Source organism: Theropithecus gelada, chromosome 16 (genome assembly GCF_003255815.1).
Source record: "Theropithecus gelada isolate Dixy chromosome 16, Tgel_1.0, whole genome shotgun sequence".
Taxonomy (NCBI): Eukaryota; Metazoa; Chordata; class Mammalia; order Primates; family Cercopithecidae; genus Theropithecus; species Theropithecus gelada.
Genome location: NC_037684.1, coordinates 2,817,296 through 2,888,689, shown reverse-complemented (window position 1 = coordinate 2,888,689; position 71,394 = coordinate 2,817,296). Strand labels below are relative to the sequence as shown.

Sequence of the window (71,394 nt, the reverse complement as noted above, 5' to 3'; positions counted from 1 at the left end):
CAGTGGCGCGATCTCAGCTCACTGCAAGCTCTGCCTCCCGGTTTCACGCCATTCTCCTGCCTCAGCCTCCTGAATAGCTGGTACTGCAGGCACCAGCCACCACGCCCAGCTAATTTTTTTGTATTTTTAGTAGACAGAGTTTCAACGTTGGCCAGGATGGTCTTGATCTCATGACCTCATGATCTGCCCGCCTCAGCCTCCCAAAGTGCTGGGATTACAGGCATGAGCCACCGCGCCCGGCCTGGATCTCTTGACCTCGTGATCTAACCCCCTCGTCCTCCCGAAGTGCTGGGATTAGAGGGGTGAGCCACCATGCTCGGCCAGATATATTATTTTTAAAATATTAATTAATTAATTAATTTTTGAGACAGGGTCTTGCTCTGTAGCCCAGGCTGGAGTACCGTGGTGCGATCATAGCTCACTGCAGCCTTGATCTCCCAGGCACAGGTAATCCCTGGACTTAAGCAATCCTCCCACCTCAGCCTCCTGAGTAGTTGGGACCACAGGCACGCAACACCATGCCTGGCTAATTAAAAAAGATTTTTCTTTGCAGAGACAGGGTCTCACTATGTTATTCAGGCTGGGTCTCGAACTTCTGAGCTTAAGCAATCCTCCTGCCTCAGCCTCCAAAAGAGTTGTGATTACAGGCATGTGCCACTGTGTCTGGCCTCTTATTTATTTATTGAGATAGAGTCTCCCTCTGTTGCCATGCTGGAGTGCAGTGGCGTGATCTCGGCTCACTGCAACCTCTGCCTCCCCGGTTTAAGCGATTGTCCTGCCTCAACCTCCTGAGTAGCTGGGACTACAGGTGTGTGCCACCACGCCCAGTTAATTTTTGTATTTTTAGTAGAGACGGAGTTTCACCATGTTGGCCAGGATGGTCACGCTCTCCTGACCTCGTGATCTGCCCACCTCAGCCTCCCAAAATGTTGGGATTTCCAGCGTGAGCCACTGTGCCTGGCCTCTTTTCTTATTAATACTTTTTAGTTTTAAGTCAATATTATGCAAGTAAGAATTTTTTTTTTTTTTTTTTTTTTGAGATGGAGTCTTGCTCTGTCACCCAGGCTGGAGTGCACTGGAGCGATCTTGGCTAACTGCAAACTCCACCTCCCAGGTTCAAGCAATTCTCTGCCTCAGCCTCCCAAGTAGATGGGATTACAGGCGCCTGCCACCACGCCAGGGTAACTTTTGTATTTTTAGTAGAGACGGGGTTTCACCATGTTGGCCAGGCTGGTCTCGAACTCCTGACCTCATGGTCCACCCGCCTTGGCCTCCCAAAGTGCTGGGATTACAGGCGTGAGCCACTGCGTCCAGCAGCAAGTAAGGCTTTACAATATAATTACATTGAAAGATAAATAAATAAATTACAGAAGAGGTTGAGGGCTAAATTTACTTTGGGAACAGATTATTTGTCAAAAAAAACTTTTCATTTTGGGAGGCTGAGGCAATTGGATCACGAGGTCAGGAGATCAAGACCAGGCTGGCCAACATGGTGAAACCCTGTCTGCACTAAAAATACAAAAAATAGCCAGACGTGGTGGCTTGTGCCTGTAATCCCAGCTACTCAGGAGGCTGAAGCAGAATTGCTTGAACCTGGGAGATGGAGGTTACAGTGAGCCAAGATCCAGCCACTGTACTCCAGCCTGGGAGACAGAGCGAGACTACATCTTGGGAAAAAAAAAAAAGTTACATGTTCACAGGAGGTTGCAAAGAAACATATGGGGAATTCCTATGTACCCTTCCTCCAACCTCTGCAAATGTTGACTTTTTTTTTTTTTTTTTTTTTTTTTTTGAGACGTGGTCTCCCTCTGTTGCCCAGGCTGGAGTGCAGTGGCACTACCTTGGCTCACTGCAACCTCTGTCTCCCGGGTTCAAGTAATTCTCCTACCTCCGCCTCCCGAGTAACTGGGTTTACAGGTGCATGCCACCATGCCCGGCTTTTTAAATTTTTTTATTTTATTTTATTTTTAATAGAGATGAGGGGGTCTCATCATGTTGGCCAGGCTGATCTCGAACTCCTGACCTCAAGTGATCGGCCCACCATGGCCACCCAAAGTGATGGGATTACAGGCGTGAGCCACCGTGCCCAGCCAAATGTTGACATTTTACACAGCTATAACACAATATTAAAATCAGGCAGTTGAGACTGGTATAATCCATAGAGCTTATTCAGATTTTACCTGTTACACATGCACTTATTTGTGTGTGTCTGTGTCTGTGTGTGCATTATCTTTTTGTAGATACTGCACTGAGAAATTAAGTCATCTAGTTCTCAAGGTACACAGGTATGTATTTTAATAGAACTATAGAATTTGATGTTGTGTTGGGAGAAATGTTTCTTACACCAAAATTTGCTTATACACAAGTAACGTAGCCCAAGTTATGTGCCTGGCCCATGTATGCATTTTTTTTCAAGTATGCATTCTATATTGTCACTTCTGCTGCCCAGAGCAACCTCCTAACTGCTCAGGTAGGCCATCTCAAGGCAGAACTATTCCTGGGTCTGGTCATAAGTTCAGGTTCAGATACTGACTAGTATTAGGGACATGGAATCACAGTAACCCAAATCACAAGTCCAACAAATGACAAAATTCAAGCATGTAAAAATATTAATGTAATAAATGATAAGGAATACCTGTGTGCTAGTTAGTATACTTTCTCTCCTTGTAGACAACTCATATATGAAATAAAATTACATTCAGAATATAGTGATGACATCAGAGCAAGCAGAGTAAAGTTTGATGAATGTTTTTATACCTGTAGTAGGGTATGACCCCTGTGACATGACCCCCAATGATCCCTGCCTCCTACTGTTTACAGCTTGTGTGATCCCTTCCCCTTGTATATAGGTTGGACTGAGTAACTCACTTTTTTTTTTCCCCCAGAGGGAGTCTTGCTCTGTCGCCCAGGTTGAAGTACAGTGGTGAGATCTCAGCTCACTGAAACCTCTGCCTCCCAGGTTCCAGCTATTCCCCAGCCTTAGCCTCCCAAGTAGCTGAGATTACAGACATGCGCCACCACGCCCAGCTGATTTTTGTATTTTAGTAGAGACAGGGTTTCACCATGTTGGCCAGGCTGGTCTCGAACTCCTGGCCTCAAGCAATCCACCTGCCTTGGCCTCCCAAAGTGCTGGGATTACAGGCATGAGCCACTGTGCCCAGCCTAAATAATTCACTTCTTTTTTTTTTTTTTGAGACGGAGTCTCGCGCTGTGTCACCCAGGCTGGAGTGCAGTGGCGCGATCTCCACTCACTGCAAGCTCCGCCTCCCAGGTTCACGCCATTCTCCTGCCTCAGCCTCCGAGTAGCTGGGACTACAGGCGCCCGCCATCACGCCCGGCTAGTTTTTTGTATTTTTAGTAGAGACGGGGTTTCACCATGTTAGCCAGGATGGTCTCGATCTCCTGACCTCGTGATCCACCCGCCTTGGCCTCCCAAAGTGCTGGGATTACAGGCTTGAGCCACCGCGCCCGGCCAATAATTCACTTCTAACAAGTGGATGTAGAAGTATTAATTACTGTATGCCACTTCAGAGATTAGGTTACAAAAAGACAGTAGCTTCTTCTCTTGTTCTTTGCTCTGAGGAAAGGCAATTGGTATGTTGTGAGCTGCCCTATGGAGAAACTTTCAGTGAAAAGTCGTGAGGAACTGAGTTATTCAGTCCGACACCCCAACTAAGTCCTTCCAACAACCATGGGTGAGCTTGGAAGTAGATCTTCCCACTGATTTCATGAGTGACCCTGAGCTAGAGGCACCCAGCTAATCAGCACCCAGATTCCTGACTCACAGAAACTGTGAGACAATCAATGTTTGTTGTTTTAAGGCACTAAGTTTTGGGGTAAATTGTTAGTAGCAATAACTAACAATACCAATCATACGATGTGAAATACTAATTTGAAGCATTAAAATAGAATAGAGGAAGAAAATAATATCAATAGGTTGTAGTTTTGTGGGTTTTTTTTTTTTTTTTTTTTTTTAGACATGGTCTCATTCTGTCACCCAGGCTAGAGTACAGTGGTGTGATCATGGGTCACTGCAGCCTCCATCTCCTGGGCTCAAGTGATCCTCCTACCTCAGCCTCCGAAGTAGCTGGGACTACAAGCACACACCACTATGCCCAGCTAATTTTTTTTTTTTTTTTTTTAAGAGATAAGTTTTCACCATGTTGTCCATGCTGGTCTTGAAGAGTTAGGCTCAAGCAATCCACCCACCTCCGTCTCCCAAAGTGTGGGATTACAAGTGTGAGCCGCCATGCCTGGCCAATAGGTTGTAATTTTTTTATAGCTTCTTAGACATCAAATCATACTGACTAGATTCTTATTAGTGGCTAATTTAACCCAGTTTATGTTGAGTCTTACTAGTTTTACTTTCAGGGATCACCTTTAGACAAACTTCTGGATGCATCTAACTATTGATTCTAACATACTGCATATACCTACTGACAACTAAATATTTATTAATTCATTCATACATAAATTCATCATGTCTTCTAGAGATTTAAAATGGCATACTAATTCCCTTGGTCTTTGTTTGCAGGTTTTTGCTCGTCACCCAGGCTGGAGTGCACCAGGCTGGCACAATGATAGCTTGCTGCAGCCTTGAACTCACGGGCTCAAGTGATCCTCCCACCTCAGTCTCCCAAGTAGCTAGAACTACAGGTACAGGCCACCACATATGGCTAATCTTAAAAAAGTTTTTTGTAGAGAAGAGTCTCACTATGTTGCCCAGGCTAGTCTTGAACTCTTCGTCTCATGTGATCCTCTCACCTCAGCTTCGCCAAATGCTGGGATTACAGGTGTGAGCTACCACGCCCAGCCCCTTGGTCTTTATTTTAGATTAATGTTTATAAGACAGTTGAATGCTGAATTCATTCTTTAAAAACAACGATTTTTTCTTTTTACAGGAAAGAAATACATATTTAATGTTCAACATTTAGAGAAATAAATAGAAAGAAGAAAGCGAAAGTCACTTTTTTTTGGGGGGGGATGGGGTTTCACTCTTGCTGCCCAGGCTGGAGTGCAATGGTGTGATCACAGATCACCACAACCCCCACCTCCTGGGTTCAAGTGATTCTCCTGCTTCAGCCTCCCGAGTAGCTGGAATTACAGGGGCCCACCACCATGCCCGGCTAATTTTTTGTATTTTTAGTGGAGACAGGGTTTCACCATGTTGGCCAGGATGGTCTCAAACTCCTGACCTCAGGTGATCCACCCACCTTGGCCTCCCAAAGTGCTGGGATTACAGGTGTGAGCCACTGTGCCTGGCCAAAAGTCACTTTGGAATCTGACACTTAGAGAGGACTGCTATTGAGATTGAATTTACTTTTTTGTTTGTTTTTGTTTTTGTTTTTGTTTTTTTTTGAGATGGAGTCTCACTCTGTCACCCAGGCTGGAGTGCAGTGGCATGATCTTAGCTCACTGCAGCCTCCACTTCTTGGGCTCAAGTGATTCTCCTGCTTCAGCCTCTCAAGTGGGAGGGATTATAGGCGCCACCACCATGCCCAGCTAATTTTTTGTATTTTTAGTAGAGATGGGATTTCACCATGTTGGCCAGGCTGATCTTGAACTCATGACCTCACGTGATCTGCCTGCCTCGGCCTCCCAAAGGGAGGGATTACAGGCAGGAGCCACCGTGCCCGGCCTGAATGTGCTCTTGAATTTCAGTTGACAGCATCTGCCTGTCCTTTCAAAATTTGGGAAAACACTCTATCCTTGGTTAAATAGATAATTGATTTCTTTAAAACTCAGTTTCCTTAATGAAATATCTGAAAGGTTAGCTTTATATACCTAATATTTAATAACTCAGTATCACAAACATTTAATATTTAGTATTAGCCTCGGCAACATGGCAAAACCCTGTCTCTTAAAAAAAAAATACAAAACGCAGGCTGGGCGCAGTGGCTCACGCCTATAATCCCAGCACTTTGGGAGGTGGAGGCGGATGGATTACCTGAGGTCAGGAGTTTGAGACCAGCCTGGCCAACATAGTGAAACCCTGTCTCTACTAAAAAATACAAACATTAGCCAGGTGAGCCGGGCACAGTGGCTCACGCCTGTAATCCCAGCACTTTGGGAGGTTGAGGTGGGCAGATCACGAGGTCAGGAGTTTGAGGTCAGCCTGGCCAACATGGTGAAACCCTGTCTCTACTAAAAATACAAAAAATTAGCCAGGCATGATGGCGGGCACCTGTAATCCCAGTTACTTGTGAGGCTGAGGCAGGAGAATCACTTGAACCCGGGAGGTGGAGGTTATAGTGAACTGAGACCATGCCACTGCACTCCAGCCTGGGCAACAGAGTTAGAATCCATCTAAAAAAAAAAAAAATTAGCCAAGTGTGGTGGCAGGCACCTGTAATCCCAGCCACTCAGGAGGCTGAGGCGGGAGAATTGCTTGAACCCAGGAGGCAGAGGTTGCAGTGAGCCAAGATCGCACCACCGTACTCCAGCCTGGGCAACAGAGTGAGACACCATCTAAAAACATAAATAGATAAAATAAAATAAAATACAAAAATTAGCAGGGCATGGTGGCATGCGCCTGTAGTTTCAGCTACTAGGGAGGCTGAGGTCAGAGGATCGAATGAGCCCAGGAGGTGGAGGTTGCAGTGAGCCCGGATTGCACCACTGTACTCCAGCCTGGGCAACAGAACAGAGCCTGTCTCAAAAAAAAAAAAAAGTACCACTTACCGATGTTATAACTGCTATACTAGACAACTTTTTTCCCATTATTTTATTTAAACCTCACTGAACCTTCTGTGTTGGGCAATAAGATTACCCTCAGTTTTCAAATGAGTAAACTAAGGTTTAGAGAGGTTAAGTAATCTGCCCAAACAAGATCATAAAGATAAGGAGTTTCATGAAAGGGATTCCATCTCAGTTCTGTTTGACTATAAAACTTATGCTCACACCTCTCTGTAGTTTCACCCTCAAACTTTTTCCCATTATACGTTTTATAATGTCATTTAAAAAAACTTTCATAGTCAGAAAAATCATCATATTCCAGTTATTAAAAGACTAACCTAATTTATCCACACCTCTGTACCATTCCTTTGAAAGTTTTTGAAGTTAGTGTCTCTAGGCAAAAATTTTAAGATCTAAAAGAAATATACATTAATAAAATTCTTTTCCTGCTGAAATAAAACAGTGAATGTTACTAGTGATTTGCCTCATTTTGAAACTGGATCATCAGAGAGCCAATTTCCATTTATATAAAACAACATAATACTGTTTCTGATTATAATTTCTGTAAAGTTACAGCCAATTGTTACAGTTGAAAACTAGATTTTTTTCAGCAAAATTTCCTGTGGTTGTATGGTTTTATTACAATGAAAGAAATGCATGGTTTGGGAAGAAAGAGCAGAGAATATGACCATGGAATGCTACAGTAGAAACAAATTTAGAGACCACCTACCTCATCCTCCATATTTTAGAGGTGAGAACACTGAAGCCCAGAGAGTTAAACATTTCTGTCTCTTTTAGGTTGTCATAGTACACAAAGTATAAGATTAATGGCCTGTGAAAATTTTCATTTGATTATCGAGACAGTCTTGCAAATACACTTAACCAATTTCTAAAGCTGTAAAAATAAATGAAAAAAAATATATAGTACCTGGTACATAAAAGTTGCATAATACATATTTGTGAGTGAACAAATGAATAAAACAATTTATTGCAGCTGGGCACGGTGGCTTACGCCTGTAATACCAGCACTTTGGGAGGCTAAGAGGGGTGGATCACCTGAGGTCAGGAGTTCGAGACCAACCTGGCCAACATGGTGAAACCCTGTCTCTACTAAAAATACAAAGAAATTAGCCAGGCATGGTGGCACATGCCTGTAGTCCCTGTAGTACCAGCTACTCGAAAGGCTGAGGCAGGAGAACTGCTTGATCCCAGGAGGTGGTGGTTGTTGAGCCAAGATTGCACCATTTCACTCCAGCCTGGGCGACAGAGTAAGACTCCCTCTCAAAAAAAAAAAAAAATTGCTTTCATTTTTCAAATTCTCTCATGGGCCTTAAATATATATATATATATATACACACACACACACACACACACACACACACACACATATATATATATTCTTTACTTTAAAAAAAAAAAAATTTATATGTATGTATTTTGAGACACCCAGGCTGGAGTGCAGTGTAGTGGTGCAATCATGGGTCACCGCAGCCTTGACCTTCTGGGCTCAGGTGATCTTCCCACCATAGTCTCTCAAGTAGCTGGGACCACAGGCACATACCACCACACCCAGTTAATTTTTTGCATTTATTAGAGATGAGTTTTTGCCATGTTGCCCAGGCTGATCCACCAACTCCTGGGCTCAAGTGATCCACTCACCTTGGCCTCCCAAAATGCTGGGATTACAGGTACAACCCACTGTGCCTGGCTGAAATTATATATATATATAATTATTATATGGAGTTTCGCTTTTGTTACCCAGGCTGGAGTGCAATTGCATGATCTCGGCTCACTGCAACCTCCGCCTTCTGGGTTCAAGCAATCTGCTGCTTCAGCCTCCTGAGTAGCTGGGATTACAGGCACCCGCCACTGTGCCTGGCTAATTTTTGTATTTTTAGTAGAGACGGGGTTTTACCATGTTGGCCAGGCTGGTCTCGAGCACCTGACCTCAAGTGATCTGCCCGTCTCGGTCTCCCAAAATCCTGGAATTATAGCCCTGAGCCAATGCACCCGGCCTGAATTTGTATTTTGTATGCAGTCATACTACATATATATAATTTGCTTTGCTTTTTGTACTTGAGTTATTGGTGTCCATGTTTTTCCGTATTGTTATGAAATATAATCCTTTAAAGTACTTACTGCAATTACAATACTTCTAAGTCGAATTCCAAAATGACCATAAGTAGAGGCGAATCTAGGTTTTGGGGAACTCTCATTAAGAAAAAAAAATGTAGCTGGGCACACTGGCTCACGCCTGTAATCCCAGCACTTTGGGAGGCCGAGTGGGCGGATCACGAGGTCAAGAGATGGAGACTATCCTGGCCAACATGGTGAAATCTCATCTCTACTAAAAATACAAAAATTTGCTGGGTGTGGTGGCAGGCACCTGTAGTCCCAGCTACTTGGAAGCCTGAGGCAGGAGAATCACTTGAATCCAGGAGGCAAAGGTTGTAGTGAGCAGAGATCGTGCCACTGCACTCCAGCCTGGCGATAGAGTGAGACTCCGTCTCAAAAAAAAAAAAGAAAAAGAAAAAGAAAAAAGAAAAATGCAAAAATTTCTAATGACTTCTGGATTCTGGTCAACAGAAATTGAAGAAAAAAAATTGACTTGTGAGATCTTTGGGGAAAAATAAGAAAAAAATACAAAAATAGATTACTTTTAAAATTTTCACAAGGCCAGGTGCAGTGGCTCATGACTATAATCCCAGCTACTTGGGAGGCTGAGGCAGAAAATCACTGGAACCTCAGAGACAGAGGTTGCAACGAGCCGAGATTGCAACACTGGACTCCAGGCTGAGCGAGAGAACGCGACTGTCTCTCAAAACCAAAACAAAATAAAAAACCAAAAAACAAAACAAAACAAAAAAACCCCAAAATCGTCCAGGCATGGTGGCATGTGCCTGTAGTCCCAGCTTGGGAGGCTGAGGTGAGAGGATCACCTGAGCTGGGAAGTTCAAGGCTGCAGCGAGCCGTAATGGCATCACTGTACTCCAGCTTGGACAACACAGTGAGACCCATCTCAAAAAAGAAAAAGAAAGTATATGAAAACTAACAACTACTAAAGAACATTTAGAAAACAGAGAAAAATTTTTTTTTAAAAAGCCCCTATAATTTCATCAGACTTATGCTATATTCCCTTCTTGTGTTTTTTTCGTCAATGCAGATTCCATTTTATAAAAACATGCTTGAAATAAGTAGAACCAGTTATTTTCTTCTCGCAAAAGTTTAGTATTAGGGCATTATTACTATTATTATTATTATTTTGAGACGGAGTCTTGCTCTGGCTCCAGGCTGGAGTGCAGTGGCACAATCTCGGCTCATTGCAACCTCTGATGACTCCCTGGTTCAAGCGATTCTCCTGCCTCAGCCCCCCGAGTAGCTGGGATTACAGGCATGTGCCACCGTGCCCAGCTAATTTTTGTATTTTTAGTAGAGACGGGGTTTCACCATGTTGGCCAGGATGGTCTCGATCTCTTGACCTCGTGATCCGCCCACCTCGGCCTCCCAAGGTGCTGGGATTACAGGAGTGCGCCACCACATCCAGCCTAGGGCATTATTATTATGGAATATTTAACATTCATGGCAAATCCCAAACATATTTTGTATACAACAACTTCAGAAAAATCAAGAAGAAAAAAGGTCTATGTTTTACTGTTGTATTTCCATCCTTATTTTTAAAATTCATGTTCTTCAAGATTATGATTCTACTGTAATCCCAGCACTTTGGGAGGCCGAGACGGGCGGATCACGAGGTCAGGAGATCGAGACCATCCTGGCTAACACAGTGAAACCCCGTCTCTACTAAAAAATACAAAAAACTAGCCGGGCGAGGTGGCGGGCGCCTGTAGTCCCAGCTACTTGGGAGGCTGAGGCAGGAGAATGGCGGGAACCCGGGAGGCGGAGCTTGCAGTGAGCTGAGATCCGGCCACAGCACTCCAGCCTGGGCGACAGAGCGAGACTCCGTCTCACAAAAAAAAAAAAAAAAAAAAAAAAGATTATGATTCTAATGTATACAAGAATGTAATATTCTGCATTTTTTCTTACATTATATCATAAACCTTTCTCCATACTACTGCATACTACTAAGGCAACATTCATAGTAACTGGAGTATCTGAGAATAAGATTTAGTTTCTTAAACTCAGTCAGTACAACCGTAAGTGAAAAGCTAAGGCAGGCAAAAGTGTGATAAATTAGAGATACAGAATGAGTGCTTTTGGTTTGCCTGCAAGTATAATGTAGAAAACCTAGACAGGGAAATCGGAACTCAGAAATTCAAGTCTTCCAACTAAATGTCTAAGTCAACAAAAAATTCCAACATAATCCTACATTTTATATATACTTTTCTTTCTTCTTTTCTTTTCCTTTTTTTTTTTTTTTTTTTTGAGACAGGGTCTTGCTCTGTTGCCCAGGCTGGAGTACAGTGGCACAATCACAGCTCACTGCAGCTTCCACCTTGAGGGCTCAAGTGATCCTCCCATCTCAGCCTCCCAACTATAGGCACACACCACCATGCCAGGCTAATTTTTAAAAATTTTTGTAGAGAGACAGTCTCTGTATGTTTCCCAGGCTGGTCTTGAACTGCTGGGGTCAACTGATCTGCCTTGGTCTCCCAAAGCGTTGGGATTACAGGTGTGAGCCACCATACCTGACCTGTTTTTTCTTTAATAATTGGAAATGTGATAGAATATTATTCAATGGCAAAGACTTATTTATTGTGATATGATATTATTATTAGGGTTTTCATTCTCAAAATTGGGTAAATGTACCCCCAAAGAGGTTTTTCTTTAAAATTTAGCAAGGCTGGCTGGGCCCAGTGGCTCATGTCTGTAATCCCAGCACTTTGGGAGGCTGAGATGGGCAGATCACCTGACGTCAGGAGTTTGAGACCAGCCTGGCCAACATGGAGAAACCCCATCTCTACTAAAAATACAAAATTAGCCTGGCACGGTGGCACGTGCCTGTAATCCCAGGTACTCGGGAGGCTGAGGCAGGAGAATCGCTTGAACTCGGGAGGCGGAGGTTGCGATGAGCCGAGATCACATCATTACACTCCAGCCTGGGCAACAAGGGCAAAACTCCGTCTCAAAATGAAATAAAATAAAATACAATTTTAGCAAGGCAATACAAATCTTCACTATACAGAACATGCCAAAATTTGGTCGTGGTTTTCAGGACTCAATGACATTTGTTGTTGGAAACCAGCTGTTACGTTTTAAATAAGCTTTTGCATTGACATTCATTAATTTCATAGCATAAACTTTTTGCTTTTAAGCTTCTTGTTCCTTTAATGTTGTCCTGTTGTAGGAATTCAAGCCACATTTTAAAAATTCAAAAATTTAACATACATTGAGGAAACAGTCCATATGTCCGCTGCTGAGTGAATAAACAAAATGTGGTATATACATATAATGGAATATTAGTCAGCCTTAAAAAAGAGGGAAATTCTGATATATGCTACTCTGAAGACATTACGCAAAAACGCTAGTCACAAAAAGACAAATACGGTACAATCCCACTTAAATGAGGTACCTAGAATAGTCAAGTTAGTAGAGACAGAAAACAGAACAGTGGTTGTCAAGGGATAGAAGGAGGAGGGAAAGGACAGTTATTTTTATTGGGTATGAAGTTTCAGTTTGGAATGATGAAAAAGTTCTGGAGATGGATGATGGTCATGGTTCTACAACAATATGAATGTACCTAATGCTCCTGAACTGTACACTTAATATTAAGATGGTAAGTTTTATATTATGAATATTTTACAATTAAAAAAATCCCCCAATCTATAACATACATTGGGAAAAGTACATTTTACCTGTATATTGTTTAACAAATAATCACCACCAAATATATGTATAATCACCACCTAGCCCCCAAAATGAAATATTATCAGTAACCTGTGTCCCTCCCCATCACAATCCTCTTTTCCTGAGTAAGCACTATCATGGCTCTAACATTTGCTTTTGAAAATCATACTGTGATGTGGTAATGCAGGATAAGTTAAATCTACACTACAACACGCTACAGAATATTTCTTTAAATTTCATTTTTTCCATAAGTGCAAAAAAAATCCCACTTAATAACTTTTAAATGCTCTTTCTCCCCTTCCTTTGCTCTTGAAACTTCATATTCTAAAACCTATTTTGGTGCCATAGTTGACCTCACCTGCAGTTTAATTAAAAAAAAAAAAAAACAAACAAAAAACCCACAACCTTCAGTGTAGATTTTCATTCCTCCCGCTCTCCCTTGCCTCCAACTACAAAGAAACAATGATTTAAACCCTTTGTGCCCTTTTAGAAAATTACACAGATACCCCATTGTGGAACCCTATAATCCCTTCGTGGAAAGGAAGAGATTAGCATATGAATACAAAGCAAAATGAATCCAGAATACAAAATGATCTACTGGATTGTGAAGCTCTTGTATTCTTAAAAATGTATTTATTTCCTCTTTTTGTATTGCCCCTTTAGTGGTCTTAGGGTTAAGGGAATTGAGCTTCCCTTTCTGGTTACCCGGAAAAGGATTAAAAACAAAAAACAAAAAAAACACAAAAAAACCACCAGATTCTAATAGGTGCAAAACCAACAGATGGCTCCCAGCGCCAGTGGAATCGCCAGTGGAATCTGCTACCCTCGACATGAGCTTGCTTGCCGGCGAGGAGTGTAGAAAGTGCTGTTCGCAGACTGCGTGGTGAAGGAGAGAAAGCGACAGAAGAGAGAGCCATAGTGCTGACGTTGAAGGCCCGGCCCTGTGAGGTTGCACAGGGTAAGTGGCGTTGGCCAGGCGGCAGCGGCGAAGGGGAAGGAAAGAGGATTTGAGCTGGGGGCGGGGCTTGCGGTACAGCGTGGCTCCTGATTGTTGGAGCGCGGCTGCCAATCTCGCAGAATCGCTCGGTTAACCAGTGCGCTGGCGAGACGCGCTCAGATATACTGAGTGAGCCCTGAGAAGCAGTCTCAGATCCTGACGGTGCAGCAGCCCGCAGCCTCAGCCAGGGAGTCCCAGCCGCTTTCAATGGAGGAGAAGCCCGGCCAGCCACAGCCTCAGCACCATCACAGCCACCACCATCCGCACCATCACCCTCAGCAGCAGCAGCAGCAGCCGCACCACCACCACCATTATTATTTCTACAACCACAGCCACAACCACCACCACCACCATCATCACCAGCAGCCTCACCAATACCTGCAGCATGGAGCCGAGGGCAGCCCCAAGGCCCAGCCAAAGCCGCTGAAACATGAGCAGAAACACACCCTCCAGCAGCACCAGGAAACGCCGAAGAAGAAAACAGGTCTGGGAGGGAGGACGGGTGGGGGAAGGGGGTTGGGGGTGGAGGACAGGGGAGATGGGGGTGGGGCTGGATCCGAAAAACGCGGACGGGGTCGGGATGTGTGTGTGTGTGTGCCCTCCGGCTCTGGGGATGCCCCTTTCATTCTAGGGCTCGGGCTGAGCAATGGGGTTTGCAGCGCCCTCCTTCCCTCCAGCATGGGAGAGGCCCAGCCAGGCCAGCGTGACCTTCCCGGCCCCCGCCCCGGCTGAAGGGAGACCCACTGGGTCGGCCTTGCAAGTCCAACCTCATTATTCTTTTCCATTCACCTCTCTGCGTCCCTGGAGTTACCTCAATATGGGGGCCCTGAGATGGGGTAAACCTACCCCCAAAAAAATCCCTCGAGGTGTAACTCAGGAAGGCCTAGCGAATCCCGCCTCGGATGGTGTCGCGAGACCCTTTTGCAGGCGGCCAGGGGTGGGTAGGTAGGCTGAGTTGAGGAAGTGCCCCTCACCCGCCACCCCAAGCCCACCTGTGGCCTTGGGGCTCCCCATCTTGTTGGGGGGGGCTGTTGGGACCCCTCATCTCATGGGTCGTTTCCACCACTAAACGCCCTTTTTGGGCGCCGGACCCCGCAGTCTTGCCCCGCGGCTCCTCCCAAGGCTGGTGCCCCGGGCCCGCTCCCCCCAGAGCCGGCGCGGCTGGAATGTTCTCTCCTCCTCGCGGGGCCGCTTCCTGTCCGCCATGTTGGAAGCCGATTCCTGTCACCGACTCCGGCCCACTGAGGAGCGGGGGGGGAAGGGTGTCGAGGGCCACACGGCGCGTCGGAGCTGGGTGACCTGGGATCACCACCGGCCGCCGCCTCGCCCCCTGCACTGCGGGGGCGCCGCCGCCCCCCGCTCCGCGGCCGCCCCTCCCCCGTCACCGGCCGGGGTTGTGTAACCCGGTGGCGGCGCGAGGCCCCGGGCGGGTCCCTGGGGTGAGGGGCGGGGGCGGTTGGGGTGGGGGAGGGAAGCGGCCACGAGGGGAGCGGCCTGCGCAGGGCCCCGCGCGCCAGCGGCCGCGTTTCCCGCTCCCGGGTGCGGCGGGAGGCGCGGGCAGTCGGGGCGGGGAGCCGGCCTCGAAGCGGAGCTGAGGGGGAAGGAGGCCGCGGGCGGCGGCGGCGGCCGCGGCGCTCCTAGGGGCAGGAGGCCTGGGGGGGCGGCGGGGGGATTCATTTTGGGTAGAGGCGGTGCCTGAGGCCGGGTGGGGTACCCAGCGGGAACCCAGCTCCCCGGTCACGAGTTTCTCTGCCACAGGAACCTCGTCTCCTGCCAGGTTCGCTCACGACTCCGCCTCTGAGGCTTTCACTTGGGCCTTTTCCTTCTAGCAGCTCATTTTCTACAAAAAAAAAAAAAAAAAAAAATTAACAAAAACCTTGTTCCGTTCCCCTCCCCACCCGGCACTTACCTTCTGAGCTTGGGTAGTGTCTTTGAGGTGAGAGATTTTTTTAAAATGTTAGGATGAGGAAGAGGGCGAGCTTTTTGACCCCCTTTCTTGTCCTTAAGGGTGAACCCAAGTGGCTCATCCATGAGGTTAGATTACTACCATCTTGCCTCGGATGAGGCTTCTCTCCATGTTAAAAAGAAAGGTGTTTTTTCGTATTTTAAAGTCGATATTGATCCCCAAACTAATATTAACAAACGAGAAATTGAGTGTAAAAGTCATGTAAGAGTATTTCACGAGAAGTAAGTTTAAAAGTATAACCCTCGCATATTTTGAAAAATAAGGGCTCTATATAAATCGAAGAGAAAGGAAGCATAAAGCGTATGTTAAACCCAGCGTATCAAATTTGATAGAAGGAATTGTTGAGAGCTGGAGAAAAACTAAGTGCTTTTTTAATTGCAGATTGTAACTTGAAGACTGAAATTAGAATGTCAGATTTTCCATTTTGGGAGTTCGTTAGGGACCCGATGGTATGCAACAGAAGTGAACACGTAACACACGAGTTAGGTGTTTAATCCTAAAGATTTAGAGCAGTTTAAAAACTGTTAGGGACTACATAACTAGATTTTTTTAGCATTAGATCTTGTTCAAAAGATGAGAAAATACTACCGTATTATGGCTGCATAAGGCAATATTACTGTTGAGACTGAAAAATTGTATTTCATCGGTCAGGTAAATATACTCTTGCAAGACTTCACTCTACATGTAGAAGCAGCCCCTAAACCATTCAAGGTGGTATTCCTCCAAATATTTCTTATCTCGGAAGACGTGGATAAAGAGGAGGAAACTGGAATTAGGAGTTTTGACAGAGTATAAACAATTTGGGGCGAGTGTATGGTTTGGTCACAGTACTGTTGCTTTGACATGCATTATGCTAATAATTAAGAAAACATTACAATATTTTTGAAATTTATCTGTAACATGTTGAGGTAGGCTTTTGTAACCCATTACTCACAAACCTAAAGAGGAACAGTTTTTTTTGTTTATCCAGAAGAGGGAGCAAGAGAAGGCCAAATGTGTTGAGTAATTTGTTTCTAATTGAAAAGCTAGATTTATCAGGACTCAAGTTTTGCTGAGTCTTTTGGAAGTAGGATTAGTATGTATAAGCAGCCCTAAATAATAAAAGCGCTAGGAGTCCTTTAATTTCTTAAATTTATTCTATAATGTTTACATTTTTCTTAAATATCTAAGATATAAAAAAATTTCTTTCTGGCATACTTTATACATACCAACAAGGTTGTCATGAGGAAAGTTTTATGTAGTTAAACGAGATTTTCTTTCTTTTTGTTATTAAAACTTACAGGTGGGAGCACAGTGGCTTCTAAGCCGTTTTTTCATTGTTTGGTGAATTCTAATAGCTGAGTCACTACAAACTAGAATCTTAGGAAGAATTATTCTAGTTAGTTTTGGTTCAGCTCAGTTTGGAGATTGGATTTTTTGCTATTTCAAGTTGCTCATCTTTAATTGAAATCTGAAAAGTTGTGACTACTGGGCCCAAGGATACAAACCTTTGTTTAACCTGTTAGTATGTTAAATTATATAGGTAGTCTTGTATTCCCTCCAGAGTTAGGTAATGTATGTTACATTTTTGAATTTTTTAAATGTGGCTTGAATTCCTGCAACAGGACAACATTAAAGGAACAAGAAGCTTAAAAAGCAAAAAGTTATGCTATGAAATTAATGAATGTCAATGCAAAAGCTTATTTAAAACGTAACAGCTGGTTTCCAACTGTTTCCAAGTTATATCTACTAAAATGATGACAGCCTTTATTTAGGGGACTTTCTGCTTTTGTTTCCTTTCTTTTTTTTTTTTTTTTTGAGGCGGAGTCTCACTCTGTGGCCTAGGCCGGAGTGCTGTGGCATGATCTCAGCTCACTGCAACCTCTGCCTCCCAGATTCAAGCGACTCTCCTGCCTCAGCCCCCTGAGTAGCCGAGATTACAGGAGTATGCTACCATGCCCAGCTAATTTTTTTTTTTTTTTTTGATTTTTAGTAGAGATGGGACTTCACCATATTGGCCAGACTGTTCTCAAATTCCTGACCTCAAGTGATTCACCTGCCTGGGATCCCAAAGTGCTGGGATTACGGATGTGAGCCACTGCTCCTGGCATTTTTCTGAGGAAAAAATAAACTTTTAGAAAACATCCTAAGCAATAATCTCTTTCTTCCTGTTTCATAGTTAAAATTGTGCCACCAAAAATTTGATTTGATTGGCTATCATAGCTTTTCCAGCAGCCAAAAAATGTTAAAAAATGTAACCCTGTGGAATCTAAGAACTCTTTAAGAGTTCTAAGAAATCTTAAGAGGTTGGTGTGGTGGCTCTCACCTGTAATCCCAGCACTTTGGGAGGCCAAGGCGGGTGGATCACTTGAGGTCAAGAGTTTGAAACCAGCCAGGCCAACGTGGCGAAACCGGGCATTGTGGTGCATGCCTGTAATCCCATCTACTTGGGAGGCTGAGTCAGGAGAATCTCTTGAACCTGGGAGGTGGAGGTTGTGGTGAGCCGGGATCACACCATTGCACTCCAGCCTGGGCCACAGAGTGAGACTCTGTCTCAAAAAAAAAAAAAAAAGGAAAAAAATAACTCTTATAAGATGTATTATCTCGTGGTACAAGTTTTGTGCCAGTCTGTTTTAGGAATGATTATGCCTTGAGTATATTTTCTTTTTTTTTTTTTTTTTTTTTGAGACGGAGTCTCCCTCTGTCGCCCGGGCTGGAGTGCAGTGGCCGGATCTCAGCTCACTGCAAGCTCCGCCTCCCGGGTTCACGCCATTCTCCGGCCTCAGCCTCCTGAGTAGCTGGGACTACAGACGCCCGCCACCTCGCCCGGCTAGTATTTTGTATTTCTTAATAGAGACGGGGTTTCACCATGTTAGCCAGGATGGTCTCGATCTCCTGACCTCGTGATCCGCCCGTCTCGGCCTCCCAAAGTGCTGGGATTACAGGCTTGAGCCACCGCGCCCGGCTTTTTTTTTTTTTTTTTGAGACGGAGTCTCGCTCTGTCACCCAGGCTGGAGTGCAGTGGCCGGATCTCAGCTCACTGCAAGCTCCGCCTCCCGGGTTCACGCCATTCTCCTGCCTCAGCCTCCCGAGTAGCTGGGACTACAGGCATCCGCCACCTCGCCCGGCTAGTTTTTTGTATTTTTTAGTAGAGACGGGGTTTCACCATGTTAACCAGGATGGTCTCGATCTCCTGACCTCGTGATCCGCCCGTCTCGGCCTCCCAAAGTGCTGGGATTACAGGCTTGAGCCACCGCGCCCGGCGCCTTGAGTATATTTTCTTGGGGTACTTTAATACAGTAGAAGAAAATGCCTTTATTTGTTCAGTTTTAGCATTTGTACCTTTTTTTTTTTTTTTTTTGAGACGGAGTCTCGCTCTGTCGCCCAGGCTGGAGTGCAGTGGTGCGATCTCCGCTCACTGCAAGCTCCGCCTCCCAGGTTCACGCCATTCTCCTGCCTCAACCTCCCGAGTAGCTGGGACTACAGGCGCCTGCCACCACACCCGGCTAATTTTTTTTGCATTTTTAGTAGAGACAGGGTTTTACCGTGTTAGCCAGGGTGGTCTCGATCTCCTGACCTCATGATCCTCCCGCCTCAGGCTCCCAAAGGAGGCTGAGCCACTGCACCCGGCCATTGTACCTTTTTTCCTAATGTAGAATGAGTAAGTCTTGTTGTGAATCTAATAGACTTATACATTAAGTTATTTTGGAACAATGATTCTCAGACTTATAAAAATAGTGTTCCTATTAGAGTCCTCATTTCTGCTGCCTTAAATATGTAGAGTATCCTATTGTGTTTTTTTGTTTTTTGTTTTTTGTTTTTGAAACAGAGTTTTGCTCTTGTTGCCCAGGCTGGAGTGCAATGGTCCAATCTGGGCTCACTGCAACCTCCGCCTCCTGGATTCAAGCTATTCTCCTGCCTCAGCCTCCCAAGTAGCTGGGATTACAGGCATGCACCACCATGCCTGGCTAATTTTGTATTTTTAGTAGAGACAGGGTTTCACCATGTTGGTCAGGCTGGTCTCGAACTCCTGACCTCAAATGATTCACCCACCTTGGCCTCCCAAAGTGCTGGGTGCCACTGCACCTAGCCTGTATATCTGTTTCTAATGAGTTGACCTCAGGATGCTTTTGTGAACATTTCATAAAAAGGTAGATAACTAATAGCACCGTTTTGTTACAGTGAAAAACTATTTGCATTAGCTATAATAGAATTGACTTTTTATGGTGGTTGAAGGTTTTTTTTTCTTGAGAGAGGGTCTCACTTTGTCACCCAGGCTAGAAGGCAGTGGTGCCATCTCAGTACATGCTCACTGCAGCCTCGACCTCCGAGGTTCAAGCTATCCTCCTCCCTTAGCAGCCCCAGCTGGGAGTATAGGCACATGCCCCACGCCCAGCTAATTTTTGTGTTTTTAGTAGAGACAGGGTTTCTCCGTGTTGCCCAGGCTGGTCTTGAACTCCTGAACTCAAGCAGTCTGCCTGCCTTGGCCTCCCAAAGTGCTAGGATTACAGACATGAGCCACTGGCAGTTGACGGTTTTTAATTAAACCTGAATACCATAACACTAAAAAATTAGATCCTTTTTATTGTAGTTTTGTTAAATATTTTCTCATCGCATCTTTTGAGTCAAGGCAGTATTGCATAGTGGTAGGAAACCATGGATTGCAGATAGACTGGAGGTCAGATTTCCAGTGACAGAACTGGAATTCTGTCAATTGTCAGGATTGACAATTCATCTCTCAAAGTCTGTTTATCTAAATGTAAAATGAAGAAAATATGTTTTATAAAGGTTAGAAACATTGGTGCATAGATATTTTAATTTCACGTGTTAACAGTGTGATCCAATATCTGGGAAATGTCAAAATGAAATTTAAGAATACTTTAGAAAAAGTTCACACGTTTTAGATAGTTGTCTGATAGATGCATTGGAAACTGCTGATAGTGACTACCAGCTATTTATGGTTTTGTAGAAATGAAGTCTTTAATTTCCTTGTAATAATTACTGTTTCAATAAAACTTGATTTTTACCCAGAGGGTATCTCTGCTCTGAATTGTAAAGAAAATTTTAGGCCGGGTGCATGACTCACGCCTGTAATCCTAGCACTTTGGGAGGCCGAGGCTGGCGAATCACGAGGTCAGGAGATCAAGACCATCCTGGCTAACATGGTGAAACCCCGTCTCTACTAAAAATCCAAAAAACATTAGCCGAGCGTGGTGGCGGGCGCCTGTAGTCCCAGCTACTCTGGAGGCTGAGGCAGGAGAATGACGTGAACCCAGAAGGCGGAGGTTGCAGTGAACCGAGATCATGCCACTGCACTCCAGCCTGGGCGACAGAGCGAGACTCCGTCTCAAAAAAAAGAAAATTTTATAACAGCCTTGTGAGAGTGATGGGTAGATTGATTTTGTTAGATGAGAGGTATTTGGCATACTGCTTAAAAGGTCTTTTTTTTTCTGGCCTCAGACTTTGCTTTGAATTTTGGCTCAGTTCTACCTCTTGCTTTGCTTAGCAGTAGATTGCATTTCCTAGTCTGTGAAATGGGGCTGACAAGTGTCTTCTCATAGAGATGTGAAATAATATAAAGCTACAGTTCATAGCATAGTGTCTAGCATACAGTAAATAAACATTTCTTAAATGTTAGGTATTAGTGTAATTTACATGTTGTGATTTTTTTTTTTAATAAACCGTTTTTTTCCCTCCCCTAGGCTATGGTGAACTAAACGGTAATGCTGGAGAAAGAGAAATCTCTTTAAAGAACCTGAGTTCTGATGAAGCCACCAACCCTATTTCCAGGGTCCTCAATGGCAACCAGCAAGTTGTAGACACTAGCTTGAAGCAGACTGTAAAGACCAACACCTTTGGGAAAGCAGGAATTAAAACCAAGAATTACATTCAGAAAAACAGTATGGACAAAAAGAATGGGAAGTCTTATGAAAATAAATCTGGAGAGAACCAGTCTGTAGATAAGTCTGATACTATACCAATTCCAAATGGTGTGGTAACAAATAATTCTGGCTATATTACTAATGGTTATATGGGTAAAGGAGCAGATAATGATGGTAGTGGATCTGAGAGTGGATATACAACTCCTAAAAAAAGGAAAGCTAGGCGCAATAGTGCTAAGGGTTGTGAAAACCTTAATATAGTACAGGACAAAATAATGCAACAAGAGACCACTGTCCCAACCTTAAAACAGGGACTTGAAACTTTCAAGCCTGACTATAGTGAACAAAAGGGAAATCGAGTAGATGGTTCGAAGCCCATTTGGAAGTATGAAACTGGGCCTGGAGGAACAAGTCGAGGAAAACCTGCTGTGGGTGATATGCTTCGGAAAAGCTCAGATAGTAAACCTGGTGTGAGCAGCAAAAAGTTTGATGATCGGCCCAAAGGAAAGCATGCTTCAGCTGTTGCCTCCAAAGAGGACTCATGGACCCTATTTAAACCACCCCCAGTTTTTCCAGTGGACAATAGCAGTGCTAAAATAGTTCCTAAAATAAGTTATGCAAGCAAAGTTAAGGAAAACCTCAACAAAACTATACAGAACTCTTCTGTGTCACCAACTTCATCTTCATCATCATCATCATCTACTGGGGAAACTCAGACCCAATCATCAAGTCGCTTGTCCCAGGTCCCTATGTCAGCGCTGAAATCTGTTACTTCTGCCAACTTTTCTAATGGGCCTGTTTTAGCAGGAACTGATGCAAATGTTTATCCTCCAGGGGGTCAGCCACTGCTAACTACTGCTGCTAATACTCTAACACCCGTCTCTTCTGGGACAGATTCAGTTCTCCAGGACATGAGTCTAACTTCAGCAGCTGTTGAACAAATTAAGACTAGCCTTTTTATCTATCCTTCAAATATGCAAACTATGCTGTTGAGCACAGCACAAGTGGATCTGCCCTCTCAGACAGATCAGCAAAACCTGGGGGATATCTTCCAGAATCAGTGGGGTTTATCATTTATAAATGAGCCCAGTGCTGGCCCTGAGACTGTTATTGGGAAGTCATCAGAGCATAAAGTGATGGAGGTGACATTTCAAGGAGAATATCCTGCCACTTTGGTTTCACAGGGTGCTGAAATAATTCCCTCAGGAACTGAGCATCCTGTGTTTCCCAAGGCTTATGAGCTGGAGAAACGGACTAGTCCTCAAGTTCTGGGTAGCATTCTAAAATCTGGGACTACTAGTGAGAGTGGAGCCTTATCCTTGGAACCCAGTCATATAGGTGACCTGCAGAAAGCAGACACCAGTAGTCAAGGTGCTTTAGTGTTTCTCTCAAAGGACTACGAGATAGAAAATCAAAATCCTCTGGCCTCTCCTACGAACACTTTGTTAGGCTCTGCCAAAGAACAGAGATACCAGAGAGGCCTAGAAAGGAATGATAGCTGGGGTTCATTTGACCTGAGGGCTGCTATTGTATATCACACTAAAGGTAACTCATTTGTTTCCTATGCAAAGATTTTTATTGGCCAATTTAGTATATTTATATTAAGAATTTTAAGAGAATTAGTTCGTATTAAGAGTATTTTAAGAGAATGACAATGTGGATAAGCAACTAACATCAAACTGATTCAGGGTCTTTGGAACTAGTATGATTAAAACTTAGAAGAAATGTTCACTTTTCCAACTTAAAATGGTTTTTAAAAATACAGACATAATTGACCTACCTGGTTCAAAGAAGTGAGGAGAACTTGCTTAAAGGTGTTGATGTTATATTTTCTTTTGACCGAGTGCTTTAAAAAAAATTTTATTGAATATATGTTCTCCTTCCTTTGCTTTTTTGTTTCTCCTTTGCTTTTTGTTTTTTCTTTGAGAGGGAGTCTCACTCTGTTGTCAGGCTGGAGTGCAGTGGTGTAATCCCAGCTCACTGCAAGGTTCAAGCGATTCTCCTGCCTCAGCCTCCTGAGTCGCTGAGATTACAGGCACGTGCCACCACGCCCGGCTAGTTTTTGTATTTTTAGTAGAGATGGGGTTTCACCGTGTTGGCAGGACGGTCTCGATCTCTTGACCTTGGGATCCACCTGCCTTGGCCTCCCAAAGTGCTGGGATTACAGGTGTGAGCCACCACGCCCAGCTTCTTGTTTGTTTTTGAGACGGAGTCTCTCTTGCCTAGGCTGGAGTGCAGTGGTGGGATCTCGGCTCACCGCAACCTCTGCCTCCTGGGTTCAAGTGATTTTCTTGCCTCAGCCTCCCGAGTAGCTGGGATTACAGCCATGTGCCACCATGCCCAGCTTATTTTTGTATTTTTAGGAGAGACTGGTTTCACCATGGTGGCCAGGCTGGTCTCAAACTCCTGACCTCGTGATCTGCCCCCCTCTGCTTCCCAAAGTGCTGGGATTACAGGTGTGAGCCACTGCGCCCAGCTTCTCCTTTGCTTTTTGTATCATATGCTTCTTTATTAGTGAGCTCATTTAGTAGTTCTAATTTGCTTTAAATGAGTAGAAGCACTATTTTTGAAGAGGAGTTTGATAAGTCTTAAAAGGAGTAATGGATGCCAATTTGTAACTAGAAAATAAGTTAGACAAATTACAATGTCAAGCATGATAAGCATAGTCGAGACCAGGCTCTTGGGAGTCTCCTTTTTATAGCCCCAAAGCCCAAGTTTAAAGGGAACCAGGTATCCTTCAAGTTTCACGCTAGTAACTCTCTTTCTTTTCTTTTTTTTTTTTTGAGATGGAGTCTCTTGTCGCCCAGGCTGGAGTTCGGTGGCGTGATCTTGACTCACTGCAACCTCTGCCTCCCGGGTTCAAGCGATTCTCCTGCCTCAGCCTCGCACATAGCTGGGATTACAGGCGCCCACCATCACACCTGGCTAATTTTTGTATTTTTAGTACAGACGGGGTTTCCCCATGTTGGCCAGGCTGGTCTCAAACTCCTGACCTCAGGTGATCCACCCACCTGGGTCTCCCAAAGTGCTGGGATTACAGGTGTGAGCCACTGTGCCGGGCCTCATGTTAATAACTTTCTTAGAATGTGATATGTTTGTGTCTTAAAGAAAATTTTGCTGTATGGCATAACTCTAATCTAAATCTTTAGAGCAAATAATGAGGTTTAACGAATGATGTTTATATCCTTTTGCTTTTGAGAACAGTGGGTTTCAGTATTCCCGTACTTTGCTATGTCTTCCTCCCTTCTCTAACAGAAATGCATACTCCATGCATGCATGTACACACTTAGTACATAGTCTATATTCCCATTTTAATAGTGGTTCATTTAGGCAGTGACTTGCAGGGAAGGGGGACCATACCAGATTGTGGGAATTAGGTCATTACCATATTCTCTGGAAGAAATATTGCCTGAGAGATGAATAACAAAGCAATTTATGTGACTTTTAAGCATATTTCCTAGTCTGCATACCTTTCCTTATCTGCAAGCTGGAAGACTTGAGTATAATAAATAGATGTCCTTTTAATATTATTTTACTTCCTTAAAAATGGAAGTAGTAGAATTGCTTAATGGAAGTTTTAAGAGTAGGAATTCTCAAAGATAACATTTACCTGATTTCACTTGTTCTCCAGCTCTGCTCTTTGGAGGTAAATATAGGAGTTGGTTGTTTTTAGGAATATTAGGACAAAAAGAAATGCTTCATTTTTTAAGATATGTATTGTACATTAGTTAGCCTCTGCCGGGGGAGTTGGGTTTTTTAGTATTGCTTTCTGTGCCGTCTGCCCTCTAGAGACTGTCACTAGAAAATGTTTACCCAAGTATTTTGCACTGGTGATCATTGTGTGAGCCTGAGAGGATATCTGGTTGTGTTATGTTCTCTTACTATCTCCAAAAAAATTGTAGGAGACCCAGTGTGCTGGATCATGCCTGTAATCCCGGCACTTTGGGAGGCTGAAGTGGGAGGATCACTTGAGCTCAGGAGTTTGAGGCCAGCCTGGGCAACAATGTGTAGTCCCAGCTACTCGGGAGGCTTAGGAGGAAGGATCACTTGTGCCTGGGAGATCCAGGTCTGCAGTGAGCTATGATTGCACCACTGCACTCGAGCCTGGGCAGCAGAATGAGACCTTGTCTTTCAAAACAAAACAACAAAACGTGGGATATGCTCCCTTAGGTGGCTGGTTAATAGTTTTATGTACAATTTCTATTATGTGGAATTGCAGGCCATTTTTAAATGGGAATGTTAACTTGCATTATTCTTTATACATTTTCCCTATCCATGGGCTAACTGAATATGAAATCAGTGGTATTTAGATAAGCTGAATACCCCTATATGGGTGCAGTTATATTTAGTTTTGCTGGTGTTAATGAAAAAATTTGCTTTAGATAAAGTGTGTCATCTTGAGTTTTGTATTTGGACATGATTGGAAATTAATCAGATTGGCATCAAAATTTTTACCCCTCCAGAACAATAAATAATATTCAGTTCAATTAGGTTCCAGAGTAGCAAGTTCTTTGAATTCCTGCCAAATGTTGATTAGTCCATGAGTGGTCCATTGGCCCACTCATTTTTCTTTACTTGAATTAGATTTGAAGATCTTTTATAAGTGAAGGCTTTTTTTTTTTTTTAAGTTAAACTCTAGAAGAAGTCATAATCAGTTGGGCTACTGGAATATCCTTTAAGAACATCTGTATTATTTTCTTTGTGCTTTAGTGTAGTCTTCAAATATTCAGTAGTAATCTCTAAGTGAGTTGAAGTTGGGCTTAGAATTGGAAGTTTTCTGCATTTCTCCTAACTTCAAAAATAAGCTGTTCAGCAACTTAATTTGGAAATAGTGGGTAAGAGAGTACATTATGTCACTTCTTTGGGAATGGTGTGCTATTTATTTATATAAAGGAAGGTATTTTTATTTTATTTTATTTTTGTTGTTGTTGTTTGTTTGTTTTGAGACGGGGTCTTAGTCTGTTGCCCAGTCTGGAGTGCAGTGTTGCAATCTTGGCTCACTGCAACCTCTGCTGTCTAGGTTCAAGTGATTCTCCTGCCTCAGCCTCCTGAGTAGCTGGGATTACAGGTGCACACTACCATGCCTGGCTAATTTTGTATTTTTAGTAGAGATGGGGTTTTACCATGTTGGTCAGGCTGGTCTCCTGACCTCGTGGATCCACCTGCCTTGGCCTCCCAAAGTGCTGGGATTACAGGTGTGAGCCACTGCACCCAACAAAGAAAGGTGTTTATTTGACTCAAGGTTTTGGCAGCTGGGAAGTCCAAGTGCATGGTGGCGGCTTCTGGCAAGGGCTTTTTTTTTTTTTTTTTGAGACGGAGTCTTGCTCTGTCGCCCAGGCTGGAGTACAGTGGCCCACTCTCGGCTCACTGCAAGCTACGCCTCCCGGGTTCTCGCCATTCTCCTGCCTCAGCCTCCCGAGTAGCTGGGACTACAGGCGCCCACCACCATGCCCAGCTAATTTTTTGTATTTTTAGTAGAGACGGGGTTTCACCGTGGTCTCGATCTCCTGACCTTGTGATCCGCCCGCCTCGGCCTCCCAAAGTGCTGGGATTACAAGCGTGAGCCACCGCACCCGGCTAGGACTTTTTTTTTTAAATACAGGAACTTTTTAGATTAAGTGTAAGTGTAATACGGATTTTTTAAAATGTGAGTGTTAGTACAGTTGAGGGTATGAAGTAAAGATACAATAGAGCATAAAAGGGATTTGTGTGGATTCTGATTCTTGGGATTTTCCTTTTAGCCTTTTTTTTTTTTAATTAAAGAGACAGGATCTCATTGTCACCCAGGCTGGAGTGCAGTGGCACTATCATAGCTTACTGTAGCCTTGAACTCCTGGGCTCAGGTGATCCTCCTGCCTCAGCCTTCTGAATAGCTGGGACAGCAGGTGTGCACCGCAATGCCTTGCTAATTTTTTTATTTTTATTTTTTGAGATGAAGTCTCGCACTGTTGCCCTGGCTGGAGTGCAGTGGCGTGATCTCAGCTCACTGCACCCTCTGCCTCACAGGTTCAAGAGATTTCTCCTGCCTCAGCCTCCCTAGTAGCTGAAATTACAGGCATGAGCCACTGTGCCCGGCCGCCCAGCTAAGTTTTGTGTGTGTATATATGTATATAGTGATGGTGTCTCTGTATTTTATCTAGGCTGGTCTTGAACTCTTGGCCACAAGGGATCCTCCTGCCTCAGCCTCCCAAAGTGCTAGAATTATAGGTGTGGGCCACCATACCTGTCCTAACTTTTTTTTTTTTTTTTTAGACGGAGCCTCACTCAGTCACCCAGGATGGAGTGCAATGGTGCGATTTTGGCTCGCTGCAACCTCTGCCTCCTGGGTTCAAGTGATTCTGCCTCAGCCTCCCAAGTAATGCGGATTACAGGCGTGTACCACCATGCCTGGCTAATTTTTTGTATTTTTAGTAGAGATGGGGTTTCGCCATGTTGGCCAGACTGGTCTTGAACTCTTGACTTCAAATGATCCGTCTACCTTCACCTCTGAAAGTGCCGGGATTACAGGCGTGAGCCACTGTGTCCGGCCTAATTTTTGTATTTTTAGTAGAAATGGGGTTTCACCATGTTGGCCAAACTTGTCACAAACATCTGACCTCAAGTAATCTGCCTGCCTCGGCCTCCCAAAGTGCTGGGATTATAGGCATAAGCCACCACACCTGGCTCCGATGGCTTTTTTAAGAGACAGCGTCTCACCCCATGACTCAGGCTGGAATGCAGTGGTACGATCCTAGCTCACTGCACCCTTGAACTCCTGGGCTTAAGGGATCCTCCCTCCTCACCTCCTGTGTGTGTAGCTGGGACCATAGGTTCATGCCACCACCCATGTTGTCTGGGCTGGTCTGGAATTCCTGCCCTCAAGTGATCCTTCTGCTTCAGCCTCCTTAAGTATTGGGATTACAGGCATGAGCTACCATGTCTAGTTTGTGATGGCTGTTAGTGTGTGTACCTGAGACATATAACTGCCTTCTTAAAAGTTGTTATCTCGGTCATTTGAAGCCAAGTCTTTTGAAATAATAATTGATATGAGTTGTGTGTTTGGTCAGAGTGCCATTTTGAACTGGGTTGATCTGTCTTGCATGGCTGTTATGGCACTGAAGGATATGAAGCATTTGAAATGCTGACATTTTGATCTATTCATTTTAAAGTAGGCTGGGGCCGGACATGGCTCACACCTGTAATCCCAGCACATTGGGAGGCCGAGGCGAGTGGATCACCTGAGGTTAGGAGTTTGAGACCAGCCTGGCCAACATGGCGAAACCCCATCTCTACTGAAAATACAAAAATTAGCCAGGCATAGTGGTGCACGCCTGTAGTCTCTGCTAATTGGAAGGCTGAGGTGGGAGAATCGCTTGAATCTGGGAGGTGGAAGTTGCAGTGAGGCCGAGATCTCACCACTGCACTCTATCCAGCCTAGGAGACAGCGAGACTTCATCTCAAAAAATGAAAATAAAAATAGTCTGCATGCTGTGGCTCTCTCCTATAATCCTAGCATTTTTGAAGGCTGAGGCAGAAAGATTGCTTGAGCCAAGGAGTTTGAGATCAGCCTGGGCAACATAGCGAGTCCTGATTGCTACAAAAAAATTTTAAGCATTAGCTGGGCATGGTGGCATGTGGAGGCTGAGATAGAGGATATCACCAAGCCCAAGAGGTCAAGGATACAGTGAGCCGTAATCATGCTGTTGCACTCAAGGTTATGCAACAGAGTGAGACCCTGTCTCAAAAACAAAACAGTTGGTATTAAGCAATTGCTTACAGATCTATGTTCACGTAGATTAATATGGCACCAATTTGGGTAGACTGGAAGCCATTTTTCTATTGACTAGAAGATCAGTTTCTTGGAATAGTGCAGGCAGAGGTATAATAAAGGTTTTCTGCTTTGTATTTTCAACCATGTAAATGATCTGAAGTTTTAAAAATTTTTTTAAAAAGCTTTTAGATTGGGAAAGGGCATAAGGGAATGGATAAGATTACATCAACAAGATTTAGGAAATAGGATATGAAGAGACAAATTATGATTAATCCATAAAATTGACAGGGACTAGGTATAGTTGACATTTGTTTACAGAAGGATCTGAATATTAAATTTTCTCTTCTAAACACAATGTAAATAAGTATTTTCACGTTTGCTGCATTTTATTGAAATTGCTACCTGAATGCCTATGGCATCACAGCTGTCTTCCTAATAATCTTATGAATGTGCACCTGCAAATTTTACAGTTTTAAGGTTTGCTTTGGTTTTAGCCCTGGTTGGATTCCCTAGATTTGAAAAGGATCCCTGTTTATGAGGATATAATAATGTGGGACATATAGGAATGAATGTAACAAATAATTCCTAATTTGGTATAAGATCTCCATTCTCCCAGTGAGAGAACTCATACTGGCTGTTTAGCACCCATACTGGCTTCTTGATGTGTCATGATGTCTGCTTTATGAATACAGTAATAATAAATTCACCTTGATACTGGTGAAAGATCACTTGTAAGGAATTTATGGAAGTTAAAATTTAACTTCCAGATTTCACTAGCTTAAGTCCTGAGTGTGAGGGAAATAACCATCTATGCTGTAAGAAGAGCAGACACTATTACTGTAACGGTAGTAGCAAAACCAGAAATTGTTTATTACTATTATAGTAGTAGCAGTTCCATTCCAAGCAACTTTTACCCTTATAAAGTACATGGGATTAGAATAAGTAGAGCAGTAGAAAAGAGAAAAACAACAAAAACAACTTGAGTTCTGAGTTTCTATTTAGGGGTAGTCTGGATAATTCTTATCCTGGTTTGTTGTAGCTTCAGAGAAGAGTTCATTAAGGGGTCTACTGAAAAGGTGGTGACTTCTAACTGTCTTAATTCAGAATTACTTGAAAACATGCTGTTCTCTTCTCTTCTCTTCTCTCTTTTCTTTTGCTTTCTTTCGCTTCCTTTCCCTTTCCTTTTCCCTTTCCCTTTTCGACAGAATTTCACTCTTGTTGCCCAGGCTGGAGTCCAATGGCGTGATCTCGGCTCACTGCAACGTCTGCCTCCTGGGCTCAAGTGATCTGCCTCAGCCTCCTGAGTAGCTGGGATTACAGGCGTGCATCACCACGTTCAGCTAATTTTGTATTTTTAGTAGACACTGAGGTTTCACCATGTTGGTCAGGCTGGTCTCAAAAACTCCTGACCTCTGGTGATCCACCCGCCTTGGCCTCCCAAAGTGCTGGGATTAGAGCCGTAAGCCACTGCACGTGGCCTGAAAACATGCTATATTTCTCTCTGGGTATTGTCAAACTGAAAAAGGGTGGTAGAAATTTCTGACAAGCTTCTTTGTAAAAGAATAGGCAAGTATGGCAGACTGGTTAAGAAAAAGGAAATCAGCCGGGCGCGGTGGCTCAAGCCTGTAATCCCAGCACTTTGGGAGGCCGAGGCGGGTGGATCACGAGGTCAGGAGATCGAGACCATCCTGGCTAACATGGTGAAACCCCGTCTCTACTAAAAATACAAAAAACTAGCCGGGCGTGGTGGCGGACGCCTGTAGTCCCAGCTACTCGGAGGCTGAGGCGGGAGAATGGCGTGAACCGGGGAGGTGGAGCTTGCAGTGAGCCGAGATTGCGCCACTGCACTCCAGCCTGGGCGACAGAGCGAGACTCCGTCTCAAAAAAAAAAGAAAAAGAAAAAGGAAATCAGAACAGCAAAACATGGTATAATAACCTGTAATCATCCAAAAAATGGGCAAATCTGAATTAAAGGGGAAAAGCAGAATTTTAATTTATCATATCATCCTTGCCGAATTGTACAGGATTTGATCCAAAATGTCTTAATAAGGTATTGGAAAGCATGATTAGTGATAAATTGATTTGGGGGTTCTCAGTTGTGGGAGTCAGTTTGTTTGGCATTATGTTTGATTTATTCTCTATCTCTGGGGGAGCCATTTACTTTAGATGTTAATTTTTAAAAGATGTTCTAGGTTCAGGCACAGTGGCACATGCAAATCCCAGCACTTTGGGAGGCTGAGGTGGGCGGATCCCCTGAGGTCAGGAGTTTGAGACCAGCGTGGCCAGTGTGGTGAAACCCGGTCTCTACTAAAAATATAAAAATGAGCCAGGCATAGTAGCGTGAGCCTGTAGAGTAGTCCCAGCTACTCTGGAGGCTTAGGCAGGAGAATCTCTTGAACCTAGGAGGCAGAGGTTGCTGTGAACCGAGACTGTGCTGCTGCACTCTAGTCTGGGTGTCAGAGCAAGACTATCTCAAAAAACAAACAAAATGTTCTATTAGCTGAGACAATGGTATTATTCATTTTTAAATGCAAAAAATAAGCTTCTAGTTAGCTTTAGCCCTTTTAGCTTCCATGAGGGATTTAATAATTAAATGCCGGATCTGTTTGGTTTGATTATATGAAATTGCTGTTTTTGTAGGTCAGAAGTTGAGTGTGAGCAATGCCAAATGGGTCTACCTAATACTGTTTACAGTTATATTATTACTTCCTGGCTGATTTATGAATAGTATTTGTTCAACTCAGTATTTACTTATTGCACCAAGCCCTGTGGGAAGCAGTAGTGATAAATAGATGAAAGGTGAGGGTTTGTGTCATTGAGAAACTTGGTCTAATAGAGAAACACATGGAAAGAAATGTATTACTCTTGTTGGCTGGGCACAGTGGCTCACACCTATAATCCCAGCACTTTGAGAGGCCAAGGCTGGCGGATCACTTGAGGTCAGGAGTTAGAGACCACCCTGGCCAACATGGTGAGACCCCCATCTCTCCTAAAAAAATATACAAAAATTAGCCGGGCATGGTGGCACGTGCCTGTAGTCCCAGCTACTCAGGAAACTAAGGCAGGGGAATCGCTTGAACCTGAGAGATGGAGGTTGCAGTGAGCCAGGATTGTGCCAAATGTAGTTGGAACCGGTAAGGTGGGGGCAGGGTGAGGGAAGGGCAGTCAGGATTCCAAAAAGAAGTGGGCGTTAGTCTGTCTATTGTGCCCAGATAGTAAGATTACTTTAGGTGGAAGAAATAATAGTGTTTGAAGATTGCCAGCCATTGAGTTTGTTTAAAGGAAGGTGAATAGTACAAGTTTAAAGTCCTTTATAATTAGATAACTTAGTTATCTAATTAATATGTTGATGTACTAGCTATTGTGTCAGGTGCCAGGAGATACAAATTCAATTTCACAGTGCTAGTAGCTTTTGCTGTAGGCAGTGAGAATCCACTGAAAAGTTTTGAGCAGTGTGGTCACTTTCAGATTTCTCTATATATGTTTGAGACGGAGTCTCTCTGTGTCACCTAGGCTGGAGTACCATGGCGCGATCTTGGCTCACTGCAACCTCTGCCTCCTGGGTTCAAGCGATTCTCTTGCCTCAGCCTCCTGAGTAGCTGGGATTACAGGTGTGCACCACCACGCCCAGCTCATTTTTGTATTCTTAGTAGAGACAGGGTTTCACCAAGTTGGTCAGGCTGGCCTTGAACTCCTGACCGCAAGTGATCTGCCTGCCTCGGCCTCCCAAAGTGCTGGGATTACAGGCATGAGCCACTGCACCTGGCTAACAGATTTATATTTTTAAAGGAAAAGAATGGTTAGCCAGATTGTGGAAGACAGAAAGTGAGGCCTGAGTAATGGCAAAGGCGGCCAGTTAAAAGGCAACTGCATAAACATTCAAAAGATACTACTGCTTGAGCCAGGGCAATGACATTGGGCTAGAGAAAAAGAGATAGATAACCAGAAAGTTGCAAGTGTCTTACCTTTGGTTAAGATTTACCAGAGGTGAACATTGCCTCTGTAAATTCCTTAGTTTGAATTTCCTTGACTCTACCCACTCTTATATCCTACACCTTCACTAAAACTGTCTTGGGGTCATTCTCTGTTTCTCAAATGTTCCTTGAGTTCCCTTTTCACGTTACGTCAATTTCTCTGGCTAATCTTGTCCAGTTCTGTTACTATATATACTAGGCTTAAGACTTCTTCAGAGGCCAGGCATGGTGGCTCACGCCTGTAATCCCAGCACTTTGGGAGGCCAAGGCAGGTGGATCACCTGAGGTCGGGAGTTCAAGACCAGCCTGGCCAGCATGGTGAAACCCTGTTTGTACAAAAAAACACAAAAAGTTAGCCAGGTATGGTGGCACATGCCTATAATCCCAGCCGCTTGGGAGACTGGAGCAGGAGAATCACCTGAACCCAGGAGGTGGAGGTTGCAGTGAGCCGAGATCGAGCCATTGCACTCCAGCCTGGGTAACAAGAGTGAAACTCTGTCTCAAAAAAACAAACAAAAAAAAACCTTGAGTTCAGACCATATATATTCCACATCATCGCTGCAATTCTATACATATTAAATTGAATTCATTCTCTTCCAAAACCTGCTTTTTCTTTCCTGCCCTTAGCGAATTAGCATTAACCCAATTTTTTGTCATTAGATTATATGGACCATTTCTCTAAGAGCTCCATTTTTTTCTTTTCTATCTCAGATACTGTCTTCATTTCTTCTTAACATTTATTGGGCTGTCTCTCTATATTGTCACTTCATCTGTTCTGTTCTGTTCATTACCTGGAAGAATCATCACTATTTAGTACAATAACCTTAGATTTCTTCAGTGGCTTCCCTTCACCTATATGATTAAGTAATAAACTTTATTTCATATGTAGCTTTTTACTCTGTCCCCTGAATAATGTTCTTTAAATCTCTCATTCTTAGTGACTTTGTGAACCATAGCGTCTTTGTTGCAACCACTCAATACTTGGTTCTGCATTGTAGCTCAAAAGCAGTCATAGATGGTACATATACAGTGGATGTGGCTGTGTTCCATTAAAACTTTTTTTTGTTTTTTAAGACACGGTTTTCTCACTATATTGCCTAGGCTGGAGTGCAGTGGCATGATCATAGCTCACTGTCTCCTTGAATTCTTAGACTCAAGCAATCCTCTTGCCTCAGCCTCCTGAGTAACTGAGACTACAAGCATGTGCTGTTAGCACACCCAGCTAGTTTTTAAATGTTTTGTAGACACAGGGTCTCACCATCATGCTAAGGCTGGTCTCAAGTGATCCTCCCGCCTCTGCCTCCCAAAGTGCTGCAATTACAGGTCTGAACCACCACAGGCCCTCATTAAAATTTAATTTGCAAAAACAGATGGTGGATAGTAATCGTTTGTTCACCCCTGCTCAAACGCACCTTGTTAAAGCACACACATACCACTAACCTTTGTTCATTGCTGATGCTCCTGCCGATAACCCACCCTCCCAAATGAAGTTGCTTACTAGAATAAGCTCACAGAGGGCAGATTCTTTGTGGTTTTGCATCTATACCCTGAGCTGGTGAGTAGTATTTTTTTTCAATCAACTTGGAATTAAGAACTTGTGGGTAAGTGGACATTTCGCTATAGGAAGCATTGTGATAGGGTGGTATTACGTAGAAAGTCTGCTCTAGGAAATTGAACATTAACTTTTCATTTGAGTGGCGTAGCTAAATATAAGTTTTGATATAAAGAAATTTCAGATTGGGTGGTGGTAGTGATTTAAAATACAGGATTTTGCTCTTAAGATATACTTGGTATATCTTAAGAGCAAAAACTTTTACTTAGGTTCTATTAGGTCTGGCCCTGTGGGCATTTCTCAATAAATATTTGCATAATTAGATGCTGTGATCACTCTTCAGAAAGAACTGGCAAGTTAGATTTTGTGATGTGTCTGTGTGTGTAGAAGAGAGCAGTGTTAAAAGATCAAGGCTGGGTGTGATGGCTCATGCCTGTAGTCCCAGCACTTTGGGAGGCCAAGGTGGGTGGATCACCTGAGGTCAGGAGTTTCAGACTAGCCTGGCCAACATGGCGGAACCTGTCTCTACTAAAAATACAAAAATTGGCCGGGTGTGATGACTCACGCCTGTAATCCCAGCACTTTGGGGGACCGAGGCGGACGGATCACAAGGTCAGGAGTTCCAAGACCAGCCTGGCCAACATGATAAAACCCTGTCTCCACTAAAACTACAAAAATTAGCTGGGTATGGTGACGTGCGCCTGTAGTCCCAGCTACTTGGGAGGCTGAGGCAGAAGAATCGCTTGAACCCGGGAGGCAGAGATTGCAGTAAGCTGAGATCTCACTATTGCACTCCAGCCTGGGCGACAGAGCGAGATTCTCTCAAAAAAAGAAAAAGAAAAAGCAAAAAAAACCCAAAGAATCAGTTACTGAGGTGGAGCATCCCAAATCTGAGACTCTTAAGATCCAGAATGCTTTGAGATCCAAAATTTTTTCAGTACTGACATGATGTTCAAAAAGAAAATGCTCCTTGTCCAATAATATAATGGAAACATTCCAAAATCTAAAACACTTCTGGTCCCAAACATTTCAGATAAGGATACTGAACTTGTACGTGTATGATGATTTTGTATAATTCAAATTGCCTTCCTTAGCCTTCTTTATACTATTCACTTGCTTTGCTTCTCGGGATAGTCAAAACATTAAATTACACAAATGAGGGGCCAGGCGCGGTGGCTTACGCCTGTAATCCCAGCACTTTGGGAGGCCAAGGTGGGCGGATCACAAGGTCAGGAGATAGAGACCATCCTAGCTAACACGGTGAAACCCCGTCTCTACTAAAAATACAAAAAATTAGCTGGGCATGGTGGCAGGCACCTGTAGTCCCAGCTACTTGGGAGGCTGAGGCAGGAGAATGGCGTGAACCCTGGAGGTAGAGCTTGCAGTGAGCCAAGATAGCATCACTGCACTCCAGCTTGGGTGACAGAGCGAGACTCTGTCTCAAAAAAAAAAAAAAAAAAAAATCACAAACGAACCCATTTCGTATTTAAACTCTGAGTTGAGACTTAGGTAACCTAAAAGAGGACAGAATGTAATGTCAGCCCTTTCCTATGTGTTCTATCGATAATGTCATTTCTTTTTTTTTTTTTTTTTTTTTTTGAGACAGCCTTGCTCTGTTGCTCAAGCTGGAATGCAGTGGCGTGATCTGGGCTCACTGCAATCTCCGCCTCCCGCGTTCAAGTGATTCTCCTGTCTCAGCCTCCCAAGTAGCTGGGACTACAGGTGCCCGCCACCATGCCCGGCTAACTTTTTTGTGTTTTAAGTAGACATGAGGTTTTACCATGTTGGGTGAGGCTGGTCTCGAACTCCTGACCTCAGGTGATCCACCTGCCTTGGTCTCACAAAGTGCTGGGATTATAGGCGTGAGCCACCGCGCCCGGCCATGTCATTTCTTGTTAGTTTTGTTAAGGTTAAGCATAGCATCATGTAAATGCTATTTGATTCATTTTCTCTTTCTGATACTAACCTTGTTTGAGTTTTGGGGAAACTCTTAAATTTTGATCAAGGAAATGAAGTTACTAGTAGTGAAAGAAGTAATTAATATTAAGTAACAGGAAGGGAAATTGCATTCAGTTCTCAGTTCAGCATTTCTGATAATGCTGATTTCTTTCTTTCTTTCTTTCTTTTTTTTTTTTTTGAGATGGAGTCTCACTCTTTTGCCCAGGCTGCAGGGCAGTGGCGCAAATTCGGCTCACTGCAACCTCCGCCTCCTGTGTTCAAGCGATTCTCCTGCCTCAGCCTCCTCAGTAGCTGGGATTACAAGCATGTGCCACCATGCCCGACTAATTTTTGTATTTTTAGCAGATGGGGTTTCACCATGTTGGCCAGGCAGGTCTCGAACTCTTTACCTTGTGATCTGCCTGCCTCGGCCTCCCAAAATGCTGAGATTAAAGGTATGAGCCACCGCACTAGGAACATGCTGATTTATTTCTTGGCTAGAAGTTGGCTTGCTTCATGGCTAGTTTTATAGGTACATCATACATCCCTATTTCCCCCTCAGAAGTCATGATGAAATTCACTACTCCAGAACTCACATTTAAGGGTAGTAACATTTTATCATAAATCATTTTTAAATGTATAGTATTTGAGTAAAACCTTAAGCTGTGGTAAAGAAGTGTCTTCAACTTGTTAAATTGGGTGTTTGCAAATAGTTGTTTTGTCTTCTTTATTCTAAAATGTGTATGTTTGCTTTGTTTTTTTTTTTTTTTTTTTTTTTTTTGAGACAGAGTCTCGCTTAGTCGCCCAGGCTGGAGTGCAGTGGCGCGATCTCGGCTCACTGCAAGCTCCGCCTCCCGGGTTCTTGCTTTGTTTTTAAAGCAATGTGTTTGTTACTGTGACTCTGAAGTGTATTCTCAAAAAAGGGGGAAAGTACAGAGACAGGTTGAGTTTCCAGTGGGGAAGAAAAAAGGAAATGTTATTTATAGGTGGGTAACATGAAAAGTTGGGTTAACTTTTTTTCTTTCCTTTTTTTTTCTTTGTTTTTTTCTTTTTTATTTATTTTTTAATAATAGGAGACAGGGTCTCCCTGTGTTGCCCAGGCTGGTCCCTCAAGTGATCCTCCTGCCTTGGCCTCCCAAAGTACTGGGATTACAGGCATGAGCCACTACACCCGGACTATCTCTATTTTTTTCAACATACAACTAAATATAGATTTATCTTTGCAGTAGACAAAATGAGTATCAAGTTATTACTATATACAAAATTCTTCAGGAGTTTATTGGCTAAAAAATATGAAAATTCTGTGCTTTAACTAAAATAAAAAATATTGGTTGTATTGGATCAGTTTTTTTGCAGTAGGTCAACCAAGAGAAAGCTTATATTTGGACTTGTTAAAATAGGCTATTCTGAAATCCAGAAATTTGTAAGATAATAAAGACCATTTAACTGTTCCTCATTGTTTGAAACTAATGGAAAAAAAGTGATAAGTATGATTTCTATGAGTAGAATTCCCGACCGTCATCTTTTTTTTTTTTTTTTTCCTCCAGATTAGATCGTTCTCCCCTTTTTAGACCTCTCAGGAGAAAGGGAATTTTCCTGCCTTTCTTTGTATAGGTGTCTGTGCAGAGATTTGATGGACATACCATACCATACAACTAAGCTTGGACAATTGGCAGTTTTTCTGCATACTCCCAGATTTGGTTTAATCAGGGAATCAGTATGATATATTGAATGGGATTTTATCTGGATAATTATCTTGTTCATCCTGAATTATTAATTGATCCCAATATATGGATCTGACAGATTTTCAAAAGGCTGAGAGTACTGTAAAAAATACTTTTTAAAAGTGTCAGGCTTGGCTGGGTGCAGTGACTCACGCCTGTAATCCCAGCACTTTGGGAGGCTGAGCCGGGTGAATCACGACGTCAGGAGTTCAAGACCACCCTGGCTAATACGGTGATACCCTGTCTCTACTAAAAATACAAAAAATTAGCTGGGCGTGGTGGCGGGTGCCTGTAGTCCCAGCTACTCGGGAGGCTGAGGCAGGAGAATGGCATGAACTCGGGAGGTGGAGCTCGCAGTGAGCCGAGATCGCGCCACTGTGCTCTGGCCTGGGTGACAGAGCAAGACTCTGTCTCAAAAAAAAAAAAAAAAAGTGCCAGGCTTGGTGGCTCACGCCTATAATCCCAGCACTTTGGGAGGCTGAGGTGGGAGGATTGCTTGAGCCCAAGAGTTAAAGACCAGCCTGAGCAACATAGCAAGACCCCATCTCTACAAATGGTATGTGTCTGCGGTCCCAGCTACCTGGGAGGCTGAGGCAGGAGGATCACTTGATGAGCTCAGGAGTTTGAGGCTGCAGTGAGCCATGATTATGCCACTGTACTCCAGCCTGGGCTGCAGAGCAAGACCTTGTCCCCCTGCTCACTGCCCCCTGCGCAAAAAAAAAAAAAAAAAAATTGGTTTTTAGACACAGTTTTAATTTTTACTTGGGGAGTGGGAAGAGAAATAGGAATATGATTCCACCATTCCCTGCCCCTATTTATACACATACAATCAGAAAATAGGAATTTTAGATCTGTATCTTATAGTCCTATGGAGGGATTATGTTGTGCCTTAACTGTAACCCAAGTCTAGATGTATCCCATCTTAATGAGTTTTGGTTTTACTTTTCTTTAATTATAATTGATTGCTGTTAAATTGGAATGTAGTTACACATAACAGTTAAGCAGAGTTAAAATAATCTTTTTGTCGTTTCAAAATGATAGTTTTATTACTACAGAAAGACTATTTATCCTTAACGTTTGTTATAGTTCATTTCTATTACTAAGTAGTTTGTGTTAATCTCCAGATAGAATATTTCCTTTCAAGGTCCAATTATTTGGTTCTTGTGTAATATTCAACTACTATTGACTATATATAGCTGAAGCTTTCATGTATCACAGGTAGAGTTTTTAACTGCATTCTCTGTATGTCATTATAATTTGGACATGTACATAATTTTCTTATTTTAAGATGCCAAACTAAGCACATTGTAGACATTTTGGATGAAATTGGAACAAATGGGGATTGTGTGCCTTTAATAATAGGTGTGGATTGGCATTTTGACCTTATAGGTTAAAATAAGAGGTGTGGTTAGGGCTGGGCGGGGTGGCTTACGCTTTGGGAGGCTGAGGTGGGCAGATCACTTGAGGTCGAGAATTCTAGACCAGCCTGACCAACAAGGAGAAACCCTGTCTCTACTTAAAAAAAAAAAAAAAAAAAAATTAACTGGGTGTGGTGGCGCATGCCTGTAATCCTCACTACTTGGGAGACTGAGACAGGAGAATCACTTGAACCTGGGAGGCGGAGGTTGCCGCGAGCCGAGATCGCGCCATTGTGTTCCAGCCTGGGCAACAAGAGTGAAACTGTCGCAAAAAAAGAAAGAAAGGTGTGGTTTAGAGGTTAGAACCACTTGCCTGAATGGTTAAACTAATTAAGCGTGAATTTTAATTAGTCAAATTTGATGAATGCTTTGTTCAAAAAATTTGGGCACCTCATTGAGGAGTCAGTGGATTACCAAGAAATACTTGGTGTTTTTTAAATAATGATGACCTGTTAGGAGAAGTATTATTTTATCTGTAGCATGCTTCTTGCGTATCCTTACAATTTGTGAAGACAAAATTATTCTTGCAGTTTGATTTCAGATAATAATAATCTACATGACACTTAAGAATTATAAGAGCCAGCTGGGCAGGCACAATGGCTCACACCTGTGATCCCAGCATTTGGGAGACTGAGGTGGGCGGATCACCTGAGGTCAGGAGTTCGAGACCAGCCTGGCCAACATGGTGAAACCCTGTCTTTACTAAAAATACAAAAATTAGCTGGGTGTAGTGGTGGGCACCTGTAAACCTAGCTACTTGGGAGGTTGAGACAGGAGAATTGCTGGAAACCGGGAGGCAGAGGTTGCAGTGAGCTGAGATCAGGCCACTTCACTCCATCATGGGCAACAAAGAGCAAAACTCAGTCTCAAAAGAAAAAAAAGAATTACAGGAGCCAGGTTCACACCCGAGGTGGGAGGACCAGCCTGGGCAACAGACCCTGTCTCTACCAGGAAAAAAAAAAAAAATTAGCTGGGTGTGATGGCATGCAGCTGTAGTTAAGAGGCTGAGGTGGGAGGATAGCTTGAGCCTAGGAGGCTGCAGTAACAGAGCAAGATCATGTCTTTAAAAAAAAAAAAAAATTATAGGAAAATGTGAATGCTTTGTCTGAGCTTCATAGAATTTTGCCATTTTCAGCCCTACCTCCGGTCTGGCAGTAAATCAGCCTAGGATTTTTAGATTTAAAATGAAAAACATAGCTTCAAACTTTGTTCACCAAAACTTAGTATGTATTTCTCTTTTTTTCTTTGCAGAAATGGAATCTATTTGGAATTTGCAGAAGCAAGGTAAGAATGATTAGATTACTTAAAATGTCACTAATAAGTAATCACTGGACATTATTTTTGGGTGGGATTAACAGATGGGTGGTAATTTACCAAATAGACTTTGTATTTTGAGTTATTTAATAACTACAATCAAAAGACACTAGCAACTGGACTGGGTGGCTCATGCCTGTAATCCCAACACTTTGGGAGGCCAGGGTGGGAGGATTGCTGAAGTCCAGGGGTTCAAGACCAGCCTGGGCAGCATAGCCAGACCCCATCTCTTTTTTTTTTTTTTTTTTTTTGAGGCGGAGTCTCGCTCTGTCGCCCAGGCTGGAGTGCAACCCAGCACTTTGGGAGGCCAAGGCGGGCGGATCACAAGGTCAGGAGATCGAGACCATCCTGGCTAACATGGTGAAACCCCGCCTCTACTAAAAATACAAAAAAAAATTCGCCAGGCTTGATGGCGGGTGCCTATAGTCCCACCTCCTGAGTAGGAGAATGGCATGAACCTGGGAGGCAGAGCTTGCAGTGAGCCGAGATCATGCCACTGCACTCCAGCCTGGGCAACAGAGCAAGACTCTGTCTCAAAAAAAAAAAAAAAATGTAGGGCCAGGCGCGGTAGCTCACAACTGTGATCCCAACACTTTGGGAGGCTGAGGCTGAGGCTGGTGGATCACCCGAGGTCAGGAGTTCAAGACCAGCCTGGCCAACATGGTTAAACCCCATCTTTACTAAAAATACAAAAATTAGCTGGGCATGGTGGCAGGTGCCTATAATCACAGCTACTCGGGAGGCTGAGGCAGGAGAATCGCTTGAACCCAGGAGGCGGAGGTTGCGGTGAGCTGAGATTGTACCATTGCACTCCAGCCTGGACAACAAGAGTGAAACTCCATCTCAAAGAAAAAAAAAAAGTGATAGTATTAAGAGTGAATATGAGGCCGGGCGCGGTGGCTCAAGCCTGTAATCCCAGCACTTTGGGAGGCCGAGACGGGCGGATCACAAGGTCAGGAGATCGAGACCATCCTGGCTAACCCGGTGAAACCCCGTCTCTACTAAAAAATACAAAAAATTAGCCGGGCGAAGTGGCGGGCGCCTGTAGTCCCAGCTACTCGGGAGGCTGAGGCAGGAGAATGGCGTGAACCCAGGAGGCGGAGCTTGCAGTGAGCTGAGATCCGGCCACTGCACTCCAGCCTGGGTGACAGAGCAAGACCCCGTCTCAAAAAAAAAAAAAAAAAAAACAAACAAACAAGAGTGAATATGAAAAAAGAAAAAGCGACAAAACGATACTACCATACCACGACTGGTGAGGATGGGGCAATACTGTAAGTGAAAAAAACAGGAAGGTATTCTTTACCTACTAGGTAAAGATACGAATGATTTTTTTTCCCCTCCTGGTTATGAAAGTAAGACAAGCCATAAATGTTTTTAATGTGGGAAACCAACATGAATAAGTATTTCCACTTTGGCTGGTCTTTCTCTGTATTTGTGTGGTAGACAACAAATAGCCTAAGAACTGAAATTCATAGTTCAGAAAAATATTAGCTGTTATAGGAGCCTTATCTGGGCTGGATATTCTCTGAAAAGATGGTTAAAAATTAAAATAGATTATCCTGATTATTGTGTACCTTCTTCCTGAATATATTAAAATATGATTATTGTGGAATACATGAAATAAAGTGAGAGTTTTGTAGTAGTCACTGACAATAGATTTGGGTTTTTGAACCATGGAACTGAATTGTATCCTATTCCTCATTTACTTTGCTCATTAATACAAGTGAATTTCAGATGGATGTGAAATTCCTAGAATTTCAGAACTTGAAATGTGTAAGAAATTCTCTTATTTTACGTATTAGGAAAATGAGTTCCAGTGAGGTTCCTATAAACTATAAAGTGGCAGGACTAGAATGTAGGTTCCCCTGATTTCCCAACTTTGCTCTTTCTTCTGGAGTTACTCTCTGTGTATCTTACCAAACAAATGAAAAAAACATAGACTGGAAAATACACCCTGCAGGCTGGGCACGGTGGCTCACACTTGTAATCCCAGCACTTTGGGAGGCGGAGGCAGGTGGATCACCTGAGGTTCAGGAGTTCAAGACCAGTCTGGCCAGCATGGTGAAACCCCATTTCTACTAAAACAAAATTAGCCAGGCGTGGTGGCACATGCCTGTAAATCCCAGCTACTAGAGAGGCGGAACCAGGAGAATCGCTTGAACATGAGAGATGGAGGTTGCAGTGAGCTGAGATCACACCATTGCTCTCCAGCCTGGGCAACAAGAACGAAACTTCGCCAAAAAAAAAAGGAAAAGAAAATATACCCGAAAAAGTAGACCTACCTGTCTTTACTGTAAAATGGCCATTAACTCTTTGGAATGAGCATGTTCTTCATGGAGGGTTTCCAGTGGGTGGCCCTAGGAGTCCCAGAAAGGATATTATTATATTATCTCTGGACTAAACTAGATTGATTGTTAGGCTGAAGTGGACTTGAGTTTTTCCAATATTATTTTCAGGCCTTTAAAATTTTCTATTGGGTAACCAGTTGTATTGACTTGCCCTTTTTTTTTTTTTTTTTTTTAAAGCATTTTTTTTTGAAAAAGTTCTTAGGATAGGTAGAAATTACATGTGTGTGTGTGTGTGTATATATATAAAATAGTATATATATAATAAAAACAGTGCCCCTCCAGAAGAGGGGAGCATGCAGCTAAATAGTAAGAATTTAGAATAACCCTGGAGTCTTTGTCCAGACACATTCTAACAGTTTTATATTTTGAATCTGAAAGATCCATAGGCTTCTGTTACTGCTGAGAATAAAGGCTAGTGTTACTGTGGGAAATTGAGTAAGCCTTGATTAGGACTGAATTAGTAGTTTTGCTAATTAATTTAATGTCAAGTTTTTGGTGCCAGGTTTTACTTAGATAGTTCCCACACTGGTTAAAATAAATTTTGACGGGCCGGGCGCGGTGGCTCAAGCCTGTAATCCCAGCACTTTGGGAGGCCGAGATGGGCGGATCACGAGGTCAGGAGATCGAGACCATCCTGGCGAACACGGTGAAACCCCGTCTCTACTAAAAAGTACAAAAAAAAAAAACTAGCCGGGCGAAGTGGCGGGCGCTTGTAGTCCCAGCTACTCTGGAGGCTGAGGCAGGAGAGTGGCGTGAACCTGGGGGGCGGAGCTTGCAGTGAGCCGAGATCGTGCCACTGCACTCCAGCCTGGGCGACAGAGCCAGACTCCATCTCAAAAAAAAATAAATAAATAAATAAATAAATAAATTTTGACTTCATTTGCTGAGAACAACAAAAGAAAAATCCAAGTGTTTCTTTTAATACTGGATTATTGGTGACAAGCTTTTTTCTTTGGCTGCTGTTTTCAAATACACTGCTTTTGTAATCAGTAGAAGTACATAAAACTCTTATTAAGTGAACTCAACCATCTCTGATCTGTAGGAGTTGAGGCCCTCACTGTCTAGAGGACCCTGTACTTGGAATTCATTGGAATTCCAAACAGCTACTTCCAGGTTGAGAAACTGGATCATATGTGTGTTAGTACAAAGAGGAAATGGGCTTGAAGTTTTGTTTTCATAAAAAAATGGGGCGATTTAAATGATGGTTATTTGGGATTTGTTATTGGAACATGGGTATTTTGATATTCTAGAACTTATTTTTATTTTTATTTTTTAACCTTTCTAGATCCCAAAAGGATAATCACTTACAATGAAGCCATGGATAGTCCAGATCAATGAAGGACCAGACTGCCTATTCGTAACCTTTCTGCAGCATTAGAGCCATCGTTCATGGGGGACACAAGGCTTTTATGCTCCTAGATCTTCAACGCAGCAGAGGAACCATAAGTAGAATCACAGGATAATATATACAAATATATATATATACATATATATATATATAGTTATTTAAAAAAGGCAACTGAAAGTAATTAGACTTCTTAAGGAATCAAATTTATTTCAAGAGACTACACATGGTTATTTAATCTCCGGTACTGAATAGGTTTTTTTTCTTCTGTTAGTTTTTGTTTTTAAGTGTGAATGCAAGTGATTAATGAATACAGACTTAACAAGTGTGGTTCTAAAGTTCCTGCTGTCATCAACTTGGGCAACAAATGACCCACTGGAAAGGCAAATCCACTTAAAAGATCTCTGTATCTTGTTCTGTGACTGAAGTGATACACTAATCACGGGGAACCCAGAATGATTCAACATTTTCCCCCACTCCTCCCTTGATCTTTTTGGTTTTACTTTAATTAAGCCCTGCGAGAATGCTGGATAAATGCCTTGAAGTTAGCAGGGTGTATTTTTTTAGCGAATATGATTTGCATGTCTTGCCAGGAGTTAAGCGGCCTCTGTGGGGTGTTGGGGGAATACTTTATTTCTTTCCATTTATTTTTTGTGGGGTGGGGGGATAGGGGAGGGCATTGAAGTTCTACAATTCTGGAATAGTTGATGGTACATAGTTAACTTGGCTTCGGTTACATATTGGACTTTAACAACTGAAGAATCTATGCGTGTCATTTAAAGAAAAGTTGCAGAACAAGCATTTGGCTTAGATATACAATCTGGAAAAATATTCCTGTGCCCATATTTTAATGTAATTGTATAACTGGGAGCAAAAATATATTCTGCTTTTCAACTGTAGGTGCTCCAGACTTGCTCTCTGTCACTAACACTAAATGTGCTGTTTTCCTTGTTTTTCATCAAACATTTAAGACAAACTTAGACCTTTCTGTAAATTCTCTTTTAATTTCTCAAAAAAATCTAAAAGGGGAAGTAAAAAGTCCATGAAAACTAAAACTTTTCATGTTTTTAGCCAGTGAGAAGGTAATAAACCCTGACTGTAGAAGGTGTGTTTTCATGCAAACTATACTTCTGAGCTTATTAGCTTCTAATTATATCTTAATAAATATATTTTATTACTAGAGCAAGATGGGTTTTTAAGGAAAATAATGTGAAATTCTGGAAATTTTCTTTGGGGCAGAGAAGAGCATTAGCCCTGTCTTATTACATTGCCATCCTGTTGCACTGCAGCTTGTGTATAGCATGCTAAAATAAATTTTTGTGTGTGTGTGCAGAAATTAAGGGTCCAATTGAGATTGGGTGATGTTAGTAGCATAATAACAAGTTGTCTGGCCTGACACAGCATCACATCACACACACAGAAATTAGTATATCCATGTATGTCAAATACAGGTTAAAATATCAGGGCATTTGTATAAAGAGTTGTAGTCTTCTGATAAAAGTAGACTGGATCCCCTGGGGTATTTGGGGAGAAAGTAACTACTTTTGCTCTACCCCTAGAAATGTCCAGTTTTGAGTGACTGTAGTATGGATGGGTTTTCTTGTTTTGTTGATTATTTGAGGCTTTTAAAACAAGTAGTTCATGAAAGAAGCTGTTGGACTCAACATAGAGTAGAGTAACTATCTTTTTAGTCTGGATTTCTGCCCTGCTTAGATTTTAAAAGTATAAGCATGGATTGCCAATTCCACTTGATGTAAACAAAACTTTTTTTTATACATAATATATATATATATATATAAAATAACTTATTGTATCAGTCCAGGTTCAGAAACTTGTGGTAGGCCAGTTCCAGATAGTTTCATTTCACCTGTAAACTGTATCACTTTTACTGATATTGTAATTTTCAAATGTATAATATGTTTACAGATGTGCCCTGCATTTAGTCTGCCTTGTTCCTATTTTGATTTTTGTTGAGTCTCCTGCCTGCTTGCCAAAAGCTAGGATGCTTCAGGCCCATGTACAATTGAAAGCAGAGGCATCCTTGAGCTTTAAAGCATTGAACAAACTGGAAAATGCAACATACCACATAACTGAAGTGAAAAAAGTCTGTGTTTTTGTGTTTTTTTAATAAAAATTTTCAAAAAGTTTAAAAAAAACATATAAGGTTGATTAAAGGGAAAAAAGGCTCCAGTTTGTTTTACAGGTTTTAAAGTTCTGCTGTGTGTTCAATTGCCTTGTGTAACCACTTGTCGCCTTAGGGCCAGATTCCCCTCACCACTCCCCCTTTTTAAATGTCCATTTTGCTTGCCTGGAATTTTAAAGTTCTTCTGTCTCACAACTCACAAGAAACTTTCTGGGTTTGTGACATACAGAGATTGAATGAATATATATTTGAAAACGAAAAAAAAAGACAAACCCAGCCCCCACATGAATTGGGCTTTTTAACTTAGAAGCAACACTTGATTGAACATCTTTAGAAAGTTGTTGCTTTTCTAATTTCTTTCCATATCCCTCAGGCCTCAGTGTTTGGAGAAGCCAAAAAGAATGTATCACTTCTCTGTCTGTCCAAAGGTTTTTGAGAGTCTCACTTTTAAATGAAACAATGCAACATTTCACTTTGATTTCTCCACTGAAATTTCCTTGATTATATGGTTAGAGGTATGTAGTTAGGAATGTCTGTTAACTTTCTGAGAACCCTAGTGCCCCATCATATTAACTGTCAGTATTTTGGGGGCATTAGGTTAATAGACTTAATTGCCTAGGTACAAGCAGGACTTTGGGACAAATCTCTTTGTGCTGTTTGGTAACACTTAACTCTATTTGTTGCAATCTTTCTCCTTAGGTCCTCACACAATTCCTTACAGAGCACTTATTAAAAAAAAAAATCTTAAGAGTTGATCTGTTTTCTGATTATTTTGTGTAAGCTTCTAAACAGACTTCAGCTGTGATTAATTTAGCACATTTAAATAACGTGTTATTGTTTGGTGTAAAGAATTTTCCTCCAACTCAGAGTATTAGTACTGTAGCATAAACCAAATACAGTCTAGAGGGGATTTTTAACATCCCTCCATTATAAAGACTGAAAAAGGGGTGTGTGTGTATGTATGTGTATGTGTGTGTTGAGTGTGTGTGAGGAAAAGATGGAGATATTAAAAATTAGTAAATGAATGTGTATAAGACATTAGTATTCAGAGAATGAACTTGTATTTATTTTGTGCCATTTGTTTTCATTACACAGAAAAAAGTCAGGTGGTTTAAATCCTTAAAAGGGTAGTATTGAAAAATGGCACTAAGAATGAAATTATGACCTATTTTTTTAATAGCTATGAAGATACTAATTATGGGTGAAGATTTCTTTTTAAATCTGTTTTGATTATTGTAGGCTTCTGTGTCACATACCACTCTTGTAGGTGTCCTCAATAATCCCTTTTTCCCGCAAAACACACAGGGTGTATTATCTTTCTCTTTATTCACCCTCACTTTGCTGAACTGAAGTTAATCACATAGCCTTTCTTCTAACCTCCTTAGTAATGAACCTTCACATAAAGTGTATTTACAGCATCTATGGTAGCCAGCCCTTTCTCCTCTACTTTCTAGGAGGGGATTAAATTCCAATAACTAGGAATTTAATAACAGATTTTTTTTTTTCTTTGAAATAAATGGCCAGAGAGTTTCTCCATTTTAGAATTTTGCTGTCCTCCTTAGTCATCTGCTTACCTAGTCATTACTCAATCTGCAGAAACTTCATAAAGGAAAAGTGCTGCATTGTTTTACAAATAACAGTTTTAGGGAAAACCTCAACTATGGGAGTTGTCCACAATACAAATTTTCAAAAAACATTACATAAGGGTAATTTCATACTTGGTTGTTAGACTTGTTGCTTCCCCACATCAGAGGCATCTAATGATTTATCTTTTGTAATTGCTGTAAACTTTTTAAAATAAAGCCATTTAGTGTGAAATTGTCAGGTATCAAATGGCTATTGGAAAGGGACTTTACTCAATTTTAATTCCACTGTAAATAAGGAGGGAGTCATTCCTGCGAGGGTCTCTTCAGAGAAATAGGTTAAAAGTCCAATTTCCAGGTATTATGAGTATAGTTATGCCACTGGGCCATATCCTCAAATAACAACAGCTGATCCCTCTTGTATAAATATGTTAACTGTGCAGAACAGTTATGCTATAGGACAAATACGATGGTCCTTAGGGTCAGATTGGTTGATGCCACACCAGTCAAGGTAGAGTCTGATAGGGCAGTATCTTAATAACCCTACCCATGACTTAACTGTTGGATTTGAAAGGAAAATGTAGGATTTGCTCTCCTCCCCTTCACCCCCAGAAAATTTTGATAATTTGTTTAAAAGGGAGAGGCAGAGGAAAAGATTAGAAGCATAAATAGCTGCTCTAAGTTTGCCAGAGGCACATAGCTTAACATTAGTTCTTAATATCGATGTTATTTTTACTAATGTAATTAATCAACAGAGCACCAAGATTCTTTCATGGTGAAAAAGGTGGGCTTCTGTTTTGGTATTTTAAAATGTTTCTTTTAAAATATATATCACCTGTGTGAGAACCGGGACCACCTGGGAGAGTGATGAATCATTGGCTCTACTCAAAAGCATTGCTTTACTGAGTTTTAAATTTCACACCATTTTGCTGCTCAAGAAAGGTCTTAAAGTAGTTAAAGGATGCCAGCAATAGTCCGAATAGAATTTTCAGTTGTCTGCATGATGAAAACACCCAGTGCAGCATGATTGGAATATTGCTTTTGCATTACTGGGAATGGTACATCAGTTATGGGCTAGAAACTATGGAACAGCCATCCTGGGATGCTGATTCAGACTTCCCTATTTATCCATACAATTTTGTTATGTCCAGAGTTCTAAAGCCATTTTATAATACTGCAGTATCCCCCCCCCCTTTTTTTTTTTTGAGACGGACTCTCTGTTGCCCAGACTGGAGCACAGTGGTGCAATCTTGGCTCACTGCAACCTCCACCCCCTTGGTTCAAGCAATTCCCCTGCCTCAGCCTCCCGAGTAGCTGGGATTACAGGCGCACACCACCATACCAGGCTAATTTGTATTATTAGTAGAGATGGGGTTTCACCATGTTGGCTAGACTGGTCTTGAACTCCTGACCTCAGGCAATCTGCCCACCTCGGCCTCCCAACGTGCTGGGATTACAGGTGTGAGCCACCGTGCCCGGCCAAGTATCCCTTTTCTACAGCCTTACTAAACTAGCTACAAACATTTATTTTCCAATTTAGTTTTACTTTCAGTGCATATCAAAGTTATACTCTTCAGACCAACAAACTAACTTGAGGGCAAATTATATAGCTTTCCATATACCCTTTTTTCCTCAGGTGCTAATCAAAGGCTCTGAAAATGGATACTGCTTTAGTAATGTCTCCATTATTCTTAAAATGCTTATTTCTTTTGCTAGATGTAAAGATTTGGTGTTAACAAAAGTGGTTTTAATATGTAAATATGAATGAATGCCTTTAGTTTACCCTGTTTGTCTATTATTATTAGTCTGTTTTCATTTATCCTTCGTAGAGGAGGATTCTTTCATGATCTTGAATACATTTCATTAGATACTGTTGCATTTTAAGAATGAAAATACAACTGTTTTCTGTCTTAGATTAATCCTGCTGCTGCTATGAGAAACTGAAAATCAAGAATGTGATGCACTTTTTACATTACTATATACCATACATATACCATAGGTTGCTTTGATACCTTTACTGTAGCACAGCCACTAACAAGAGTGAGTGAATTATAAAATTCTCTTTGGGAGGGAATCAGTACAAGTAACTAATTCTCAGCTGATATTGGCCTATGAAGGACAATAACTTAGGAATATAAGAATTCTGTTAATAGTAGTACACTTTTTGGCCTTAAATGTCTTCTACTACTGAAAATAGTTTAAATCTTAGCTTTGTTTCTATTACTCCCTCTCTCTGCCTCAGAAAGAGGAATTGGGAAGAATGGCTTAAAGGATGTGGTGTCATTGATTTGTTGCTGATCTTTTAGAAAACATTTGTCTATGTAAGCTGGGGACTTAATTTTGTTTGTATATAGAGAAGAAATAATGCTGCCCTGAACCAATCAGATTTAGTTTAAATCAAATCAATCAAAACTCCAACTATTCTGTTTCTCTTGTCTTTTTACTTAGCAAAGGAAAACTTTAGTAAGAATGCTACTTGACAAGAAGTCATTTCTCAAGCACATACCCAAACTTGAAGGTGGTGATTGAACCCAAAATAATGGGTGGGAAACACCAAATGAGGTGGAGGAATATGAGAAAGATGTGTGGGCCAAAGCTATCTGGTTATATTTTGATGTTGCCAATATCGCAAAGCCAAAATTTTAATTTGCTTATTTAATATATTTGTTGGCCAGAGATCTATTTTTATATCAATGTGCCTTGCGTGTATATTAAAAAAAAAGAATTGGAAAGGCCATGTAGTAATGCCTGAGATAGTTGATGGTTCTTACCACCTCACTAATTTTTATGCAGTATGAAATGCTCATTCTATTGCCCAACTGGTGCTCTCTGTTTAAAGTTATAGATCTTGTCAAACTGGAACTATTTTATAAGCTGGGGAAGTGATTTACTTTTTTTGTTGTATCTTTTTTGTTCTTAATCTATTAGTGGCTGTCCTGTAGTGGGAAATAATTAAAGGATTCTTCACTCTCTTTTCTTCTCCCCTCAGCACCTTCTTCAAGTAAACATTTCTTGTGTGCTTTGAAAAAAGTTTCAGCTTGCTGTCTCTTTTAGTGTTTTAAAGAAGTGTTATACAAAGCATTGTTTGCAAAATGTAGGGAGATAATGGAGTCCACTTTAATTTGGAATTCTGCGTGAGCTATGATCCAAGTTACCAGCTCTTTCCAACTTTAAAAATTTTGTTAAAAGCACCTTGCTTAGAAAATTTAAAATATTTATGTCTGCAACAATTGTCTCAAAATAATAAACTGTGCAATTCTTGTCATTAAAAAAAAAAAAAGATCTGAATTCTCCCTAATGTGACTTGTTAGTTTCTCTCTGTATTTCCTGCCAGTGTAAATGTGAAAGCTTTGCTTGCATTACGTTTTAGAAATGCATTTTGCACACTCGAATTTTGCCGAAGCTCCGTGAAAAGGTTAGATCTAAGTAGATGAATAAAGCTATGCACATGTTTTGAAAGTTTAATTTGTGTGTCATTACCAAAAGTGACCGATTTGTCCTTATTACTTTGCTGTTCTTAGCTTTACCATCTTTGGAAACTTGGCTCAAAGTTATATAGGTCTGGGCTAGCTCATCAGTGGAACTAGGAGAGAGGAAAACTGGCACCTATTTTAATAAAGTTCAATTTAAACGAGAGCTTGACTTGTATCTATTAAAGGGCTTTTCTTGAAACAGGGCAGTTTTATCAGCTTTACAAATCATTGGATGCTCTTCCTTAGTAATATTTTGGTTTATTTGATCAAATAGAAATGGAAAGTAATTCAAACTGAAAGACCCTTTTTTGTCACATGGAACTTGGTGACAATTTTATGTCTTAAAGCTGGTTTAAAGGTAGGATAGCCTTTTACTTTTATTGCTGTTGCATACATTTGGTTTACTGAATTGACTGGCTTGAGATTAGAATTATTCAGTTGTTTGTAAGATCAAAGCACAGGTGGTTTTAAAGATAACATGTATCTTTTAAAAAATTGCCCAAGTTAATTAGAACAAGTTTAGAAATTGGGTACATTTGGTTCAAGTGCTGCAATGTGCATGTACTAAATAGCTTTACTTTGTGTGTATGTGTACTTATAATGTATAGATGTACTGCCCAGGTTTTGTCAAATCATCTTTTTTAAAGCTTTTTTTTTTAATTGCTTCAGGACTTTTGTAGGAGAAGCTAATATGTTTAAGTAGAAGATATTACTGATGGTATTTTCCCTGTGTTCCTACATATAAAATAAATATTTCCATTTTATAGCTTTTTCAATGTACAGAAGAGGGTTACTTCTTCATCAAGTATGTTGCCTTTGAGGACACAGCAAAACCCTTCTATATGTATCTTCATCGATAGTGGCAGTTAAAAACGAAGTCATCCAGTTAAGACTCGAAAGGTGACCCATAATTAATTGCATGGCCTTAAAAGGCAGAAATGCAGGAGTGTAGCAAGCATCATCTTAGATGGCTATGGTTCCTCTTCCACATCTGTCAGTAGTTCACTTATGTTCAGTCTTAGAACCTATTGGAAAAGCAAAGTAATTTCTCTGTCTTGTGCAGAGGCACTTAGGAGCTGAGTTACATCTTAATCTAGGGGAATGGATGATAAATGGAGTACAGTTATGTTAATGGATGTTTTCCCTTCCCCCTCTCAAAAAAAGTTTCAATGTTTATTTTGCCCAGTCAAAAATATAGGTCTTTTCTAGATATAAGAACAGTGACCAGAAATTTTCCCTTTTGCTAAATGCTTAGGTATTTGCTATAGCTGTTTCTGATGTCATGGATTCTGAGGAAGTGTCAGTTACGTGATGATCTTCCTTTATTGTTGTCTTACTTCATCATGTTCAGTGTTTTAAAAATATAAATTACAAACACTCTACAACCATACCCAGATTTACTTATTTTATCAGAAAAAAAAACTTGAGAAATTTGTAGATCAAATTGAGAGACAATAAGTGTACATTGTTGAATAAAAAATTTTAAAGTTTCTGAGGTGTTTGTTATCTTTTGTGTGCTTTAATTTTTTACAAAGTCTTTACTGACGAATCTTAAATTCAGCTGATAAAAAGTAAAAAAAAAAAAAACCTGAAAACTAAGTTTGTGATATTGATAATGATTTTTTTCCAAAGGGTCAAATATGTGAAGAATTTAAGTCTTAAGTGTACTATGGTCCTGTGAATTTTTTTTTTTTTTAATCATAGAGGTTTTTACAGTGCTTAGAATTAGCTTGCTTATTGAAAAATCCAGAGCTATCCTGCCTTTTTGCAGGACATTAAGTCTTATGCTTTTCCAGTTGAAATAAATCAAAATTGAGCTAAGCAGTTAAGCAACTAGAATGTTAAGCTGCCAAGATTCTGAATTTATTCATAACTTTGTTGAAATATGTGGCAGTACACACTGGAGAAACTTCCTGTTTCTATAGTACTGATTTGTCACAAGGTGAAAGGAAAATCAATGCCAACTTCAGCATTATTAGAAAGAGCAGGAGACGGGAGGAAAGGACATAAAAACATTTACCAAAAGTGTCAGTCACTATAGAGATTGATAACATTTAGGTCATATGCTTTATTGTTCTTTGAGATAAGGAATAATTGTCCTTGGCCTGGTAAGTGACTTGCAAGGACACAAGGAGAATGTGGGGTTTTATGGAAGCTTAACTAAAAATTCTCATCCAGGCAGGCGCAGTGGCTCAACACCTGTAATCCCAGCACTTTGGGAGGCCACAGTAGGTGGATCACTTGAGCCCAAGAGTTAAAGACCAGCCTGGGCAACATAGTGAGACCTCATCTCTACAAAAAGTACAAAAATTAGCCAGGCACGGTGGCAGGCGCCTGTAGTCCCAACTACTCAGGAGGTTGAGGCAGGAGGATCACTTCAGCCCAGGAGATCGACACTGTAGTTAAGCCAGATTGCACCACTGCACTCCAGCCTGGGTGACAGACCCTGTCTCAACAACAAAAATTCTCATCCACAGGCCGGGCGTTGGTGGCTCATGCCTGTAATCTCAGCACTTTGGGAGGCCGAGGCGGGAGAATCACCTGAGGTCGGGAGTTCGAGACCAGCCTGACCAACATAGAGAAACCCCATCTCCACTAAAAATACAGTAATTAGCTGGGTGTGGTGGTGCATGCCTGTAATCCCAGCTACTCGGGAGGCTGAGACAGAATCTCTTGAATCCGGGAGGCGGAGGTTGTGGTGAGCCGAGATAGCGCCATTGCACTCCAGCCTGGGCAACAAGAGTGAAACTCCACCTCAGAAAAAAAAAATTCTCATCCACATAGGTGTGATTTATGTGAAGTATGGTAGTTAATTCAGTCTACAAAGTTTTGTTTTGTTTTGTTTTTAATGACGTTTATTGTGGATTTCAGCAGCTAACATTTGAAAGCAATGTCTGTGAGCAGAACATAAAACTCATTCTAGAGTGCTTAGCAAGGTCTCATGCTTGAGGAATTATCGTACTTGGAGCTTTTAATCAGCTACTGTTGGATTCGGCGAATCGATTGGATCTGGGAAGTCTGGGCATGAGATCCCCACTCTCTCCAATGTTTATAGTCTCCTCCGTGATGGTCACATTCCAAGATATACTGATACCCACGATATCCAGGATATTGGTAGCAAACCCAGCTGGGAAATTCAAAGTACATTTCATTATTAAAACTAATTAGGAATCTGGTTAACACCCCAAAATCTGAGCCTCTTTCCTCAACTTAATGGTATGGGATGCTTTTAGTCTTAGAAAAATATAGCCATCCTAAATGTGTCAGGCACTATTTGCAAGCATAATACAGCTACAGCTAGTTGATTAGCCTTAATCATCAAAAGAGGTATAAGTGAACATAAATTATTCCATAGAGGCATGTCTGGGGGAGATAAATCTGCAACCTTAAGTGGTAGTTGGTATAAAGAACTTGTGATTCAAAATTATGTATAACTAGAATGTGACATCTATACCAATACATATGAAATCTGATTAAAACAACCATTGATGCAACTTCAGGAATTACTTTGAAGTGTATTCCAACCCTGTTTTTGTACTTACGCCCCACTTTGTATCTTCATGGAGCCGACTTCGTTGTTGGGCCAACCCATGGCTTGCAAGGAGGGGTAGTCATCAGAGATCTCCCACTGGCGTCCAATAAAGTTTTCCTTCTCAAAGATGGTCATCTTAGACTCCTTATGATTCTGTAATTCAGAAATTGTTTTAAAATGTTCAGTACTAGTGCTATGGCTATCATTCACGTTTTTCAATATTGAAACACTTTTTTGGATTACACAAGGAAGCACGTGATAATTTATTTTAAAAAGATTAAGGCAACAGATATGTGAGAAAAAAGTTACCCATAATTTTGTTTATTCCAATTTAAATACCATAACATTTGGAATGTACAAATAACTGATATACTATTTTGGAACAATGAAGAGGATTTGACAGTGGGAAAAAGTACTAACAAAATGCAGCCAACCAAGGGATGAATACTCACTAATGTGAAAAAAGATCTCACAAATTAATACAAAAAGTAAGCCCAAATATGTATGTGTGCGCTTGCGTGTGTATGTGTGTTGTTGGAAATAACCTGTATGTCCAGTAGGGGACATGAATACTACACAAGCATTAAAAAGGCAGAGACCAACCTGTATGAACTTCAAAAATGGACAAAACTGTTTGATGATAGAAAGTGGTAGGGGAGCAACTGAGTGGAAAGGGACACCAGGGAACTATGATGGAATATTCTTTATATGGTTAGAGTGTTGGTTACATGGATCTATATATTTTCAAAACTCATGAGAATATGCACTTAGGATCTGTGCATTTTACTGTATGTCAGTTATACCTTAGGGTGGAAAAATGAAATGTTTTTTTTAAAGTGAGATTGAAATAATTTCCAGATAGGGAACTATTTGTTTGGATTAGAGCTATTTCGGTTAACTTCTCCATCAGTTGAATTTTGGCAAGACTTTGAACCAAGATGAGATTATTAACCAAAATCACGAGAAACTCACATATAGACTGAATATTTGGAAAGGTTCTAGCCCAACCTAACTCCTAATACAGGGATCATTTTTCAGCACACCCCTGAAGATCATCCTGCTTTCTGCTTGAACTCTTTCCAAAAAAGACCAGAAACATCCCAGCCTGATGCATTATTGAGTAATACTTAAGTGTTCAGAACAAGAAGATGATTATCAATGAATGTAGATAGATAATGGAAGACTTGCCTATTTTTTAGTCATTCCCACTTACCGAAAGGTTACTTCAGCATTTCCCTGTTTCTGCGGTAAAATGTTGCACAGATTGAAATTTAACTGGCCAAGGATTTGCTTTTTACTACCGGGTAAAGACTTTCACTCATTTACTAGTGTTTCACAAGTTTATTGGGCTCTTGAGTATCCACTTATTGCCACCTGTAAGACCCTTAGTTTTAGCTTAAGGGAAATACCACCTGGTGGAGAAAAATCAAATAGCAGGCTTAGAGGAGAAAGTGATGTTTTCTCTTTTTTTTTGCTTTTGTCTTTTTTCCTGCCACATTCAGCATAACTGATGAGAAACAGCATGAACGTCAGTCTGTCCACACCCTCTTGTCCCATCCCTCATATGCACAGAAGTGGAAATTTCAGAGACTCACAGCTGAACAGATGGGGCGGAAGGACATGAGACGCTCAATGTGGTAGGCATTACTCCCACTCCAGGCATCCCAGCGAGGGTATTCTCCTCTCTCCAGGATAAACTGTTGCCCACAGAAGCTGGTATGCTCATAACCAATCCAGCTGCCAAAGACATGTAGTGTTTGTTCATGGTGTTCAAAGCCTATATGGCCTTGGGGAGAAGGCATCTTTCGTTTTAGATAAGTTAATAGTGGGGTAAAATATCAAGCCAATCCCAGTAGAGCTGTACAAAGTAATTTATCACAAGAGGTGAGGAATGAGTTGACAGGTATACTAAGCAGGTTTATGAATGTAATATTTGTTTTGGGATTATCACTGAAAAGGTCTGTCTACTTCACTGGTCTGACTGAAGTGTATTAGCAAAGCCAATCTAAAATGGTATTTCCGGGCTGGGTGTGGTGGCTCACGCCTGTAGTCTCAACACTTCAGGAGGCCAAGGCAAGCAGATCGCTTGAGCCCATGAGTTGGAGACCAGCCTGGGAAACATGGCAAAACCCCGTCTACAAAACTCAAAAATTAGGCAGGCGTGGTGACACACTACTGCAGTCCCAGTTATTCAGGGGGCTGAGGGTTGAGCCTTGGAGGTGGAGGCTGCAGTAAGCCATGATTGTGCCACTGCACTCCAGCCTGGGCAACAGAGTAACACTTTGTCTCAAAAAAAAAAAAAAAAAAAATTTTTTTTTTTTCTCCATACCTTGTTCAGGATCTGGTGACTGACTATTGCAAGCTTGTCCAACCTGTGGCCCAAGGGCTGCATGCAACTCAGGACAGCTTTGAACACAGCCCAACACAAGTTTGTAAACTTTCTCAAAACATTTTGAGTTTTTGTTGTTGTTAGCTCATCGGCTCTCGTTATTGTATTTTATATGTGGCCCAAGACAATTCTTTCAGTGTGGCCTAGGGAAGCCAAAAGATTAGACACCCCTGGACTATTGCTTTGGCTCAAGCCAAACCAGTTGACTTATTCTTAAGAAAGCACAGGGATGAACAAGCAACTGATGGATTACTAGTCTCTTTTTTCCTGTGACTTGCAAGTTCTTTCTCCTAGTGCCCCATACTTATACTTAAAACTTGAAACACTCAGTTCAGTTTTTCACAATTGGGTCTCAGTGATGACACCTTAAAGTGTTACTTCTTTCAAAGGACTGAAGAGCTTAATATTGGTGGCAAGCAACTTGTGGAAGCCTATCCACATGCAAGGCCAGTTCTGCCTAGTCAAGGGCGAGTCTTTTCCTTAGGTGTTTTCAGGCTAATGATAAAGGCCTCAACTACTCTGCCAAGAGTCAGAGGACAAAAATGAGAAGGTCTCCCTCACCAAGATTAACCATCAACAAGAAACTGCCTGAAAGATGAATCAGGAGCTAATATGTCTCTGGAGTCATGGGGTTAAGGTTTTTTGTTTTTTTTTTCATAAAGAAATTAGCTAACAGTGTCTGCTCTGGGACATGCAGGAGGAGAGTTAGCCATAGAGGCAGCCACTTGACACTTTCTTCTTTACCAATTTTCTGCAGGCAAGAAAAACTCAAGGGTCTTGTGGCTGTTCTGAGGGCACCCTAGGTAGCAGCCTGTGAGCCCCAGAAGCAAAAATTTGATTACTGCCACTGCCCCACCCCATTGTATGTATTTCTTTATCCAGCCCCTGAAATCTAGTACCAGGCCTAAGAACCTCATGTTCCTTTTAGCTTTGGCTTACTAAATTATGCATGTAGTGATTTCTTTTGAGGCCTCTCTCTGAGAAATGACTAGAGCCTAGGGGGACATCCTTCTTCCCCTACCCCCACTCTATGGTCCCATGTCTGAAGGGACTTGAAATAAGGGACTGTGGTTCTACAGAGATCCATACTCACGCGCCACATTCCACCTTGAGGGACCGGACATTATCAAAACTGCGCTCAGAGACATTTGGACAGGAGCTGGTGAACTCCATCCTCTTGCCCTGAAAGTTCTCCTGATCATAGATGGTTATCTGAAATGAGATTGAATGGCACAAGAGAGCTAGAACCTGGTACATCAGGAAAAACAGAGGCCCAGGTCAACAGCTTAATTTGTGTCTGACTCGGTGCTCTCTGTTACCAGCTGTAGCCTGGGATGTCTGATGAGGTATCTTCCAGTGTAGACAGGGCAGGAAGGGGTCTGAATTAATGCCACTGGTTGGTGTTCATTTGCCCAGAGTAGGGATGACGTGGAGGGAGGATTGGTTTATTGTAGAAATGGTCTGAAGGGATAACAGCTAGACCAATGGACAGGCCAAGGACTTATGGGCTCCCATTCCACCACAGTTCCTTCATAAGCATGGCCCAGAGGCCAGGATTCTGGGAGTCCCAGGAGTTCCTTACAGATTCTTAGCTTCTCCAGCCACACCCCCATAGAAACCTAGGGTGTAAAGGAGAGTTATGGTCAACCTTTTTGCACTTTGAACTAAAACCTGGCTTGTGGACCTGGCCAGAGGACCACTCCCAAAGCTGTGAGTTGGCCTCAGAGTTGACCCAATGAGGAGAATGGGGAGTGTTGGAGAGAGGCCAGTGAGAGGCCTGAGGATCAGCCACTTCAGCCAATGGTTAAAGCCAACCTCAGGCTGGGAGGCTGAGTCCTGTAATTGATTTGGGATCTAGTAGTAAATCTCTTTATGGGCCCTCATTTTCTCCATGGATATAATCATTGCTGGGCTGCTGTATTTTAAGATGACTTTAGTGGGAAGGAGAGAGGAGTTAGGAAACTAGGTATCATCTCCCACCCATCATTGGCGTCCAGAGTCATCCCTCCTTTGTCCAACAGGACATCCTGAGAGATCCTTCCTTCGACAGCACTGGAGCTTGTGTGGACCTTTCCCCTACAAACTGGGGTTTTTCTGGTCAGTCACTGCTTCATGGATGAGCACAGGCTTGGGGCCTGCTCTGTGCAGCATCTCACCCCTGCCCTGTTGGATGTGATGGGGGTGGGCTTACCTTCCATGGCCCCAGGGACCCCTGCGTAGGGTTGGTCTGAGCCATCTTCGTGGTTGGAAGGGTTTCTGGAAGACAGAGCACACATGAATGAGGTGGCCTCTGGGGAGGAGGGTGAGGTGACGGAATGCCTTGAAAGGTAAAGGAGACTTGAAGTCTGCAAGACAGACTGTGGTTGGAATTCTGGCTCTGCCGCTCACTAGCTGTGCCTCGGGATTTTGTTGTTGTTGTTGTTGTTGTTGTTGCTGTTTTGAGACAGGATCTTGCTCTGTCATCCAGGCTAGAGTGCAGTGGCACAATCTCACTTCACTGCAACCTCTGCCTCCTAGGCTCAGGCGATCCTCCTGCCTCAGCCTCCCATGTAGCTGGGACTACAGGCATGCACCACCACGCCCGGCTAGTTTTTGTATTTTTAGTAGAGATGGGGGTTTCACCATGTTCACCAGGCTGGTCTTGAACTCCTGACCTCAAGTGATCCACCCACCTCGGCCTCCCAAAGTGGTGGGATTACAGGCGTGAGCCACCGCACCCAGACTGAGCCTCAGTTTTTCCATTGGTAAAGCTTCAACGTGCAGAGTTATTGTAAGGATCAGAAACAATAGGCTGGGCACAGTGGTTCACGCCTGTAATCCCAGCACTTTGGGAGGCTGAGGCGGGTGGATTACCTGAGGTCAGGAGTTTGAGACCAGCCTGGCCGATGTGGTGAAACCCTGTCTCTACTAAAAATACAAAAATTAGCCGGGTGTGATGGCACACACCTGTAGTCTCAGCTACTCGGGAGGCTGAGGCAGGAGAATCACTTGAACCTAGGAGGCGGAGGTTGCAGTGAGCTGAGATCTCGCCACTGCACTCCAACTTGGGCAACAGAGTGAGACTCCATCTCAAAAAAAACAAAAGGATCAGAAACAATAATGCAGGTAAAGCACTGACAAGCATTGTAACCCCGTCCTCTCATTTGCTTTCAGGTGACAGCATTGCCTCTGTCCGCAATATAAACTCTTTGGCAACCGCCTAGGCCAGACCCCTCATGTGACTGGCCAAACAGCCAGCCATGCCAGGATCCCAAGCTCCAAACTCCCTTGTAACCCTTCACAGTCTCATCCTTATCTGGCTCCTTTCTCTCTCTCTCTCTCTCTCTCTTTCTTTCTTTCTTTCTTTCTTCGGAGTATTTTTGTATTTTTAGTAGAGACAGGGGTTTCACTATATTGGTCAAGCTGGTCTGGAACTCCTGAGCCACCGTGCCCGGCCATTCCTTTCTGCTTTTCTATCTCCTAGGTCCTACCCAACCTTGACCTTGCCTCCTCAGATGCTTTCCTGCCTTCTCCAGCCCACAGCCACTTGCCTTCTTTCTTGATTTCTGGCACTCATCACAGTACCAATCTGTATTCTGGTTGTTGGGTGTCCTGGTGAGCACCTCAATGGCAAGGCCTGGGTCTTCTAGGGGATTGGTATAGCATCGTGCTGAGCACATGTGGGGATGAGGGATTGGGAGACATTGAAAAAGACTTATTGAAGGAAAGTGAAGAAGAAAAGAGTTACAGTAGTTAACACTCAACAATGGCTATCTACATGTCTGGCCCTGTTTTAAATGCTTTACCTGCATTCACGCATTTAATCTTCACACAAAGCCTATGAATTAAGAATCATCATTATCCCCATTTTACAAATGAGGATACTGAGGCTCATAGAGGTTAGGTAGACAGTAAAGATGGTAGGATGAGTTTGAAAAAAGGAATCACAGAGCAAGAAAGAGGAAGGAAAAGAGCGGGGGGGAAGGGAAGAAGGAAGACAGGCAGGTGTGTATTAGGTTTCTTGACTTAGGACAGATATTCATGGCCCTCCATCTGGCTGGTATCGGGCCCAGGAATGATGCGTGTAAACTCTGTAATATATCTTTCCATTCTCAATCTCTGAATAAGCAACATTTCCCAGGTCCTGCCCCCATACCTTCTCCCTGCTCATTTCTTGGGGGCTCATGCCCACCCCCCAGGCTTGGTTGCTAGGGCAGTGGTTATTGCTATATAAGTGACTCCTCTTGGGATGACAAGAGAAGGCTGCCTTCCGCCAGAGTTCCCCAGTCTTCTCCAGCCACCCTAGAAGGCTCTACACACTAGGCAGGAGAACTGGGCCCTCTCCTGGTCATGTCTCTGCAGGGCAAGGAGAGGAAGGGCAAGGGCACCCTGAGGGCCTTACTCACCCAGCTCCTGCTGCACAGTCTGGGTCTCCATCTGGTGCCACTTGCTCTGTGGCCCCCCTCTTTATAGCCCTGTGGCCTCTGGCCTCTGGCCCTGTCAGCACTCTGCTGTCCCTCTGCCTTTGTTCCCCCTGATCCCCAGAGCTTTGGTGGCTCAGCTTGCTGGGCAGGCATCCCTTGGGCCTTTGTTTAAACCAGGGATACAGAAATCCAGAGAGGCCCCTCTGTTGTGGGCATGGCTGGCTGCTGCAGGCCTTGGCTGCTCTAGTCTTTCTTAATCTTAGAGCAGCTAGGGGGTGAGGACAGAGGTCTCTGCCATGAGTATTTGTCTCTTGTCCTTCTCCAGGTTCCTCACACCACCTTAGGATCTTCCTAAGACCCTGGGAGACCCCATGTCATATCAAACACATCAAAATGCACCTCACTTCCATACCGGATATGCATTTCTTATTGTTTAAAAATGTGAAAGAATTATTATAATTCTGAACTCTATTGAGAAAAAATGGTTCATTGTATTCTTGGGAATCTTTTTTATGCTGTATTTATATATAACTATGTAAGAGTTGACTTCAATTGTAGTTGACTAGCAGACATGAGTCTCTCTGTAGCTATTTTATTAAATATTCCTTTTACTTTTGTAATTTTCTTTTAAAATTTTGGAGCTATAACTTCTGGGGTTTTTAAAAAAGAATTAAACCATTTATTGAATAACTCCTATATATTAGACATGTGTTAAATGCTTTACTTGAAAGGTTTGAATTAAATACTTTTCCACAACAAAAGAAAGAAATACTTTCCCACAGCCACCACAACAGTGCTATTTTCACCTCTTTTCCAGATGAAGAAACTAAGACAGAGAACGATCAAGTGACTTGCCTAAGGTCACAATATTTATAATGGCAGAGCCCAGACTCAAACCCAGTTCTAAAGTCACTGCCCTGCACTGGCCCTCCCTCAGGAGTAATGCATAAATGGCCCAAAAAATTCCGGGAGAGGAAAGAGACCTCCCTGGCTAGAACTGCAATTCTGAATATAAACACTGAGCATATAAGGGTTGCAACTTTATCTGTTTCAAAAGGGGAAGGAGCCTAGAAATGAAGCAATTTTTCCTCCTCAAATTACCTTGACTGCCTGTCCCTTTGTCTTTAATGTTAATTCCTTTCACCATTCTGCTCCCAAACAGGCCAGGCCCCATGTCAGTTCCAGGAGGAAAGGACTCTTTCAGCCTGCTGGCCATCGTTGGGCAGCAGTAGGAAGGGGAAGAAGGCAACCCTCTGAATACCTCCTCTGGACTCACCATCTAGATGTGAAGGGTTCACCTGCTCCATCTCAGATTCCCAGGGGCCTTCCTGTGACGTTGTCTAGGCAAGTGGTGATAGGGACCTAGATGTCCTTGCTTCTCCCCTCTAGCTCACCCAGGCCAGGGGCGAGAATTTCTGCCATCCACGCCTTCAAAACCAATTTTTTTTTTTTTTTGTATTTTTGAGACAGAGTGTCGCTCTGTTGCCCAGGCTGTAGTGCAGTGGTGCGATCTTGGCTCACAGCAACCTCTGCCCCCCAGGTTCAGGTGATTCTCCTGCCTCAGTCTCCTGAGTAACTGGGATTACAGACACCTGCCACCATGCCCAGCTAATTTTTTTGTATTTTTAGTAGAGACAGGGTTTCACCATGTTGGCCAGGCTGGTCATGAACTCCTGACCTCAAGTGATCTGCCTACCTCGGCCTCCCAAAGTGCTGAGATTACAGGTGTGAGCCACCATGCCCAGCCAATTTTGAAGTTTTACTGTATTGTTTTAGGTCTTTGGAAATCTCACAGGCCCAAGTTACTATGTATATAGTACCTTAAAGGGTAAAATGACTTCTCCCCAGAAACTTCAGGACATTTGATGAAGGTTAGGTAGGGGAATCGTGGGCCTCCCCAGGGGCCCTGAAGAGGCAGATGTGTTCTTCAAGCATCACAGATATTGTGAGAAGCAAGAGGCTGCAATGGATGTGGAGGTCTTTGAGCCAGGCAGATGTGGGTTCAAATCCCAGTTTCTTGGCTGGGAGATTTGAACAAGTCACTCAGACTCTCTCAACTTCAAAAATAGAATATCTGCCTGATACATTGTAGGCTTATGATTCCTTACCCTACTCTCTTTCTAATGACAGATACTATTGAAAATTTCATAGCAGCTTGGAGAGAAGAAGAAAGTTCTCCCATTTCCTCTGCAGCCCCCGACTCAAGTTTCATCAGTGCCCCCTTTTTTTTCAGAACCAAAAATAAGGGGGTGAGGTCTGGTATGTATTCAAGTATTTGCAGATTTGGGCAGAACATTCCAGACCAGGTGTGTCCAATGTTTTGGCTTCCCTGGGGCACATTAGAAGAAGAATTATCTTGGCCCACACATAAAATATACTAACACTCACGATAACTGATGAGCTAAAAAAAAAAAAAAAAAAAAAATTGCAAAAAAAAAAATCTCATAATGTTTTAAGAAAGTTTATTAATTTGTGTTAGGATGCTTTCAAAACTGTCCTGGGCCACATACCACCTACAGGCTGCCAGTTGGACACACTTGCTCTTAGACATGTAAGTCTGATGCTAAGCATGGCACATTGCCCCAAGGATGTTTCTGATGCCTTGATTAACTCATGATGTCTGGACGGATGTCTGGCAGGGGACAGAGTTGCTTTTGGTATCATAGCATGCTCTGGCCATCTGGTGGCTGTGCAAGGGCTTAAAGCACTAGCTGTCTATGGTTGGTGATTCTTCTTTCCTTTCCCTTTTCTTCTTCCTTTCCTCTCCCTTCTCTTCTTCCTTTCCTCTCCAGAATTAGGGTCTTCGGGAAACACTCATTTAGTCATTTTTTCAATCATCCACTCTTAGGCTGGCTTAGGCCCTCACGGTGTGTCCTCATTGCATCCTGTGCTTTTCCAATTACACAAAGTCACATTGATCATGCTGCAGAAATTGCTTTAGGAACTAGAAGTACTGGTTTCCAAGGGTTCGGGGGAACTGAGGCACTTGGGGCTCAGATAAAGGACAAGACTTTTCATAGTATATTTTTCTGTAATCTTTAAATTTTGAACATTGAGAACATATTTTCTATTAAAACAAAGTGATTTAAAAAAATAAAACATTGTTTACCTACCTAATTCTTCCACTAGGCTCCATGCTCTAAAAGGGCAGGGGCTTCATCTGTCTAGTTCACTGGGTTTTTTTGTTTGTTTGTTTCTCTTTTTTTGTTATTGAGACAGGGTCTCACTCTGTTGCCCAGGCTAGAGTGCAGTGGCACAATCATGGCTCACTGCAACCTCCACCTCCCAGGCTCAAGCAATCCTCCCACCTCAGCCTCCCAGGTAGCTGAGATGATAGGTGTGTGCCATCATGCCCAGCTAATTTTTGTATTTGTTTGTAGAGACAGGGTTTTGCCGTGTTGCCCAGGCAGGTCTCGAACTCCTGGACTCAAGGGATTCACTGGCCTCAGCCTCCCAAAGTACTGGGATTACAAGTGTGAGACACTGCACCCTGCCTGATTCATTGTTACGGTTTTGGCTCTAAGCATAACTTCTAGCTCAATAAGTATATTTTGAATGAATGAATGAATGAATGGGTTTTGTGATTTTGGTGGCATAGTCCTTATTGTTAGGAGCACCCAGCTGAGTTTGGCCTTCTCACCCCAGCCACAACTGGCCTGCTTGTGCTTCACACACTCTCAGCATTGTAATATGGGGGCTTTCCATCCTACTGAATTGCTAGTACATGGAGACCAACTTAGCTAATTTTTAATTTTTGCGGAGAAGCGGGGCTTTTATATTTGATTGAAAAGCCCAAATGCACATGCACAGAACTATAGTGGGGGTCAGGTGGGAATCAGGGTTATTGTGCAAACAATTTACAAATATCCATCAAACATTCCTGGAGTCCTAAGTCCTCGTCTGGCTTCAACCCACTTTTCTCAATCACCTTAAGTCCCAAAAGATTGAGGATTCTCAGCTGTCCAGTACTGACCACCAAGCCTTTCAAATATCAACTCAATACAGTTTTTAACAGAGTTCTAGAGGATTCCCCCTCTGACATTGTCTGGCACTGCTGCTTCCCTTGCTGCAGCCCCCAGCCCCAACTCGTTCCACGAAAGTTAAAGCAGAGCCACTCAAGGAGTGGGAATGAAGGGAGCAACCAGCTTGGAATCCCTTCTCCCAGGCTGGGTTTGGGTCTCTCCTGCTCATCCTTATTAATACTAACTACAGCTTACTGAGCATTGGCTGCAAAACCAGACAGTGCCTTTGTAATCCTTACCACAATGCCGTGAAGTAGATAATAATAATAATAATACCCGTTTTATAGATGAGCTAACTGAGGTTCTGAGAGGCCAGGGAAGTTCTGGGCCAGGGAACCTAGCAGGGACTTCAGTACATGTCTATCTGACTGCAAGGCCCATCTTCTTTCTTCCTGGCACGAAGTAGGATGGTAATATCTACCTTAACCACTGCTATCAGAGGAAGGGAAATAAAGGGGTTTAGGGCAATGCTAGGTACTCAGAACTCATCACCACATGGTAATTGCATTACTGATTGTGCCAAGTCAGATACCATCTTTTGCCAGATTCTCATAGAGACAAGTGGGAGCAAGCAGCACAGATTTTAGAAAAAAAAAAAACATAAAAAATGTTTCCTTTGAATTTGGAAAATTCACTCCATTTTTCTTGTTTTCCGATATTTTTCTTTATTAAATTTTAGCAGCGTATTTTGTCAGTCTAGTTTTCTAAAGGGCATGGATCTACTGGGGACACAGATTGCAAACTGTGTTCTCAGCCTACACACTCATTGCACAACTGAGTGAGAAAACTGGCTGTCCAGAGGGGTGTGCTGTTAGATTTAGGGGTGATATCTGACATTAAGAGGACTGTGACAGCTCCCCAAATGCAACCTGGGCAGTTCGAACCTTGGGCTTCTCGACACCAGGGCTACATGCCAAGCATTGTAGATGCTCAATGGAATTTTGTGAATGGCTTGGACTCCCTGGCCTTGCTTCTAGGCCAGGGGAGAGGGAGTGAGGTCATGGGGCCAGGGAAGCCCTTGGACTCAGCACTTTGTGGTAAGTGCACAATGGAGTTGGCCAGGCGGCTCAGCAGCACTTTTGTTGTGTGGGAATAAGCAGGATGGGTACAAAGCAAAGGGCCCAGTCAGCATTCAGCATGCACCCACCTCCCCGATGAGGGGCTGCTGCTACAGGATCTTGTTTTTTTGAGCTGTGCCTTTCTACCTCTTTAAACAGGCAGGGGAGCCAGGGCCTGGCTGGGCCTGAAAAGCCAGTAGGGCAGGCACTGGGGGAGAACTTGCCTCCATTTCTTTCTGAACCCTTTCTGAGGTCATCCATTCCTCTGCTTCCAGGCATAAAAGGATGCCAACCTGCTAGGAGAGCTGTTGTCCTAAGGGCCCAGCCTCCACAGCCTGCTTGCTCTGTGTGTAAATGACTCAGAGCATCTCAATTCAACTCAGTCTAAGCTAACTTCTCAATACTGCAGCTTTAGTTACTTCCTCTCAACTAGAACCCCTAGAAACAGCTAGAGAAGTAGATACAAGGATGGGACTTGTCCTATTGTGTGACACTCAGCCCACTCTCTCCACTGTAGCTAAGCAGTCCAACTCTGTCTCATTCAGGGTTGCTAGATTGAGCAAGTAAAAACATAAGATACTAAGTTAAATGTGAATTTCAGGTAAATAACGGCTTTTTTTAAGTATCAGTAGATCGCAAACATTTTTTCTACTAAAAATTATTTGTTGTTTATCCGAAACTCAACTTTAATTGGGTATCCTGCTTTTTATCCATCAACCCTAGTCTTACCTTGCTTTTGTCTGGAGCACTCCATGATCCCCCTCTGCCAATCTGCTTCTCTTTTGTCCTTTGGAGAAGACAGTGTAAAGAGTCACCACCTGCAGGAAATCTTCCCTGGCTTACCCAGGCTGACCAGCCAACCACAGCATCCTATAACAAAGAGGAGAAAGGAAGAAAACCAGTATGTTTTTAAGTCTTTTTCCAAATGTTATCTAGTTTAGTCCTCCCAAATAGCCCTGGGAGATGTGCCTAACTAGCTCCATTTTCCAATGCAGAAAACAGACTCAGAGAACTTATGTTATCAACCTGAGGCCACATAGCTAGGAAGTGGCAGAGCCACATTACAAACTCAATTCTCTTTGTTTCAAAAATCTGTATTTTTTTTATCATGTTGCTTATAGGCATCCCTCTTCCTCTTGACTTGTGTGAACAACAGAGTAGCCAGAAAAGCAACTTTATTCTCATCTCCTCAGCCCCTTTATTTATTTATTTTTCTGGTGGAGCTCGTTTATCTTCTTTGCCTTGGATGTATATTTGGATGGACTCATGGCTTTTCTGGATACTTATTGGTAATAAAAAGTTAGATGGTTACTTTTATTATTATTATTATTATTATTATTATTTTTTTTTGAGACGGTCTTGCTCTGTCACCCAGGCTGGAGTGCAATGGTGTGATCTAAGCTCACTGCAATCTCCTCCTCCTGGGTTCAAGCGATTCTCTTGCCTCAGTCTCCCAAGTAGCTGGGACTACGGGCATCCACCACTATGCCTGGCTAATTTTTGTATTTTTAGTAGAGACAGGTTTCACCATGTTGGCCAGGCTGGTTTCAAACTCCTGACCTCAGGTGATCCACCCGCCTTGGCCTCCCAGAGTGCTGGGATTACTGGCGTGAGCCACCGCACCCGGCCTATTTTATTTTTTTGAGACCGAGCCTCACTCTATTACCCAGGCTGGAGTGCAGTGGTGTGATCTTGGCTCACTGCAACCTCCACCTCCCGGGTTCAAGTGATTCTTGTGCCTCAACCTCCCAATTAGCTGGGATTACAGGCACCCACCACCACGCCTGGCTAATTTTTGTATTTTTTGGTAGAGATGGGGTTTCATCATGCTGGCCAGGTTGGTCTCAAATTCCTGGCCTCAGGTGATCCGCCTGCCTCGGCCTCCCAGAGTGCTGAGAGTATAGGCATGAGCCATCTTCACTGGGCCTAGATGATTACTTTAAATCACAAAAAAAGACAATCTCAATGTTAAATGCGAATGTTCAGTGTATGGTGGTAGCAACCAAAACTTCAATCTCCATTCAAAAGTAAGTCGTCTGTTTGTAATCCCAGACAGGACAAGCTTTAGGCAGAAACCCTGGACCCACGCAAAGTGAACCCTTTTTTCTTTCTCCCCCTGTTTCACTGGTTTCTGACCCTTCCAGGAGCGGAGGAAACAAGAGAGGAAGAGGGCAGAAAATGTCTTACTTGACTGGTCGTGTGGTTAGATGGCTTCACACTCTCTGTATCTGGCAACTCTTCACAGCTGTCAGTCTTGTGGGCACTTAATGGTTCTTGGGAGAGCCCCCCACTTGCAATAACTTTGATCTAGGTCTATGCATCTCCACTCTGGCTACCTGTTCCTTCTACAGCTCCTAGGCACCTGGTGGTCACCTACAGTGTCATTCTGCTAAGGACACATTAGTCCTCCAGGTCTAAGTCGCTACAGCCCCATTCCAGCTCTCTCTCAGGCATGACCTCCCTCTTATCCATGGGAAGCACTCACACATGCTTTGCCATGGCCAGTTCTGGCACGTGGGCTTGTTCTTACTCAATCAGCCTCCTTTGCTTGGCCTCATCCCTCAGCAGTTGCCCAGCCTAACTTCTGACCTTTAGATTCTAAACTGCAGGCGATACATCTTAAGCTTTCAGAGTGGGCCCCTCGTAGCCTTCTCCTTTGCCTTGCAGTGAAGCTTCTTCACCCCTTCCCCTGAAGGGCAGTGGGATTCACAACACAGCTGCCTCCCAAAATTTTCTTTCTGCCTCTGTCTCCAATTTCTCCAGCTCTTTTATATTCTTGGTATAAGAAGAAAGGGTAGGCTACGCACTATGGCTCATGCCTGTAATCACAGCACTTTGGGAGGCCAAGGCGGGTCAATCACTTGAGGTCAGGAGTTGGAGACCTGCCTGGCCAACATGGTGAAACACTGTTTCTACTAAAAATACGAAAATTAGCCAGGGTGTGGTGGCACGTACCTGTAATCCTAGCTACTGGGGAGGCTGAGGCAGGAGAATGACTTGAATCTGGGAGCGGAGGTTTCAGTGAGATGAGATCGCGCCACTGCATTCCAGCCTGCGTGACAAAGTGGACTGTGTATCAAAAAAAAAAAAAGAAAAAGAAAAAAAGAAATTTCTGCATAATGGTCTGTTGCACAACTCACTAGTTTGGTTTTTAATATCTACCACTTTGGCGACTCAGCCGATTTTTGTTTTTTGTTTTTTTTTTAGAGACAGGACCTTGCTATCTCGCCCAGGCTGAAGTGCAGTGGTGCGATCACGGCTCATTGCAGCCTTGAACTCTTGGGCTCAAGCGATCCTCTCACCTCAATCTCCTAAGTAGCTAAGAATACAGGTGTGCACCACTATGCCTGAGTAATTAAAAAAAAATGTTTGTGAGACAGGATCTCACTATGATGCCCAGGCTGGTCTTGAACTCCTGGTTTCAAGTGATCCTCATGCCTTGGCTTCCCAAAGTGCTGGGATTACAGGTGTGAGCCACCATGCCCAGCCTGAAATTTCCACAGTAACATCCTGCTCCTTGTGTATGTTCCTTCACACTATCTTCAAGCTGCTTAACGCCTAGACTCCCTTTGCTCCCAGCAGGTGACATTATAACCTATTTTATCAGGCATGGATTTCCTCAACTTTCTGCCCCTGGAAGCTGCAATACCTGCAGGAGTATCTATTACCACACCCACCTCACCTCTTTAACTCCAGCCCCAGATGATCAGCACTTCCTGTCCTGAATTATATACCCTCTTACCATCTCAGGAACTTCATTTAATCAATAGCCCCCTTTTATCTAGTATTTTAAAAAGCAACTCCTATAGTTTGTTAGAAAATTATGTATAACCTAAGAGGTCATATTTTCTTGCGTAATAAATATTTGGTGCATCAAAGGTATATAATACGTGTGTGTGTGTGTGTGTGTGTGTATATATATGTTTTATTTTTTTTATTTTGATTTTTTGATTTTTTGATTTCTGAGATGGAGTTTTGCTCTTTTTGCCCAGGCTGGAGTGCAATGGCAGGATCTCAGTTCACTGCAACCTCTACCTCCTGGGTTCAAGCAATTCTCCTGCCTCAGCCTCCCTAGTAGCTGGGATTACAGGCGTCCACCACCATGCCCAGCTAATTTTTGTATT

General features: G+C 42.7%; 2 protein-coding genes across 2 annotated transcripts; one reads left to right on the top strand and one right to left on the bottom strand.

The window, feature by feature from the left end:
* Nucleotides 1-13,453: 13,453 nt before the first annotated feature.
* Nucleotides 13,454-53,358, top strand: NUFIP2 (NUFIP2, FMR1 interacting protein 2). Its single transcript, XM_025361800.1, has 4 exons — nucleotides 13,454-13,961; nucleotides 21,125-22,849; nucleotides 40,912-40,944; nucleotides 44,608-53,358. Exons 1-4 carry the CDS (start codon nucleotides 13,685-13,687, stop codon nucleotides 44,658-44,660), a joined length of 2,088 nt encoding a protein of 695 aa, XP_025217585.1. The 5' UTR covers nucleotides 13,454-13,684; the 3' UTR covers nucleotides 44,661-53,358.
* Nucleotides 53,359-54,713: 1,355 nt separating this feature from the next.
* On the bottom strand, nucleotides 54,714-62,208 carry CRYBA1 (crystallin beta A1). The gene is made up of 6 exons (XM_025361808.1): nucleotides 62,173-62,208; nucleotides 59,979-60,043; nucleotides 58,881-58,999; nucleotides 56,994-57,135; nucleotides 55,409-55,551; nucleotides 54,714-54,993 (listed from the first exon to the last, which is right to left on the bottom strand). Exons 1-6 carry the CDS (start codon nucleotides 62,201-62,203, stop codon nucleotides 54,846-54,848), a joined length of 648 nt encoding a protein of 215 aa, XP_025217593.1. The 5' UTR covers nucleotides 62,204-62,208; the 3' UTR covers nucleotides 54,714-54,845.
* Between the last annotated feature and the right edge of the window lie 9,186 nt (nucleotides 62,209-71,394).

Excerpts from the sequence above, each read along its gene's own strand:
- NUFIP2 (XM_025361800.1), top strand. The coding sequence starts at position 13,685 with ATGGAGGAGAAGCCCGGCCAGCCACAGCCTCAGCACCATCACAGCCAC. Across the intron at positions 13,962-21,124 it reads AACGCCGAAGAAGAAAACAG|GCTATGGTGAACTAAACGGT; the intron begins GTCTGGGAGGGA and ends TCCCTCCCCTAG. Across the intron at positions 22,850-40,911 it reads TATTGTATATCACACTAAAG|AAATGGAATCTATTTGGAAT; the intron begins GTAACTCATTTG and ends TTTTCTTTGCAG.
- CRYBA1 (XM_025361808.1), bottom strand. The coding sequence starts at position 62,203 with ATGGAGACCCAGACTGTGCAGCAGGAGCTGG. Across the intron at positions 59,000-59,978 it reads GGTCCCTGGGGCCATGGAAG|ATAACCATCTATGATCAGGA; the intron begins GTAAGCCCACCC and ends ATCTCATTTCAG. Across the intron at positions 57,136-58,880 it reads CTCAAGGTGGAATGTGGCGC|CTGGATTGGTTATGAGCATA; the intron begins GTGAGTATGGAT and ends TGTCTTTGGCAG.